Source organism: Salvelinus fontinalis, chromosome 37 (assembly GCF_029448725.1).
Source record: "Salvelinus fontinalis isolate EN_2023a chromosome 37, ASM2944872v1, whole genome shotgun sequence".
Taxonomy (NCBI): Eukaryota; Metazoa; Chordata; class Actinopteri; order Salmoniformes; family Salmonidae; genus Salvelinus; species Salvelinus fontinalis.
In genome coordinates, this window is record NC_074701.1 from 31500663 (window position 1) to 31572751 (window position 72089).

General features: G+C 42.9%; 4 protein-coding genes across 7 annotated transcripts in view; 2 read left to right on the forward strand and 2 right to left on the reverse strand.

The window, feature by feature from the left end:
• The window catches only part of LOC129835993 (leucine zipper putative tumor suppressor 2 homolog), a 7881-nt gene extending 6682 nt beyond the window's left edge, over window positions 1-1199 (forward strand). Inside the window, exon 6 of the mRNA XM_055901705.1 lies at window positions 1-1199. This exon is cut by the window's left edge and continues 1635 nt beyond it. The gene's annotated coding sequence lies outside the window, so the exon portion shown is untranslated.
• Window positions 1200-6356: 5157 nt separating this feature from the next.
• On the reverse strand, window positions 6357-24737 carry LOC129836519 (uncharacterized). 2 transcript variants are annotated; one of them, XM_055902811.1, is made up of 5 exons: window positions 13638-24737; window positions 13179-13272; window positions 11832-12382; window positions 11437-11513; window positions 6357-7113 (listed from the first exon to the last, which is right to left on the reverse strand). In XM_055902811.1, the coding sequence occupies exon 1, from the start codon at window positions 23905-23907 to the stop codon at window positions 18295-18297; it is 5613 nt and encodes a 1870-aa protein (XP_055758786.1). In that variant the 5' UTR covers window positions 23908-24737; the 3' UTR covers window positions 6357-7113; window positions 11437-11513; window positions 11832-12382; window positions 13179-13272; window positions 13638-18294. The 2 variants fall into 2 exon arrangements, with proteins under 2 accessions (XP_055758786.1, XP_055758787.1); XM_055902812.1 differs by lacking the exon at window positions 11437-11513.
• Window positions 24738-30195: 5458 nt separating this feature from the next.
• On the forward strand, window positions 30196-39299 carry LOC129835994 (leucine zipper putative tumor suppressor 2 homolog). The gene is made up of 6 exons (XM_055901707.1): window positions 30196-30294; window positions 31092-31826; window positions 32740-32862; window positions 33726-33872; window positions 33984-34514; window positions 34850-39299. Exons 1-6 carry the CDS (start codon window positions 30196-30198, stop codon window positions 35135-35137), a joined length of 1923 nt encoding a protein of 640 aa, XP_055757682.1. The 3' UTR covers window positions 35138-39299.
• Window positions 39300-43050: 3751 nt separating this feature from the next.
• Window positions 43051-59131, reverse strand: LOC129836520 (uncharacterized). 3 transcript variants are annotated; one of them, XM_055902813.1, is made up of 5 exons: window positions 51356-59131; window positions 50897-50990; window positions 49552-50102; window positions 49157-49233; window positions 43051-43807 (listed from the first exon to the last, which is right to left on the reverse strand). In XM_055902813.1, exon 1 carries the CDS (start codon window positions 58337-58339, stop codon window positions 54425-54427), a length of 3915 nt encoding a protein of 1304 aa, XP_055758788.1. In that variant the 5' UTR covers window positions 58340-59131; the 3' UTR covers window positions 43051-43807; window positions 49157-49233; window positions 49552-50102; window positions 50897-50990; window positions 51356-54424. The 3 variants fall into 3 exon arrangements, with proteins under 3 accessions (XP_055758788.1, XP_055758789.1, XP_055758790.1); XM_055902814.1 differs by having other exon boundaries at window positions 49487-50102; XM_055902815.1 differs by lacking the exon at window positions 49157-49233.
• Between the last annotated feature and the right edge of the window lie 12958 nt (window positions 59132-72089).

A 72089-nucleotide genomic window follows, 5' to 3' on the forward strand; every position in this document is an offset into this window, starting at 1 on the left:
AATACCTGGGATCATTTTGCACAAAAATTCATAATGCTCTTTTCAGTTCTGGACGTGACTGTTCTGTCTTTCTCATGTAGTTGACCTCTTTGTATGGACACAGAAGAGATAGAAGCATGTAGCAATAAGAGAGAGTGCAGCTTGGGAGATCTCGCTCTCATATCAAAGGAAGAAACAAATCTCTCTCTCTTTCCTGTTAACTAGCACAGATTTTCATATCAAAGGAAAAAACAAACATTTATTGGTTAAAACTAAAGCTGCCCGTCAAAGATATTGATGCTGCATCGGCTGCTGGGACTGTTATGGAGCCTTCTTGGATCCGTGAGGTCAGGGGTCGTGGATCAGGAAGCCTTTGGTGGCACTTTCCCTGATGGTATCACAGTGAAAGCAACAAAATATCAATGCCAAACTGTACTGTAGACCTCCCTCCCTTGTCCTCTCTCACTGTCACACACTCTGGACTGTGAATACTCTTCCGAGTATTACTAGACCCCCCCCCTCTCCCTCCCTCACTCAAAAAAAACAAATAACACTTCCTAGTCTTCCTATCCCTGACTGTGAGACTCCCTCACTGACATGTAGATAATGTGGGTGGCATGATTGCATGTCTTTCCCTGTCTGTCAGAGTCGGTCCAGATAATGTAGGGGTTTGTGCTGGACATTGCATGATAGAGTAGCCTAAGGCATGACACCCCGGTCATTATGGAACTGTTACACTGGTTATGTTATTGCCTTGGGAGCTCCAAGGGGGATGGGACTGAAATCTCTGGTCAACATATTGGCAGCCACTGGGAACCATAGAAATAAACTTACTATAATGTAATTCTATGTCTATGCTGGGAACCATGAATTAATAAGGTGGTCTTCAGTTGTGCTTTCTCATAAGAATGGATTCAACTAGAGGTGTGATCTTTTGTATTACAGAGTAAAACAAAGTATATAAAAAAAGATTCTTAACAGATAAATAAAAATCAATATGATATATGATGATGATGTGTATATTTTTTATATAGCGCCTGAAGATATTTTGTGGTAACACCGGTACCATTGTGGGTTTAATATACAAAGTATAATAAAGATTTTTATATATCTTTGCAGGACCACACATATCCCAATGAGATGATCAATAAGAATTGGAAAATGTCTAGAAAGAGTGGAATGATCTATTGCATGCATTAAAAATCATTTTTTACATCATATTTTACAAACTCAATAATTTTTTGTTGACCAAGCTGCATTTTGATTCAACTTACTGTAATATAAACGCAACATGCAACAATTTCAAAGATTTTACTGAGTTACCGTTCATAAGGAAATCAGTCAATTGAAATAAATTCATTAGGCCATAATCTATGGATTTCACATGACTGGGCACAGGTGCAGCCATGGGTGGGCCTTGGAGGGCATAGGCCCACCCACTGAGGAGCCAGACCCAGACAATTTTTTCCAAAAGAGCTTTATTAATGACATAAATACCCCCCAGACAATCTCACAGGTGAAGAAGCCAGATGTGGAGGTCCTGGGCTGGCGTGGTTACACATGGTCTGCGGTTCTGAGACCGGTTGGACGTACTGCAAAATTCTCTAAAACAACGTGGGAGGTGGATTATGGTAGACAAATGAACATTTAATTATCTGGCAACAGCTCTGGTGGACATTCCTGCAGTCAGCTGCCAATTGCACGCTCCCTCAAAACCTGACACATCTGTGGCATTGTGTTGTGTGACAAAACTGCACATTTTAAAGTGGCCTTTTATTGTCCCCAGCACAAGGTGCACCTGTGTAATAATCCTGTTTAATCAGCTTCTTTTTATGCCATACCTGTAAAGTGGTTGGATTATTTTAGCAAAGGAGAAATGCTCACTAACAGGGATGTAAACAAATTTGAGAGAAATAAGCTTTTTGTGCATATGGAAAATGTGTGATTTTTTGGGGGGACCAACACTTTACATGTTCCATCTTTATTTTTGTTCAGTGTACCGGTATATACAAAAATTTGGGAAATATCCAGCTTTTAGCCAAGGTTTACATTGGTCAGCACGTTAATGGTCATCATTGTTCAATGAGATTGACAGCCAAATGAAAGATCATCATCATTCATGTCACATATCTTCATAATTTGTTGTGTTTGGCATCTTCAGACTACATGTGTTAACACAAAGCATTTAATCCAAATAATATTTCATGTGTGTTCATCACATAGAAACAGATACCTCCATCATATCCTCTGTAGCATGATTTTAACACAAGTGGAATAAGTAGCACAGGTGTAGTGAACCCTTTTCACATCTCTCACTGTTTTTCAGTATCCCATAATAACCATTTGCTGTGTAAATGTCTAACAACGAACGACATTCTAGTCCTTTACGCAAAAAAATATATATATTTCAAATGTAGCCACTGCGTCTAGACCAAAGCAACGCGTTTGTTTATGAGTCTTGTTTGTTTTCTTCCTTAGAGTGCATAAATATACAATTATATATTTGTGTATTTAGTGTTTTGTTTATTAATCTGTGGTGTTTGTAGTCATTCATGTATATTTTCATGCTGTAAATTTCTTCGACAAAATGACTTTTTATGAAAAGATACACAATGTCCCCATGGTTGTTGGAATTCCCTGTGGTGCATTGGTACACATACATATACATATATATATGTGTGTGTGTGTGTGTGTGTGTGTGTGTGTGTGTGTGTGTGTGTGTGTGTGTGTGTATATACAGTGGGGCAAAGTCAGCCACCAATTGTGCAAGTTCTCCCACTTAAAAAGATGAGAGAGGCCTGTAATTTTCATCATAGGTACACTTCAACTATGACAGACATAATGAGAAAAAAAATCCAGAAAATCACATTGTAGGATTTTTTATGAATTTAATTTATATGGTGGAAAATAAGTATTTGGTCAATAAGAAAAGTTTATCTCAATACTTTGTTATATACCCTTTTTTGGCAATGACAGAGGTCAAACGTTTTCTGTAAGTCTTCACAAGGTTTTCACACACTGTTGCTGGTATTTTGGCCCATAATTCAATGCAGATCTCCTCTAGAGCAGTGATGTTTTGGGGCTGTTGCTGGGCAACATGGACTTTCAACTCCCTCCAAAGATTTTCTATGGGGTTGAGATCTGGAGACTGGCTAGGCCACTCCAGGACCTTGAAATGCTTCTTACGAAGCCACTCCTTCGTTGCCCGGGTGGTGTGTTTGGGATCATTGTCATGCTGAAAGACCCAGCCACGTTTCATCTTCAATGCACTTGCTGATGGAAGGAGGTTTTCACTCAAAATCTCACGATACATGGCCCCATTCATTCTTTCCTTTACAAGGATCAGTCGTCCTGGTCCCTTTGCAGAAAAACAGCCCCAAAGCATGATGTTTCCACCCCCATGCTTCACAGTAGGTATGGTGTTCTTTGGATGCAACTCAGCATTCTTTGTCCTCCAAACACGACGAGTTGAGTTTTTACCAAAAAGTTATATTTTGGTTTCATCTGACCATATGACATTCTCCCAATCTTCTTCTGGATCATCCAAATGCTCTCTAGCAAACTTCAGACGGGCCTGGACATGTACTGGCTTAAGCAGGGGGACACGTCTGGCACTGCAGGATTTGAGTCCCTGGCGGCGTAGTGTGTTACTGATGGTAGGCTTTGTTACTTTGGTCCCAGCTCTCTGCAGGTCATTCACCAGGCCCCCCCGTGTGGTTCTGGGATTTCTGCTCACCGTTCTTGTGATCATTTTGACCCCACGGGGTGAGATCTTGCGTGGAGCCCCAGATCGAGGGAGATTATCAGTGGTCTTGTATGTCTTCCATTTCCTAATAATTGCTCCCACAGTTGATTTCTTCAAACAAAGCTGCTTACCTATTGCAGATTCCGTCTTCCCAGCCTGGTGCAGGTCTACAATTTTGTTTCTGGTGTCCTTTGACAGCTCTTTGGTCTTGGCCATAGTGGAGTTTGGAGTGTGACTGTTTGAGGTTGTGGACAGGTGTCTTTTATACTGATAACAAGTTCAAACAGGTGCCATTGTAACGGATGTGAAATGGCTAGCTAGTTAGCGGGTACGCGCTACTAGCATTTCAATCAGTTACGTCACTTGCTCTGAGACTTAAGTAGGGTTTCCCCTTGCTCTGCAAGGGCTGCGGCTTTTGTGGAGCGATGGGTAACGATGCTTCGTGGGTGTCAGTTGTTGATGTGTGCAGAAGGTCCCTGGTTCGCGCCTGTGTCGGGGCGAGGGGACGGTTTAAAGTTATACTGTTACACCATTAATACAGGTAACGAGTGGAGGACAGAGGAGCCTCTTAAAGAAGAAGTTACAGGTCTGTGAGAGCCAGAAATCTTGCTTGTTTGTAGATGACCAAATACTTATTTTCCACCATAATTTGCAAATAAATTAATTAAAAATCCTACAATGTGATTTTCTGGATTTTTTTTCTAATTTTGTCTGTCATAGTTGAAGTGTACCTATGATGAAAATTACAGGCCTCTCTCATCTTTTTAAGTGGGAGAACTTGCACAATTGGTGGCTGACTAAATACTTTTTGCCCCACTGTATATATATATATATATATATATATATATATATATATATATATATATGTTGCAACTGGCTGAAGTGAAGAAGGCTTTTCGGGGCGAATCCTAACACATTTTCACTCTCTGCCATTGATATTAATGCAGGACTAGAGCTGGGATTTATATAAAAGGCGAGATGGAGCACTGTGCAATGCACAATGCGCCTTTGGACGAATCCCGGCCTTAGTAAAAATGTGACTTAAGTGGAAGTTAGGATTCACATTTATCAGTTGATAACTGAACTACTTCCATTAACGAAAGAACACAATCCAGAGACACAGGAAGACTGTGTAAAGTGTAAATAAAATGAACATTTACTGTGATCAATTTGTATGATGATCAAAAGGCATTATAGATGCACCTGCTTACATGCTAGTTACGTGCATATTATGCATCAACTAAATGTATATAACAGAAGCTTATTTGACCATACTGCCTTTGAACATTATACAGCAGCATTTGTCACCAGCCAAACACTCCAGCAAGTCATATGTAAGCATCTCTCAGGCCCTTTGTCTCATAAATGTAAAAGGCACTATGCGTAATGGTGATTCTTTGGAGTTGGGAACCTAAACTTAGCCTTTGACCTGGAATCAGCCCTTCCCAGACCCATGCAGTCCCTCTTTTCCATGGATCTATCCCAGCCTTAGCCCCACTCCCTGCACCAGACCCACAGTCCCTCTCCCACCCCAGTCCTAGCCCCTCTCTCCTACCTTCTCTCTCACCCCAGCCCCTCTCTCCTACCTTCTCTCTACCCCCAACTTCTCTCTCCCCAGTCCTAGCCCCTCTCTCCTACCTTCTCTCTACCCCCAACTTCTCACCCCAGCCCCTCTCTCCTACCTTCTCTCTCACCCCAACTTCTCTCTCCCCAGTCCTAGCCCCTCTCTCCTACCTTCTCTCTACCCCCAACTTCTCACCCCAGCCCCTCTCTTCTACCTTCTCTCACCCCAGCCCCTCTCTCCTACCTTCACTCTACCCAGCCCCTCTCTCACCCATTTACATTACATTTTAGTCATTTAGCAGACGCTCTTATCCAGAGCGACTTACAGTAGAGTGCATACATTTTATATATTACATACTGAGACAAGGATATCCCTAACGGCCAAACCCTCCCTAACCCGGACGACGCTAGGCCAATTGTGCGTCGCCCCACGGACCTCCCGGTTGCAGCCGGCTGCGACAGAGCCTGGGCGCGAACCCAGAGACTCTGGTGGCGCAGCTAGCACTGCGATGCAGTGCCCTAGACCACTGCGCCACCCGGGAGACTTGTAGTCCTAGTTTAAGCCATGCCACTGGTCCTCATATCCTGCGTTTAACATTTAGGTTCTCCAACACGTCTTCACAGGCTCAGTCCACAAGCATGTCATCAAGCCTGATCCAGAAACATGGCTCTGTTGGCCAGAAACAGTTTTCAACAGGCCAGAAACACTACTTTAAACAGAGCTGAATTTTGTACCAATGTACTAGACATCTATTAAACTACAACGATGACTTTTGACATAATGCAGAGGCTTAATCTGGACTATAAATCTCATAACGCTGGATACAGTCATCGCTCTCTGGCAGGACCCCTATGGACTGAGATGCTCCCTGGAACGGTGCATGTGGTTACGTGTGCATGTTTTTTGTTCTCTGCTTTCACAAAATAAAGTTCCCGTCCATTGATGATCCATATACTAATATGGATAGCTAGCTGCTGACTTCTGACAATGCTAGATAACCTTTTATTCTATGGGGTGTTTTCTCCAAAAATGTAAGTTCATATAAGAAAAAGGATACATATAATCAAGTCCATCTTTGATAAATAGTATTTATCACATTATTGTTATACACAAAGCAAGCACAGTAGTCCCACATGTCGACTGCAGTTACAACAAAATGTAAAAACATTTTAATTTTGGCAGTATTTCCTGTTTGCTATGGAAACAACCATTATCCTTTTTGCCCTAGAGGAGAAGCAAGCTTATTGGTCAGTGTCGAGGTACCCATGCTGCTCTCCTCTGAGAATAGACCATTCCCTTCCATTACAGCCTAGCTGGAGCGAGCCATCTCCTCCTCTTTAAGTCGACATGTGTTCTGGTTTGAACACCATTTCAGATAATTTCCAGTGGATGGGTGAACTGCACCTCAGAGCATCCTTGTAGACAGGCCAGTAGTACTGGGCTCCCGAGTGGGGCAGCGGTCTAAGGCACTACATCTCAGTGCAAGAGCCGTCACTACAGTCTCTGGTTCGAATCCAGAATGCATCACATATGTTTGTGATTGGGAGTCCCATAGGGCGGCGCACAATTGGCCTAGCGTCTTCCGGGTTTGGCCGCTGTAGGCCGTCATTGTAACTGACTTGCCTAGTTAAATAAAGGTTCAATAAAAATACTGTGTGTAGTACTTGTGTAAGCCTGACAGTGGATTCCTCTGATGCAAGTCAGCTGTTCCCTTGAAAATCTTGACGAACACCACTGGGTCATTGGCCTTGTTGCTGAACACTGCATGCGGATGGGTCACACGCTGCAGAGACTCACCGTCCACTGAAACCAGCTCATACCTCGCCTGGAGACACACACAAAGACAGGTTAGAGGTACAGACGCCAACACATGCTTACTGTGCAGTGACCTGGGCTCCCACTCAGCATCTACTGCTCTCCTTCATCCCAGTACATTCATTACCATATTCTCTCGCTCGCTCACACACACACGCTCAAGGTTTACCCTCAGCGGAAGGTTATGTTGAAAACACACACACACACACACACAATGCATTGTTTAATGCAGGAAGAGTTCTAGAACCCTGAGGAGAGGAACTTCCTGTGATGTCATCAGGGCTCGCTGAGGATGCACCTGGTTGACAACCCCAATGAAGGGTCACACACAATCACAAGGCAAGAGGTATGTGACATTACAAGGTCTCTTCTCGATTTCCCCCAAACCAGGGCCCTGTTGGAACTCTGAAAATACATCTCCCCTCATGAAACTAATGTTTGATAGCGTTGGTTAACCCAAAACATTGCTGCCTTCCCTTCCGTGACACCAGCACCAAAATACTTCAATCCATTTATCTATAAAGCAAAGTAATTTTGAATATTAGACAATCTCATTCATCCTCGTAGGTAAACATTTATTTATCTTTTTGGGCCTTTCTCTCTCGCCCTGTCCCTGTCTAGCCAATAGGCATCATCCACATGTAAGTGTGTTTAACATTAGTTAGATGGGCATTGCTCCTAGTAGGTAGTGGATCACTGTCCAGACTCCAGGTCATATGTCTGGAGACAGCAACACCAGAACTCTAGGACAGGGTAAATAGTATAATCCTGGTGCTGTTGACTACACAGTGACCTTACTCAGCTAACAGCACAGATGAAAAGGAGCAACACACACACACACAGAGAGACACAGAGAGAGAGACACAGAGAGAGAGACACAGAGAGAGAGACACAGAGAGAGAGACACAGAGAGAGAGACACAGAGAGAGAGACACAGAGAGAGAGACACACAGAGAGAGACACAGAGAGAGACACAGAGAGAGACACAGAGAGAGAGACACAGAGAGAGAGACACAGAGAGAGAGACACAGAGAGAGACACACAGAGAGAGACACACAGAGAGAGACACACAGAGAGAGACACACAGAGAGAGAGACACACACCTGGTGGCTAGCTAAAAGGTAGGGTGTTTTCAGACAGGAACAGGGGGACAGGAAAGCCTGCTGTAGTTGTCTACTTGGTCTCTGTGTGGGAGACAGCCAGCAGACACACAAGATAAGGACCGGCTATCAGACTACGCCAGCGAGGTGTGAGGCTGAGTTTAGAAACTGGAGATGGGGGGGGGGGGGGTCAGAGTAGAGCAAACCAACCATGTCTCTGTTTCCCTCTCTCTCCCAACCATTTCTCTCCCTCCTTGTCCTTCCCATCCTTCTCAAAGGTCTCTGTCGCATGCGTATGTATGTGTGTGTGAAAGGGGGATTCTAAGGGGAAGTTCTTAGAAACTGAAAGGCTTAGCCGACACCAGATCCCCAGAGTGTATGACACTAATCGGACCTGGGAAGTGCTGTCACCAGGTTCACGGCGGCAGCAACACACACACACACACACACACACACACACACACACACGATATTGCTGCACTGTTGGAGCTAGAAACATAAGCATTTTGCTGCACCTGCGATAACATCTGCAAAACTCTACTGTACGTGACCTAGTATCTCTCAGGTTAGAGAGCTGTGACCTAGTATCTCTCAGGTTAGAGAGCTGTGACCTAGTATCTCTCAGGTTAGAGAGCTGTGACCTAGTATCTCTCAGGTTAGAGAGCTGTGACCTAGTATCTCTCAGGTTAGAGAGCTGTGACCTAGTATCTCTCAGGTTAGAGAGCTGTGACCTAGTATCTCTCAGGTTAGAGAGCTGTGACCTAGTATCTCTCAGGTTAGAGAGCTGTGACCTAGTATCTCTCAGGTTAGAGAGCTGTGACCTAGTATCTCTCAGGTTAGAGAGCTGTGACCTAGTATCTCTCAGGTTAGAGAGCTGTGACCTAGTATCTCTCAGGTTAGAGAGCTGTGACCTAGTATCTCTCAGGTTAGAGAGCTGTGACCTAGTATCTCTCAGGTTAGAGAGCTGTGACCTAGTATCTCTCAGGTTACAGAGCTGTGACCTAGTATCTCTCAGGTTAGAGAGCTGTGACCTAGTATCTCTCAGGTTAGAGAGCTGTGACCTAGTATCTCTCAGGTTAGAGCTGTGACCTAGTATCTCTCAGGTTACAGAGCTGTGACCTAGTATCTCTCAGGTTACAGAGCTGTGACCTAGTATCTCTCAGGTTACAGAGCTGTGACCTAGTATCTCTCAGGTTAGAGAGCTGTGACCTAGTATCTCTCAGGTTAGAGAGCTGTGACCTAGTATCTCTCAGGTTAGAGAGCTGTGACCTAGTATCTCTCAGGTTAGAGAGCTGTGACCTAGTATCTCTCAGGTTACAGAGCTGTGGCCTAGTATATCTTAGGTTACAGAGCTGTGACCTAGTATATCTTAGGTTACAGAGCTGTGACCTAGTATCTCTTAGGTTACAGAGCTACAGTATGTCTCTCAGACATCACCCCCATTTCACCTCACTGTAACCTCTGACCTGATCCCCCTGCTTCATTCAGGATCTTTCTTTCTGGTAATACACTCTGGCTAAGATATTATAGGGTGTCCAATCAAAAACATTTTGACCAATGTGTAAAATAATATGTTAATTGTGTAGATACTCCTCTAAGAAACCCCATGGTCTCCATCATAATCCGTTGAAAAGTTATTGGTGTTTTTACCCTTGTAGGATGGTCAAAATTAGAGTGACTAAATCAATGGAGGCCAGAGAACAGTGGTCATAAATCAGGAGAATAGCATTGTGTCAGCCAGGCTGGATGCTGTGAGAGAATTAAGGCTAACTCATTTTTCTTCTCAAATCCGGAGGACATAAAACAATATAGAGGTAAGATCGATATCAATGTTGAGACATGACATTTTGTATTTTCATATTTAATTCTATGCTTTTAATTTTAATATGAACAAAAACAGGCGTATCTCTGTGAAATGTCAACGGAGCACTGAGCGTACCTACCACAAGCTTTTTATTTTCAAAGCCTTTTACATTTATTTCAGCTCGTGTCATGCTAATTTAGCTATTTGCGACCCACGGAAACAACTTGGAAGACGTGAAATCCGATGAGGCTGCACCACTATGTCAACAGAGCTCAGTGCTTTTTATCAGATGTATTAGGTTGTGAAATATGACCTCTAGGATATAATATTAATGATGTCAGAACGACCCCACTGAGCGATTCATAACATGAAGAATCATATTTGTCTTGGTCAAATGTATTTTATAACATAAGAAAGTGAAACGTCATCACCAAAGCGTGTTTTCACCCACTCTGGTTAGAGTGGGTGAGTGGAGTGGACACCCTACATATCATTCAGGAGACGCACACTCACACACTCAGCAATTGTACACTATTCTCCTCACAGAGCTGTGAGCAAGGTGACTTCCGCATGTGACTTCCCTGTGCAGGCCAGAACTTGACTGGCCTGCACAGGGCCCTGACCTCAACCCCATGAACACCTTTGGGATGAATTGGAACGCCGACTGCGAGCATTAGTGCCCAAACTCACGAATGCTCGTGGCTGAATGGAAGCAAGTTATTGAACAATCCCGAGCGGCACAGCGGTCTAAGGCACTACATATAAGTGCCTGAGGCGTCACAACAGACCCTGGTTCGATTCCAGGCTGTATCACAACCGGCCGTGATTGGGAGCCCCATAGGGCGGCGCACAATTGGCCCAGCGTCGTCTGGGTTAGGGTTTGGCCAGGGTAGGCCGTCATTGTAAATATGACTTGCCTAGTTAAATAAAAGGTAAAAAATATTTAAATAAAGTACCCGCAGCAGTGTTCCAACACCAAGTGGAAATTCTTCCCAGAAGAGTAGAGGCTGCTATAGCAGCAATAGGGGGAACCAACGCCATATGCCCATGATTTTGGAATGAGATGTTTGACGAGCTGGTGTCCACATACTTTTGGTCATGTAGAGTATACGCAAACTGTTCTGGATGGGAAGCATGCGGGTGTCTTAAAATAGTTTCCTCTCTCCACCACTTCGCTCTCATTCTACCACTCATAAGACTGTCAGTCAGACAAAAGCCTGACACACCAACACAGGCACACACACTAGCAAAGCCTTTTCATTCAGGTATTGTAGACTCAGAGTTCTGAGCCCAGGCCAAACTTGAGTGTTGTTTACAAACGTCACAGACCAATACATTTCGCTAAACACATCACCTTGTATTATATGGCTCAGCTTGGATTAAAGCATGAGCTGCCGGAATATTACAGTGATCTCCTAAAGAAGCTTACCATCAGAGCGTCACTGGTAGAGGCAGCTCCTCCTGGAAACATCATCTCATTCTCCATCCCTCCTGAGATACTGATACCTGTTGAGACACGGAATATCTCCACAGAGTGCCAGTGTAGGTGTAGGCTTTTGCCAATCAACTAAAAATCATAGTCTTTAGTACAAGACTAAGTTGAATCAGTTGTGTTACTGCTTTGGCAAGATTGAAATCCTGCATCTACAGGGGAAGATGACCAACTGTTGCTGTAGACTAAAGAGACACAGTAAATAGCCTTACTAAGGGTATTTTTCAGACTGGGCCATTAATAACAATAAGCAGGTGATGCACTGACCTCTACTGGTGGGGCCGGGTACTAGGCTACTGATTAGTGGGCGGCTGACTGATGGGCATACTCACCCAGAGACTGTTTCGTCTTAAAGATGGTCAACGTGGCGATCTCATGTCCTGAACTAGTACAGGTGGTATGTTTCCATGGTGGCCATTCTGCAACTGTCCTGGCGAATATCTGTTCACTTGTTTCCCCTTCCCTGTCTGTCCCAGTCCCCCCTCTCCCTCCCTGTCGAGAGGGTTCAGTCCTGCGGAGGGGGCTCAGGGGGAGGGGTTGAGTGTTCCTACCTCCCCTCTCAGCACTGCACTCCCATTGGTCCATTTTGCCCCTCCCGCTGTGTCCATTCCTCACAGGCGACCACCCCCGCTCTGGAGTGGTATCTTCCGACAGCAATGAGGTCTAATCATAGAGCCGGGGCGTACCATTCTCACTACGTGGGGAGTAGATCGGTTGGCGTTGGCGTAGGGTGGTGTGTGGGGACTTGGCGAGGAGCCATTTGAGCGGTGAGGGGATCATGAGCGGAAGGTGTGGTGTTTGTTGCAGGAGACCTAAGAGAGGCCAGACAGACGGTCTATCTTAAAGTCCTGGGCTGGCTGAAGCTGGAAACCACCATGGTAGTCTGGAGAGAAGATATACATGACATCATACATATTAGCAGACACACGCAAAGACAGACACAGACTCAGTCCTTTAACCCCAGTAGACCAACAGTATTGTACTATAGTTTTACACCCTCCCAGCCCTGGTCAACCCTCTGTGTTTGACAGTGACATTGCGTGGGAGTTCTCTTGTGTCAGTCAACACAAAATGGAGTCCATTCACCCCAGGAACCATCAGCAACTCTCTATCGGAAGCCATCACACCCACCTACTCAGTAACATGAGTAATAGTAGGCAATTAAGGTCACAGTTATAAAAACTTAGAACACTGAAGACACCATTCTACTGACTCTGAAAAACACCAAAAGAAGAACTACCTGTACACAGCCAATCTGTAAATAGCACACCCGACTACCTCATCTCCATGTTATTACTTACCCTCTTGCACCCCAGTATCTCTACTTGCACATCATCATCTGCACATCTATCACTCCAGTATTAACGCTAAATTGTAAATATTTTCGCCTGTAGGGCCTATTTATTGCCTACCTCCCTACTCTTCTACATTTGCACACACTGTACATAGATTTTTCAATTTTTTATTTTGTGTTATTGACTGTACTTTTGTCTATGTTTAACTCTCGCACTGCTTTGCTTTATCTTCGCCAGGTCGCAGTGGTAAATGAGAACTTGTTCTCAACTGGCCTACCTGGTTAAATTAAGATGAAATAAAAATTTAAAAAAGTATATATATATTTTTTTTTTAAAGCTGCCAGTTGATTCTCTGACTATAGAGCTTTGAGGTAGGCTACTCACTTCTGAAGAGTTCTGTCAAACTTAGCAGAAAGGACGGAAAGACCATTCTGCTTTTGGGGCGCATGCTCAGCCGGTTGACACAGAGACGCAGCACCTGGGAAGAAATGTGTATTCAGTTACCAGAACAGGGCAGGATCCAGCAAACACTACTAACCCTTACACTTAGATATGCAAAGAATAAGGCTAAAATGCTGAAAGTCCATCAGAAGGCATGCTGGAGCTATTACCATATGGCCTTAACATATCAAATACTTTCTAATCCTAGGGGTTGGGGGATAGTGGTCGCTTCAAGGGAGGGCCCAAGTGATTACAAAATACATTCAAGAGTGGAAATTAAGAAATATACATTTACAACACTACATGATAACACAAGATGATAACTGAAATAGCAAAAGTCTTGAATAAGCTAATTAACAGTTAACATTTCATTAACAAAAATGCAGCATAAAGGCTACATACCCTTTGTTCCAAAGACACTCCAAAGTATGCCAGAAAGAAACTCCTTTTAAGCAGTCCACAAATGGGAGAAGTATGAAGACTTTCAAAAAAGTGTGTTAATCCTCCCAAGAAAAAAAAGGAAAAAAATAAAATAAATCAGCCTCCAAAAATGGCTGAAACTAACATCTGCTCAGAAAAATGTATATCACAAAAACATCCACGAACCTGTAAGCACTTGGATAAGTGTCTAAATGACAAAAAAAAGTAGATATTTATTCATTAAAATATAAACAAAGACAATCCACTCATTTGTCTAAAAAAGGTGACAAAAAGTCCAACAAAGAAAATGCCAAGTAGACATTAAAAAAAAGTTGCTGTACATTCTTAGTGTTTCCATGGTGTTTCAAAACAATGCGGTAGCGATGTCTCAAGGATCCCGGATAGACCGGTTTGCAAGTTTTAAAGTTTGAATGGCAAGCAGTAGAAAAAGCTGCAATGTGCATCTCAGTCACACATTTACTTGCATACCTTGTAATGCCACAGGTGTCAGAGGAACACCTGAGAATGTCAATGAAAGTGTCCTTAAAAATAAAAATACTTTCACTTCATAGTTGACCTTAAAATAGAAAAGTATGGGTAACTGCAAAGCAAGTCTTGATGCAGTGTCTTTCTTAATCTCTCCTCAAATTTTTTTTTTTTTATGAAATAGAAATAGCCCACTGATAAGTCACTCCAAAAATGGCTGAAAAACAAACTTGCAAAAAGAAAGATTATCCATAGGATTTTTCACATCAAAAAAGATCAGGAGGTTCATCTACAGAGGCTTTGAAAGGTAGAAAAGTTAGGCTAGTCAATGAACATGTCGTTTAATGGGGAAGAAAAAATACGTCTAGAAATAAATCAGTCTTCACAGCAAGAACAAAAGTGAACCAACAGGAGGCCAAGGGAATCTGCAAAATCCACTATTTAAAGATTTAACCGTTAACACAAATCCCATACACAAAAGTATGTGGACACCTCTGACTATATTCTTATAGAATTTTCACAAATGCCTTACTATATTTCATTCTCAAACATTCAATGAATTTATAAAAACGACCATATCTAAAAGTGATCACGTGTCTGAAAACGGTAAATAAAAATATATATAATCTTCCTGGGATGTATATGAACAGATCTAAGATTACATATTGCTAAAACGCTGTCAGTTCCACTTTAAGATCAAAAATGTATTCTAGGCTATCAGAGATAAAAGACGCATATCCTTTAGCCTTTTTACATCCTATTAGTAAATATTTACACCATTACCAGTAACTGAAATTTAAGTTTTGTTTTTTGCAGGTTTGGATGCAATGTCGAGGTCCAGGCCTATTTCCTTGCAGCGTGGGTAGCACTTTGGAACGCAGATTGCTAAGGACATTGTTTAATTTAATAAATGTTACAATATGGCTGTAACGTAACAAAATGTGGAAAAAGTCAAGGGGTCTGAAAACTTTCCGAAGGCACTGTATGCCAATATGTTTTTGCCCATGTAAGGGAGTATTGTCCTGCTTTCATTGTCTTTGGATCAGGAAGTTCAAACACTTCTGTTAACCACCCAGGTTTTCTTCTCTTGTAATGCATCTTGCTTCTGGCCATTTTTAAAGTCATATCGTTACTCATTTTGCAAAAGAAGATCAAAGTTGTATTCTACAATATCTCAGCCATCATGTTGGCAAGCTCTACTAATCCACTTACCTAAATCCAAAACCTCAACCATTACAGCATTAGCCAGTAAAAATGCAAATCAAAATAATATTTTGCTCCAATTCCGACATTCAATTCTAAGCCTATTTCTTGGCACTTTCAAATATCTTTCAGCCCATTTTGGGGAAGGTTGAGTAACTGACGACACTGAAAAAATAAACTTAGGAAAAAAAATAAATGTCCCTTTTTCAGGATCCTGTCTTTCAAAGATAATTCGTAAAAATCCAACTAACTTCACAGATCTTCATTGTAAAGGGTTTAAACACTGTTTCCCATGCTTGTTCAATGAACCATAAACAATTAACAAACATGCAGCTGTGGAACAGTCGTTAAGATACTAACAGCTTAAAGACAGTAGGCAATTAAGGTCACAGTTATAAAAACTTAGGACACTGAAGACACCGTTCTACTGACTCTGAAAAACACCAAAAGAAAATGCCCAAGGTCCCTGCTCATCTGCGTGAACATGCCTTAGGCATGCAAGGAGGCATGAGGACTGCAGATGTGGCCAGGGCAACAAATTGTAACCCACCGTCGCTAGACCAGACAGGACTGGCAAAAAGTGCTCTTCACTGCCGAGTCGCGGTTTTCTCTCACAAGGGGTGATGGTCAGATTTGCATTTATCGTCGAAGGAATGAGCATTACACCAGTACCCTGGCGAGGGATCGATTTGGAGGTGGAGGGTCCGTCAGGTCTGGGGCGGTGTCACAGCATCATCGGACTGAGTTTGTTGTCATTGCAGGCAATCTCAAAGTTGTGCGTTACAGGGAAGGCATCCTCCTCCCTCATGTGGTACCCTTCCTGCAGGCTCATCCTGACATAACCCTCCAGCATGACAATGCCACCAGCCATACTGCTCATTCTGTGCGTGATTTCCTGCAAGACATTAATGTCAGTGTTCTGCCATGGCCAGCAAAGAGCCCGGCTCTCAATCCCATTGAGCACGTCTGGGAACTGTTGGATCGGAGGATAAGGGTTAGGGCCAATCCCCTCAGAAATGTCTGGAAACTTGCAGGTGCCTTGGTGGAAGAGTGGGGTATCGCACAGCAAGAACTGGTAAATCTGGTGCAGTCCATGAGGAGATTTACTGCAGTACTTAATGCAGCTGGTGGCCACACCAGATACTGACTGTTACTTTTGATTTTGACCCCCCTTGTTCAGGGACACATTATTCCATTACGGTTAGTCAGATGTCTGTGGAACTTGTTCAGTTTATGTCTCAGTTGTTGAATCATGTTCATACAAATATTTACACGTTAAGTTTGCTGAAAATAAATGCAGTTGACAGTGAGAGGACATTTCTTTTTCTGCTGAGTTTATATTCATCCTCTACAGTTTTGACATTCAAGACTTCAGAGGGAAAGTTCAAATGATTCACAATTGGCTGAAAGAGGAGGACTAGTAGGTAGTTCTACATTGCAGCCGATTTCTGTAGCAGATGAGGATAGAACAAAAGGTATGGCAGTACCATGTTTTGGGAGATTGTTGGCCTGATCTTGTCGTTCAGTTGGTGTTTGGCTAAATATCTGAAGTTGGGTTGACTTGACTTTCAAAAGAACCCTTTTCTGCAATGCGTAGTGACAATTCTGGGAGGCTGAATACATTTCCTGTCAGAATATCAATTGGCATTGAGCCATTCCATGAACAATCTTTGATTAAATGCTCTTCGTGGCGATAGTGTTTGCCATGATTAGGATATACCAGTCTTGCATCTTGTTCCATGGTTTTCCGTGAGATTTCTTTGATATTAGGTAGGTAGTTCTACATTGCAGCCGATTTCTGTAGCAGATGAGGATAGAACAAAAGGTATGGCAGTACCATGTTTCGGGAGATTGTTGGCCTGATCTTGTCGTTCAGTTGGTGTTTGGCTAAATATCTGAAGTTGGGTTGACTTGACTTTCAAAAGAACCCTTTTCTGCAATGCGTAGTGACAATTCTGGGAGGCTGAATACATTTCCTATCAGAATATCAATTGGCATTGAGCCATTCCATGAACAATCTTTGATTAAATGCTCTTCGTGGCGATAGTGTTTGCCATGATTAGGATATACCAGTCTTGCATCTTGTTCCATGGTTTTCCGTGAGATTTCTTTGATATTAGGTAGGTAGTTCTACATTGCAGCCGATTTCTGTAGCAGATGAGGATAGAACAAAAGGTATGGCAGTACCATGTTTCGGGAGATTGTTGGCCTGATCTTGTCGTTCAGTTGGTGTTTGGCTAAATATCTGAAGTTGGGTTGACTTGACTTTCAAAAGAACCCTTTTCTGCAATGCGTAGTGACAATTCTGGGAGGCTGAATACATTTCCTATCAGAATATCAATTGGCATTGAGCCATTCCATGAACAATCTTTGATTAAATGCTCTTCGTGGCGATAGTGTTTGCCATGATTAGGATATACCAGTCTTGCATCTTGTTCCATGGTTTTCCGTGAGATTGCTTTGATATTCCTTTAGGTAAATCATCTGAAAGCACTGTTTTTTTTTGTTGTTGCACGGCTTTAAATAAACATTAGGTATTATGAACACTTCTTTCGACATTTGACCCTTTCCCAAGAGCTCAGGTTTGTGTTTTCGAACCGTCACTTTACTCTAAATACATAATTGAGCTTGATAACGTCTCTGATTTTGCAAACTACGATCAAAATTGTATTCTAGAATATCAGAGAGCAAACAAAATATCCACCCATCTTTTCCAATCTTACCTCAACGATTCTTACGCAAGTATGTATGAACCTCGATAACGACACTGTTAGTCAGAAAATTCAATTCCAGTTTCGTTTTTGCAGGTTAGGATGCAACATCAATGTCCAGACCTATTTCATGAGAGATCGGGTAGCACTCTTAAACCCATTTGTGTGTTAAACTTCACATATCTAAGTTGGTAACATTTTGCTTCGATTCATCAGCACAAAGTGCAAGGTCAATCTTATCAGAGATGCTCTCTAGCTGGACCCAATGAGGTTCTACTTGTCTGACTTCCAGCAAATCGCCTCCCTTCGACACCCTGGCTATTAACATGTCCATTTCTTTTTTTTTTTTTCATCATTAAAGCCAACCTCCTCCTTTTTGTTACTTCTTTCAGTCTTTGGTATTTCGGCTCAAGTGTTACTGTAGTGGCCTTCTGGTGATTGGAAAACTCTGCAGAATTCTTTTGTTTGCGACGTTTTTTCATGAAAGTATCCTTGTAAAATTCACATCTCTTTCGACCTTGTAAATGTGTCTTTCTCATCCAAACTACTCCTAACCCATCCATAATCTCTTGAGCCAGCTCAGTTTTCCCACTTTGTAAATCCAGATCAAAATTTTGGTCTAGAACATCACAGACAATCTGCCTGTAATTTCCACACGCTTCTGAAGCAAAATCAGCCACTTCAAACATTACATCTCTGGTCAATAGATGCAAGTCAAGTTTCTCCTTTTTCACACATTTAGATTTCACATCCAGGTCAAGTCCTTTTTCCTTACAGAGAGGGTAGAGGTACTCCAATGCTTCTTCTAATGTGGGCATCATTAAGGATTCCTCCATTTTTATGTCTTTCTGAGTGAAGACGCTTTCTGTCTGGACATGTTGAGGATAGATCACAGCCAGATCAGCCTCATCCTTTGTGCATATTTCATGAGGTCCATTTTCAGGACCAAAGAGTGCGGTCTCATCCGCACACCGTGTTAAAACTGTCTCAGTAAAGAGGCTTTCAGTCTTCACATGCGGAGGAGATATCAGGTCCACAACAGGCTCCTCCTTTATGCAGATGTCAAAGGGTGTACGATTTTCTGAGACGCTGTCATGCAAATTGGACCTTGCCCATGTAAGAGAGTAGTTACTTGCTTTCATTGTCTTTGGATCAGGAAGTTCAAACACTTCTGCTAACCACCCAGGTTGTATCTTCTTGTAATTCTTTTTCATGTCTTTTAGTTTTGCCATAGTCCGGGAGGAAAAAGTATATTGTACTTCATTACAAACACCAAGATCAAAGTTGTATTCTAGAATATCATAGATAACATGCTGTTGAGCTCTTTTAATCTCTTTAGCATATTCAGCCACCTCAACCATTACACCATTTGTCAGTAAATGACAATCAAGTTTCTGTTTCACTCCAGATCCAACATTGAAATCTACACCAATTTCCTTGCACTTCTTGTATGGAGCTTTCCAATACTTTCCACAATCTCTTGGGTTATGTTTTGCGTAACTGACACGCCACTGCCGTATATATTTATCCTCTACCGCTTTTTGGCATTGCAGTCTTCGTCGTCTTCTATCGGCATTGTAGTCTTCGTCTTCATCAGAAGGAAAGTTGAATGGTTCACAATAATCTGAAAGAATAGGCCTCGGTCTAGTAGATACAGCTAAATTACATCCGCTTTCTGTAGCAGGTGAGGTTAGCACAGAAGGAACGGCAGTACTATATCTTGCTAGATGAACATTTTCAGCAGGCAATGGCAATTCAATATTGGTCTGGGTTTGGTTTACGCTAAACACCTGTGAAGTTGGGTTGATTTGAGCTTCAAAATAACCACAGTGAGTGAATGCAGGTTTGGATGCAACATCAAGGCCCAGACCTATTTCATGACAGAGTGGGTAGCAGTCTTTCACCAGTTCTTTGGTGTTAAACGTCACATTTGAATGGTCTAAGTTGATAACATTTTGCTTCGTTTCATCAGCACAAAGTGCAAGGTCAATCTTATCAGAGATGCTCTCTAGCTTGACCCAATGAGGTTCTACTTGTCTGACTTCCAGCAAATCGCCTCCCTTCGACACCCTGGCTAATAACATGTCCATTTCTTTTTTTTTTCTCATTAAATCCAACCTCCTCCTTTTTGTTACTTCTTTCCGTCTTCGGTATTTCAACTCAAGTGATGCTGTAGTGAAATTCTGGTTACTGCAAATCTCTGCAGGATTCTTTCGTCTGCGTCGTTTTTTCAGGAAAGTATCCTTGTCAAATGCACATCTCTTTTCACCTCGTAAAAATGGCTTTTTCTTCAAAATGCGTAACGCATCCATAATCTCTTCAGCCAGCTCAGTTTTCCCACTTTGTAAATCCAGATCAAAATTTTGGTCTAGAACATCACAGACAATCTGCCTGTAATTTCCACACACGTCTGAAGCAAAATCAGCCACTTCAAACATTACATCTCTGGTCAATAGATGCAAGTCAAGTTTCTCCTTTTTCACACATTTAGATTTCACATCCAGGTCAAGTCCTTTTTCCTTACAGAGAGGGTAGAGGTACTCCAATGCTTCTTCTATTGTGGGCATCATTAAGGATTCCTCCATTTTTATGTATTTCTGAGTGAAGACGCTTTCTGTCTGGACATGTTGAGGATAGATCACAGCCAGATCAGCCTCATCCTTTGTGCATATTTCATGAGGTCCATTTTCAGGACCAAAGAGTGCGGTCTCATCCGCACACCGTGTTAAAACTGTCTCAGTAAAGAGGCTATCAGTCTTCACATGCGGAGGAGATATCAGGTCCACAACAGGCTCCTCCTTTATGCAGATGTCAAAGGGTGTACGATTTTCTGAGACGCTGTCATGCAAATTGGACCTTGCCCATGTAAGAGAGTAGTTACTTGCTTTCATTGTCTTTGGATCAGGAAGTTCAAACACTTCTGCTAACCACCCAGGTTGTATCTTCTTGTAATTCTTTTTCATGTCTTTAAGTTTTGCCATAGTCCGGGCAGAAAAAGTATATTGTACTTCATTACAAACACCAAGATCAAAGTTGTATTCTAGAATATCATAGATAACACGCTGTTCAGCGCTTTTAATAGCTTTAGCATATTCAGACACCTCAACCATTACACCATTTGTCAGTAAATGACGATCAAGTTTCTGTTTCACTCCAGATTCAACATTGAAATCTACACCAATTTCCTTGCACTTCGTGTATGGAGCTTTCCAATACTTTCCACAATCTCTTGGGTTATGTTTTGAGTAACTGACACGCCACTGCCGTATATATTTATCCTCTACCGCTTTTTGGCATTGCAGTCTTCGTCTTCTATCGGCATTGGAGTCTTCGTCTTCATCAGAAGGAAAGTTGAATGGTTCACAATAATCTGAAAGAATAGGCCTCGGTCTAGTAGATACAGCTAAATTACATCCGCTTTCTGTAGCAGGTGAGGTTAGCACAGAAGGAACGGCAGTACTATATCTTGCTAGATGAACATTTTCAGCAGGCAATGGCAATTCAATATTGGTCTGGGTTTGGTTTACGCTAAACACCTGTGAAGTTGGGTTGATTTGAGCTTCAAAATAACCACAGTGAGTGAATGCAGGTTTGGATGCAACATCAAGGCCCAGACCTATTTCATGACAGAGTGGGTAGCAGTCTTTCACCAGTTCTTTGGTGTTAAACGTCACATTTGAATGGTCTAAATTGGTAACATTTTGCTTCGTTTCATCAGCACAAAGTGCAAGGTCAATCTTATCAGAGATGCTCTCTAGCTGGACCCAATGAGGTTCTACTTGTCTGACTTCCAGCAAATCGCCTCCCTTCGACACCCTGGCTAATAACATGTCCATTTCTTTTTTTTTTCTCATTAAATCCAACCTCCTCCTTTTTGTTACTTCTTTCCGTCTTCGGTATTTCAACTCAAGTGATGCTGTAGTGAAATTCTGGTTACTGCAAATCTCTGCAGGATTCTTTCGTTTGCGTCGTTTTTTCAGGAAAGTATCCTTGTCAAATGCACATCTCTTTTCACCTTGTAAAAATGGCTTTTTCTTCAAAATGCGTAACGCATCCATAATCTCTTCAGCCAGCTCAGTTTTCCCACTTTGTAAATCCAGATCAAAATTTTGGTCTAGAACATCACAGACAATCTGCCTGTAATTTCCACACACGTCTGAAGCAAAATCAGCCACTTCAAACATTACATCTCTGGTCAATAGATGCAAGTCAAGTTTCTCCTTTTTCACACATTTAGATTTCACATCCAGGTCAAGTCCTTTTTCCTTGCAGAGAGGGTAGAGGTACTCCAATGCTTCTTCTAATGTGGGCATCATTAAGGATTCCTCCATTGTTATGTCTGTCTGAGTGAAGACGCTTTCTGTCTGGACATGTTGAGGATAGATCACAGCCAGATCAGCCTCATCCTTTGTGCATATTTCATGAGGTCCATTTTCAGGACCAAAGAGTGCGGTCTCATCCGCACACCGTGTTAAAACTGTCTCAGTAAAGAGGCTTTCAGTCTTCACATGCGGAGGAGATATCAGGTCCACAACAGGCTCCTCCTTTATACAGATGTCAAAGGGTGTTCGATTTTTTGAGACGCTGTTATGCAAATTGGACCTTGCCCATTGACGAGAGTAGTTAGTTGCTTTCATTGTCTTTGGATCAGGAAATTCAAACACTTCTGCTAACCATCCAGGTTGTGTCCTCTTGTACTTCTTTTTCATCATTTCTTTTAGTTTTAACATAATCCGGCTGCCAAAATCAAATTGTAATTCACTACCAACACCAAGATCAAAGTTGTATTCTAGAATATCATAGATAACATGCCGGTGAGCTCTTTTAATCTCTTTAGCATATTCAGACACCTCAGCCATTACACCATTTGTCAGTAAATGACGATCAAGTTTCTGTTTCGCTCCAGATCCAACATTGAAAACTACACCCATTTCCTTGCACTTCTTGTATGGAGCTTTCCAATACTTTCCAAAATGTCTTGGGGTTTTTCTTGAGTAACTGACACGACACTGCCGTATATACTCATCCTCTACTGTTTTTTGGCATTGAAGTCTTCGTCTTCCATCGCCATTGTAGTCTTCGTCTTCATCAGAAGGAAAGTTGAATGGCTCACAGTAATCAGAAAGAATAGGCCTCGATCTAGTAGATACAGCTAAATTACATCCGCTTTCTGTAGCAGGCGAGGTTAGCACAGAAGTAATGTCAGTACTATATCTTGCTAGATTAACATTTTCAGCAGGCAATGGCAATTCAATATTGGTCTGGGTTTGGTTTATGCTAAACACCTGTGAAGATGGGTTGATTTGAGCTTCAAATGAACCACATAGGGTGAATGCATTTGCTATGGGAATATCACTGGACGGTGATCCATGCCATGACTCCTCTTTGAGAAAATGCCCTTCAGATGTACTAACGGGATCTTGGGCATTACAGAAATAAACCATTTTGACAGCGTTATTCTCCCCATCACTTGTGCATGTCTTTTCAGGGAAAAGACGTAAAATCTGCCCTTGACTTGTTGTTTGGGAACTGATGGAAGGTACATGTGAATGCTCTTTTGGTAAACCCACATAGGAACATGAAGACCATGGGACAGTTGGGGATATTCCCATGTCATTCTCCTCAAGCTTTACATCAATCTCAGAAGGAAAATAACTGCCTGATAAATTGTTGGTAGTTTGGATCACTGTATAGTCATGTTTATATGTTGAATTGGTTTTGGTTTCCAGATAACTTGTTTCTGTGTTTCCTGACACTGGAGAATGTGGGTAATCTATGCAGGCATTAATTGAATCAGACCAAATGGTTACTTGGGATCTCTCTGCTTCATCGTCCTCCATCTTAACATCCATTTTGCACCAATAAACTACAAAAACAAACTCGTCAAAAAGCCCTGATGACAATCTCTAAACTGAGAACAGTCGATTGTTAGATATGACAGAACAACTTATTAAAAAAAAGTAATGTCAACATCACTTTACGGTACAACCAGTCACCAGCAGCAATTGGTCATTTATTTAATATTGATAAATACTGTAAATTCTTTTTCAGACCCACCCGGGAATCAGACTCGCTGTCAGACTGCTAAAAATATATAATTCACCAATTTGCGACTACCCGTGTCTTTCCAATACATACATGGGCTATAAAAATTACCATACAACTGATCTGACCAAGCTAGCCAGTCAACTTCCTAGCTAGCTAGCTAGCTAGCTAGCCAGCCAACTTCCTAGTTAGCTAGCTAGCCAGCCAACTTCCTAGCTAGCTAACGAGCTAGCTAGCTAGCTAGCTAAATGGCAACAAACGCCTAAATCGTATTTGGCGATGTATCTAACGTTAGCTATTTAGATTTAACTTTTTATTGTATTTTGCTAACTAGGTTAATGCGGTTAGCAACTGCTAACCAATCGTTAGCAAGCTAGCTAGTTGTCCGTAACATAACTAGTTAGCGTTAAGTTTGCTACTAGGCTACCTACCTAAGATAACGTACCGTTACCTTTACTGGTGGTGGACTACAGCAAATCCCTTGGCCTGCATTGTGTTTAAAGAAAATCGAGACACAAAAAGTTAACTTCACATTTCTTAAAACCGCCTGCTAGCTAGCAGCAGCATGCGTCGGAGTGGAATTTTTAAGTAGCACTTCAAGTCCCTCGTCAGGTGGTTGTGGCTAGTTGGTGTACAGCTACAGACGAACGTGACGTTTTCTCCCACCGTGCAATTCGGTTTTGACTAATTTATACGTAGTCACAGATGATCCGTTATATTGACCAGAGACTATAGTGACTAGTAACCGAAAGGTTGCAAGATAGAATCCCCAAGCTGACAAGTTAAAAATCTGTCGTTCTTTTCCCGAACAAGGCAGTTAACCCACTGTTCCTAGGCTGTCATTGTAAGTAAATAAATAAACATTCTTAACTGACTTGCCTAGTTAAATATATATATTTTTTAAATAAATAAGGCTGCAGTATGGTGATCACCACTGACCCAGATATGCCAAGACCCTCAAAATGGGGTCAGTGGTCCAGTAGTCCCTCACAGAGCCCTTCTTCACTAGCCCCATCAGCAGCACCGTGACCTGGAAGGTATACATTTCACTGATGGTATTGTTCACCCATTTTGAGAACCTCCCTTCATGCCAGCGACAGTCTTTTCTTTCAGTTCATGAGAATACCTGCAAACAAATTATGCACATTTAGTAGGCTAAAGGCATTATGAATTTTGATACATTTGAAAAGAGCCTTGGGGTTTTCTGTAATATGATAATGATAATACCTGTTGGTTTCCTGCACCACACTCTCCACCAATTCCTCAAGGAACAGTTTAAAACACTCTGCCTCTGAGGAGGTAGGCAGGGTGCTTTGTACACCAGACAGGGTGTCATTGAAGTCTATCTCTGATTGTTTGATGTGACAGGATCTCCAGCAGCGGGGAGCGACCTCCTCAACTTCAACCTCTTCTCCCTTACAGCCTACAAGATTGGCAGTAGCACCAGCATCTTGGGAAGGTGAGGGATGCTTATTGCCTGCAAGGTTGGACTGGGCACCCTTGTCACTCTCATACACAGGTTCTTCAGAATTACAAAATATTTATTGTACCTCCTCATCAGTGAGGCGTTTCCTTTTGAAACCGGACATTATCTCTATACTCTAAGGCTATCAGTGTCTGTCAAGAGTTACGATTTTTTGTCATGACTGACTTAGATTCTAGGTATGGTTACTCTGGGTTGCCAGTTTAGACCCCTCCTTCCCAGGAGTTTTATTTTTATTCAGATTATAAACATCTGTGTTTATTGATGAATCACCCATCACAGTAATATTTCCTCCATCATATCCCCTCATGATACCTTCCCCCATTTCTACCCCGATGAATTGAAAACCCCCCACAAATGAAATGACCCCCCCATATACCCCCCTAAAATGGTTTTAAATAAATCTGTCAATCCTGTTTAGCTTTCGCGCTACGTCTAGGCAGTAGACTTGTATTTGGGGTGATGATCTGTGAGGTGATAGCATTTGATTTGCTTTGTGATTCGTCAAAAACTGTAAACGACTTGTCAAGTCATGTGCTCCGGTTCTTGAATACACTGTAGCAAGCACATCGAAGATTTGTAATATGCTGAAAAGTGGTCATACTAAGTTGATATTTTTCGGACAATGGGCGCTGACAACTTTGACTTTGTTTATTTGCGTCTTATAGTGAATGGCATTCTGGGATAAGGGAGTTTTTAGCTTGTTAAACATAAACAAACATGGCTGACATCATAAAGAATTTAGCTGCTGTTAGCTTAGCTGAAATGTATCTCTTTTCTAAACAATATTACATTTCTCTCATGTGCTTACTAGAGATGTGGTACATTGTAAACAAGTCTAGCTGTTAGGTCGCTAACTTTATTATTTGCCTGTTATTTAGACTGGTTTATAGAGTTTGGCTGTGGATGTGTTCCGTGATGCTTGGATGAGGAAGTCACATTTATCTTTTACAATAAAAGGTGAAATTGAAGAAAAATAGCACAAAATATTGTTTAGATGCTTTTAAGACAATAATGCTGTTTAAACGTATGTGTTGCATCATACATTCTGTTGCTCCTGTTCCAAACACATATTTGCGATAGTACGCTGCAGGGACCACTCAACAATGATCACAAATATGTAATGGTATGCGTCTGTCATGGAATTCTAGGAGTGGTGGGTGTAGAGTCAGGCGCAGAGAGTAATACTTCCAATAGATGTGTTTATTTCGCTTGGTCTAGCCAACAAACAGGCAATGACCATATAACAGGTATGTCTCCAAAAACAAGGAAAATAACATACAACAAATTACGCAGGAGGAACACAACTTCACCACTGACAGTAAGAATAAGCCCGCAAAAAAGCAGGCGGGCACTGGAAGTTTAAATAGACCCTTAATGAACCGAAATAAGCAACAGGTGAAAACAATCAAGACAAAACCAACAGAAAAGAAAAAGGGATCGGTGGCAGCTAGTAGGCCGGTGACGACGACCACCGAGCGCCGCCCGAACAGGGAGAGGAGCCACCTTCGGTGGAAGTCTTGACAGCGTCAAAGGGTTAATCTCATATTGATGTCATGGCTTACAAATTCACATCTGGTTACAAGATAGATGATTACTGTTCTACCCCCTAATATTGCCACAGGGATGGATGTTTGGTTTGGGAAGCATGCTGAGAGCAATGCTATGTTCAATGGGTTTCACACAGTGGTGTGAAGTACTTACAGTGGCAAGAAAAATGATGTGAACCCTTTGGAATAAAATGTCATCTGATCTTCATCTAAGTCACAACAATAGACAAACAGTGTGCTAAAACTAATAACACACAAATTATTGTATTTTTCTTGTATATATTGAATAATACATAATTTAAACATTCACAGTGTAGGTTGGGAAAATTGTGTGAACCACTAGGCTAATGACTTCTCCAAAAGATAATTGGAGTCAGCAGTCAACTAATTTCGAGTCGAATCAATGAGAGAAGATTTTAGATTTTGGTTTGAGCTGCCCTGCCCCATAAAAAACACAAGCAAAATTTGGGTTTGCTATTCACAAGAAGCATTGCCTGATGTAAACCATGCCTCGAACAAAATAGATGATAGACCTAAGATTAAGAATTGTTGACTTTCATAAAGCTGGAAAGGGTTACAAAAGTAAGTCAGCCTATAAATTGTCTATAAATGGAGAAATTTCAGCACTGTTGCTACTCTCCCTAGGAGTGGCCGTCCTGCAAAGATGACTGCAAGAGCACCGAGCAGAATGCACAATGAGGTTAAGAAGAATCCTAGAGTGTCAGCTAAAGACTTACAGAAATCTCTGTAAGATGCTAACATCTCTGTTGACAAGTCTACAATTCATAAAATACTAAACAAGAATGGGGTTCATGGGAGGAGAGCATGGAAGAAGCCACTGCTGTCCAACAAAAACATTGCTGCACGTCTGAAGTTCGCAAAAGAGCACCTGGATGTTCCACAGCGCAACTGGCAAAATATCCTATATTGGTTGAGGTTATTGCTGCTGTAACAGTATAACTTTACGTCCGTCCCCTCGCCCATACCCGGGCGCGAACCAGGGACCCTCTGCACACATCAACAACAGTCACCCACGAAGCATCGTTACCCATCGCTCCACAAAAGCCACGGCCCTTGCAGAGCAAGGGGAACCACTACTTCAAGGTCTCAAAGCGAATGACGTCACCGATTAAAACGCTATTAGCGCGCACCACCGCTAACTAACTAGCCATTTCACATCGGTTACACTGCCAAAGGAGGGTCAACCTGTTATTAAATCCAAGGGTTCACATACTTTTTCCAACCTGCACTGTGAATGTTTACACAGTGTGCTCAATAAAGACATGAACAATTATCATTGTTTGTGTGTTATTAGTTTAAGCAGACTGTTTGTCTATTGTTGTGACTTAGATGAAGATCAGATACAATTTTCTGACCAATTTATGCAGAAATCGTGGTAATTCTAAAGGGTTCACATACTTTGTCTTCCCACTGTAAGTAAACATACTTTAAAGCTCTACTTAAGTTGTTTTGGTGGGGTATCTGTACTTTACTATTTATCTTTTTGACAACTTTTACTTCACTACATTCCTAATTGTACTTGTACTTTTTACTCCATACATTTTCCCTGACAACCCAAAGTACTCGTTACATTTACAGGAAAATTGTGAAATTCACACACTTATCCACAGAACACGTGGTTATCCCTACTGCCTATGGTCTGGTGGACTCACTAAACACAAATGCATTGTTTGTAAATAATGTCTGAGTGTTGGAGTGTGCCCCTGGCTAGCCGTCATTTTTTTAAACAAGAAAATGACTACAGAACGTAGCCAACCTCAGCGTGAGCTTTGGTTGCGAATGGTATGAACTTTGAACTCTTATTCACTACAGAAGTGATACCTCCTAGCCGTTGACTTAGCAACAGCAGCCGCAAACGTCGGCTAGGAAAGAACAGACAGAGTATCCCGTCTACCACACAACGATGTTACTACAACGCATCCAATTTATCAGCAGAGACATTCTTCAAAGGACAAAGGCCTTCCATCTACCACCAACCTACCGAAGCGCAGCTCAGAGTAAATATTTATTGCATTTTCCTTTTCCAAATGGGCGGTAATTTAGAATGCATAAGATTCTGTATTTACGATAGACATCGCTTCTCCCTTTGTTCTTCAGTCTTCCCGCTCTTTCACTCAAACCCAGCCCCCTTTTCTTTGTGTAACCAGCTGTCATATCTGTTCCGTCCGCTAGGGACGTTTTCCTTTATGATATAATTTGTAATCAACGTATGATTCATTCTGTGTATATGTAATTCTGTGTGATTAGTTAGGTATTTAGTTAATAAATAATTAAACCCAATTTTCTATTGCTGATTCAACTTGTTAGCCAGGGTTTGTGAAGATAACCAAGAATTTACAACTTTCAGATGAGACTGAAATAAGGTGACGATTAATATTGACTGCTATTGATGTAAAATATTACTAGGTCTTTAAGAGTTTATTCAGAAGTTAACTGCTCTATAAATATTATTTTGTGGTGCCCCAACTTTCTAGTTAATTACATTTACATGATTAGCTCAATCAGGTAATATTTAATTACAGAGAAAGGATTTTATAGAATAGCATGTCATATCACTTAATCCGGCATAGCCAAAGACACGACACACTTCATGAATGGAACTCCAAAGATGTGCAGGTGAGGGTCAACAGGTAACAGAGGGAGCAGAGAGCCTCAATGAGACAAGGCAGCTTTTCACAGCTGAAGAGTCATTCCACTGCTCTGCATGACAGCAATCTCTACTGCAGTCCACACTGCCTTCTCCCACCTGGACAAGAGGACCACCTATGTCAGAATGCTGTTAATTGAAAACAGCTCAGAGTTCAACACCATAGTGCCCTCCAAGCTCATCTCTAAGCTAAGGACCCTGGGACTGAACACCTCCCTCTGCAACTGGATCCTGGACCAGTGGGTAAGGGTAGGCAACAACACATCCGCCACACTGACCATCAACACGGGGGCCCATCGGGTGCGTGCTTAGTCCCCTCTTGTACTCCCTGTTCACCCACGACTGTGTGGTAGTGCACAACTCCAATATCATCATTACGTTTGCTGATGACACAATGGTGGTATGCCTGATCACCGATGCCGATGAGACGGCCAACAGGGAGGAGGTCAGAGACCTGGCAGTGCGGTGCAAAGGCAACAACCTCTTCCTCAACGTCAACAAGACAAAGGAGCTGGTTGTGGACTACAAGAAACGGAGGACCGAGCTCGCCCCCTTCCACATCGACAGGGCTCTTGTAGAGCAGGTCGAGAGCTTCAAGTTCCTCGGTGTCCACATCACTAAGGAACTGTCATGGTCCACACACATCTACAGTTGTGAAAAGGACACAACACCTCTTCCCCCTCAGGAGGCTGAAAAGATTTGGCACGGGTCCTCAGAGCCTCAAAAAGTTATACTCAAAATCATTACAAAAGCTGCGTACTGGAAACCTGTGACTATTAATGAAGCCAATCAGAGCTTTCAGAATGACCTTCCGTCCTATCAGTGTGCCTGTCTTCAATGGGAGGAGACCAGGCATTTCTAATTAACACTGCTGGTATAAATCACCAACGTCAGTTTCTTTTATATTTCTTTCCCTTTATTTAACAAGGTAATGCCAGTAAAGTGTTGGTCGGAGCTATGATACTACAGGATTGAGAGGGTCTTGTCTAGATTCAATTGATTTTGATATCAGGCAATAAGGAAAATCATGAACATGATAATAATTCATTATTTATCGTTAAAAACAACAATGTTAAGATGTATTAAAGTGAGTTTTCTGGAAATGCACTTGATACGAACAACAGGAACCATTAACAAATACTATCTTCCATTAACAAATACTGTCTTCATTAACAAATACTATCTTCATTAACAAATAGTGTTTTCATTAACAAATACTGTCTCCCATTAACAAATAATGTCTTCATTAACAAATACTGTCTTCATTAACAAATACGTCTTCCATTGCAGAACATGGAGAAGGTTCTGATCCGTCCCACCGCGTTCAAACCGGTGGTCCCGAAGAACCGCCACTCAGTGCAGTACCTCTCCCCGAGACCAGGGGGCAACCTCTCTGAGAGCCAAGGCACCCTCAACCTCCTCATGCCCCTGTCTATCAACGGGAATAACGGAAATACAGTGGTCAATAACGTGAATACCGTGTTCAATAACGTGGTCAATGGCACGGGGAGCTACGGGAACGTTGTACCTCTGGTCGGCTCGTCCTCTTCCTCAGATAGCAAGAGGAACTCATACAGCGGAGGACGCAACGCTCGCAGCAGCCATTCCTGCTCCATGTCAGACTCTGGCCGTAACTCCCTGTCCAGCCTGCCCACCCACAGCAGCCTGGCCAATAGCGAGGCCTCCGGGTCGGGTTCAGGGTCTGTGGGGTCCGGGGTGGGCCCGGAGCCTGGGAGAACCACCACCACAAACGGGGGGTCGGGGATCAACGGAGGTCACGCCCACTCTACCTCCCACGGTCACTCAAACTCGGACAGCGGGCGGTCGTCGTCCAGTAAGAGCACAGGGTCGCTGAGTGGGCGAGGCCAGCCCCTGTCGGACAGCGGGTCGTGTGGGCGCTCGCCCCCGACCCTGGAGGGTTACGAGGGGGTGGTTAGGGAGCTGGAGGAGAAGTTGAGGGAGAGAGACCTGGAGCTGCAGCAACTCAGAGAGAACCTGGACGAGAACGAGGCCGCCATCTGTCAGGTGAGAGGGGATTTAAGCAGGCCTAAAGTGTTTCCTCGAGGAGCAATATGATTAAAATGTTTGTTTCTGTCATTTCTGCTGGTTCTATTACTAAGCTCAATTATTCCATATATACTGAATGAAAATATAAATGAAACATGCTACAATTTCAATGAAACAGTTGATATTTAAATAAATAAATTACGCCCTAATCTATGGATTTCACATGACTGGGCAGGGGCGCAGCCAGGTATTGGCCTGGGAAGGCCTAGGCCCACCCACTTGGGAGCCAGGCCCAGCCAATCAGAATTAGTTTCTCCCACAAAAGGGCTTTATTACAGACAGAAATACTCCTCAGTTGCATTAGCTGTCTGGGTGGCTGGTTTCAGACGATCCCGCAGGTGAAGAAGCCGTATGTGGAGGTACTGGGCTGGCGTGGTTAAACATGGTCTGCGGTTGTGAGGCCTGTTGGCCGTACTGCCAAATTCACTAAAACGATGTGGGAGGTGGCTTATGAACATTAGATTGTCTGGCAACAGCTCTGGTGGACATTCCTGCAGTCAGCATGCCAATTGCACGCTCCCTCAAAACTTGAGACATCTGTGGCATTGTGTTGTGTGACAAAACTGCATATTTTAGAGTGTTTTTTTATTGTTAACTTGGCAAAGGAGAAATGCTCACTAACAGGGATGTAAACACATTTGTGCACATAATTTGCGAAAAAATAAGCTTTTTGTGCGTATGGAAAATGTCTGGGATCTTTTATTTCAGCTCATGAAACATGGCAACAACACATTACATGTTACATTTATATTTTTGTTCAGTGTATACTTTTGAGCCATACTAGTACTGGTTCACAGTTTGACCTCTGGATGTGGTAACTGTATGTAACCTCTAAACTGTGACGTCTAACCCCTGACCTCCTGTCCTGTAGGTATACGAGAAGAAGCAGCTTCGCTGTGAGAGAGAGCTGGAAGAGCTGAGACAGAGCTGTTCCTCTAAGATGAAACAGGCTTCACAGAAGGCCCAGAGAGTACAACAGGCCTTACAGCTACAGGTAACAGACAGAGATACTTCAGTCAACTTAGTTTGAGAAGCAGGGCCCTTCTTTGTGTGACAGGTATTGTTGCAAGTTACATAAAAAGCTATTATTATTATTGTTTATTACTGTATGATATGTTACTTCTGTTTCGGTAGCGTCTCTTCATTTTCGGACTGTCAAAATGTCACCCTAACACCGTACCCAAACAGGCCGCACACGTGCACCATTGTGCGCAAATTGATTTTGTTCCCCACACCAAACGCGATCCTGAAACGCAGGTTGAAATATCAAAACAAACTCTGAACCAATTATATTAATTTGGGGACAGGTTGAAAAGCATTAAACATTTATGGCAATTTAGCTAGCTAGCTTGCTGTTGCTAGCTAATTTGTCCTGGGATATAAACGTTGAGTTGCTATCTTACCTGAAATGCACAAGGTCCTCTACTCCGAAAATTAATCCACACATAAAACGGTCAACCGAATCGTTTCTAGTCATCCCTCCTCCTTCCAGGCTTTTTCTTCTTTGGACTTTATATGGCGATTGGCATCTAACTTCCATAGTTACCACGATGACCGACCGAACTCAGTTCATCTTTCAATCACCCACGTGGGCATAACCAATGAGGAGATGGCACGTGGGTATCTGCTTCTATAAACCAATGAGGAGATGGGAGAGGCAGGACTTGCACTCCATTCAGCGTCACAAATAGAACTGACTTCTATATTAGCGCTTGGCAACGCAGACGCTCAATGGGGCACGCGAGCAGTGTGGGTGCAATAATTGAATAACATGTATGTTACAATTTATTTTGCAATGCTCGCAAATGCGACGTGAGCGGTGTGGTCAGCATGTAACTGTCTGTGTCTTTATTTCAGGTGTTCCAACTGCAGCAAGAGAAGAAGAAGCTTCAGGAGGACTTCTCCTCTCTGCTGCAGAACAGGGAAGAGCTGGAGAGGAGGTGTGCCTCTATACAGAGAGAGCAGACCCAGCTGGGACCACGCCTAGAAGAGACCAAGTGGGAGGTGGGTGGGTCAGACATTAGGGTTGATTCATGTACACCATTTCAAAGTAAGTGATCTCAATATTCACAAAATATTTATTCTCCCTCATTTCCTCCTTCCTTCCCTCCCCAGGTGTGTCAGAAATCAGGTGAGATCTCCCTTTTGAAACAGCAACTGAAGGAGTGCCATTTAGAGCTGAGCCAGAAGGGCGGGGAGCTGGTGGTCCTGAAGTCCCAGTTGAGAGAGGTCAGGTCCGATCTCCAGAACAGCCAGGCTACGACCCAGGAGGCTGGGTCGGCCCTACGAACACGCTCCCTGGAGCTGGAGGTCTGCGAGAATGAGCTCCAGCGCAGGAAGAGCGAAGCCGAGCTGCTCCGCGAGAATGTCGGACGCTTGGAGGAAGCGTTGGCCCGCCTCCGAGATGCCCTGGCCAATCAGGAAGGAGGTTATCTTCCTGGAGGCCAGGCACCAGCCACTAAGGGCCAATGTATGAGCCTGCCCCTCTCCCAGGGGCGTGGGGGTGTGGGGGGTGGAAGGGAGGGCCTCAGCCCCTCTGTGGGGCACCGAGAGGCGGAGGAGGGGAGGCTGGGTTGGGGAGGGGAGAGTGATGAGACCAAGGCTCAGAGGCAGAGTGCTGAAGCTGTGCTGGGACTCAGGCAACAGGTGAGCTCCAACAACAACGATGTTTATACTTTCTTTCAGTCTCATATGAACCCCCAACCCTCACACCATTGCACTAGTTTCTGTGGTTTCTCTAATGGTGTTCAGACAGTAAAACCTGTACTGTAATACATGTTAAAACCACACACTTGAAAAAACAATGTTTCAATAATTTTTTTACCATTTTCATTGCAGAATAGTGCTTGAATAATACTTATACTGCTCTGTTGTGTATTGTTTTAACATTGTGATAGAACAACTTCATATGGATTTTGAAATGATCAAATAACTTCCATTAATCAGTTAATCAACCAATCAATCCATGTGTTGTGTGTCAGGTGGAGAGGCTGAGGGCAGAGCTGATGTACGAGAGGAGGAGCAGTGAGGAGGGGTGGGGTGGATTTGAGGAGGAGAGGAGGGTCTGGCAGCAGGAAAAGGAAAAGGTGATCCGCTACCAGAAGCAGCTGCAGCAGAACTACATCCAGATGTACAGGAGGAACAGAGATCTGGAGAGAGTGATGAGAGAGCTCAGTCTAGAGCTGGAGAACAGAGATGTAGAGGACTACGACATCCACAGCGGCAGCAACGACATCCACTTCGAGGAGATCGCCGCTACTGAGATCTAGAGGGACCATACAAGGGTGTCCTCATGCCCCAGTGAGATTTAGAGACCAGACAGGGGCGTAGTCTAACCCCAGTGAGATTTAGAGAACAGACAGGGCGTAGTCTAACCCCAGTGATATTTAGAGACCAGACAGGGCGTAGTCTAACCCCAGTGAGATTTAGAGACCAGACAGGGCGTTGTCTAACCCCAGTGATATTTAGAGACCAGACAGGGCGTAGTCTAACCCCAGTGATATTTAGAGACCAGACAGGGCGTAGTCTAACCCCAGTGAGATTTAGAGACCAGACAGGGCGTAGTCTAACCCCAGTGAGATTTAGAGACCAGACAGGGCGTAGTCTAACCCCAGTGAGATTTAGAGACCAGATAGGGGCGTTGTCTAACCCCAGTGTCCTCTCGCTCCCATGACAATTAGTACCAGCACCCTGATTTGATCTGATTTCCCCATCACTGCTACTGAGAGGTCTGCGTCCAAAATGGAACCCTATTCGCTATGTAGTGCACTTATTTTGGATAGAGAACAGGTTACCGTTTTAAATTTGCATCCAGACTACAGAGGGTGTACCTGGACTTACTCCCCTAACCACAGTACCAGCACTCTTTACTTCTCTACACTCTTGGGAAAGAATGTGCTATCTAGAACCTAAACGGGTTCTTTGTCTGTTCCCATAGGATAACCCTTTGAATAACTAGTTTTGGTTCCAGATAGAACCCTTTTGGTTCCAGGCAGAACCTCAAACCAAAAAGGGTTCCCCCATGGGGACAGCCGAAGTATACTTTTGGAACCCTTTTTTGTGTGTGTATAATGTCATGGACATTGTGTATAATGTCATGGACATTAAGGGAGCATCTCTGTCTCAGGGTTGATTTACTCTACTAGACACTGGGATGCACCCTCCTCTAGGCCCTCACAGGAACAGCTGACTACCTGCAGTCAGAAAGGACTCCATCATTTCGTCATTCGGACTTGAAAGAAGTTTAGGGTGTATCTCAACAGTTTAAAGTGGCTTCCTTTCCAGATTGAGATTCACCCTCAGACCAACACATCCTCATTGCCTTCTCACATGGGTTTGATTTCCCAGCTATAGTACCAGCACTCTATGGGACGTATACTATGACTTTTGACTTGAGAAACAAGCAGGCATCACTCAAACCTTGCTCAAATCAGGGTATTGAAAGCAATGGGAGTCGCAGAAAAAGGGCACAGATCTCAGATCAAGTGAAATCATATCTGTATATAGCACACAGGGGTGACTATCTGACGACCAGCACATAATGATGACATCACAATAAAGATGACATCACCCCTCGACTGTGTTTACGTTTGTCCACAGGACTCAGAGCAAAAGTCCCACTTTTACAATGTGTTCTCATGTTACATATACACTATTCAATGGATCATCAACTGATCTAGACGTAGCAATTTTAAGCTACAGCCTGGTCTTTTCTGAGTTACAGAAACACTGGAGTATTTTAATGGAATGTATAAGGACTCTTTGCACATAGTAGGTGTCAACCATTCAGTTATCAACACCGGCTAAGACACAAACTAGGCTACACCAAGAGAATACCTGGGATCATTTTGCACAAAAATTCATAATGCTCTTTTCAGTTCTGGACGTGACTGTTCTGTCTTTCTCATGTAGTTGACCTCTTTGTATGGACACAGAAGAGATAGAAGCATGTAGCAATAAGAGAGAGTGCAGCTTGGGAGATCTCGCTCTCATATCAAAGGAAGAAACAAATCTCTCTCTCTTTCCTGTTAACTAGCACAGATTTTCATATCAAAGGAAAAAACAAACATTTATTGGTTAAAACTAAAGCTGCCCGTCAAAGATATTGATGCTGCATCGGCTGCTGGGACTGTTATGGAGCCTTCTTGGATCCGTGAGGTCAGGGGTCGTGGATCAGGAAGCCTTTGGTGGCACTTTCCCTGATGGTATCACAGTGAAAGCAACAAAACATCAATGCCAAACTGTACTGTAGACCTCCCTCCCTTGTCCTCTCTCACTGTCACACACTCTGGACTGTGAATACTCTTCCGAGTATTACTAGACCCCCCCCCTCTCCCTCCCTCACTCAAAAAAAACAAATAACACTTCCTAGTCTTCCTATCCCTGACTGTGAGACTCCCTCACTGACATGTAGATAATGTGGGTGGCATGATTGCATGTCTTTCCCTGTCTGTCAGAGTCGGTCCAGATAATGTAGGGGTTTGTGCTGGACATTGCATGATAGAGTAGCCTAAGGCATGACACCCCGGTCATTATGGAACTGTTACACTGGTTATGTTATTGCCTTGGGAGCTCCAAGGGGGATGGGACTGAAATCTCTGGTCAACATATTGGCAACCACTGGGAACCATAGAAATAAACTTACTATAATGTAATTCTATGTCTATGCTGGGAACCATGAATTAATAAGGTGGTCTTCAGTTGTGCTTTCTCATAAGAATGGATTCAACTAGAGGTGTGATCTTTTGTATTACAGAGTAAAACAAAGTATATAAAAAAAGATTCTTAACAGATAAATAAAAATCAATATGATATATGATGATGATGTGTATATTTTTTATATAGCGCCTGAAGATATTTTGTGGTAACACCGGTACCATTGTGGGTTTAATATACAAAGTATAATAAAGATTTTTATATATCTTTGCAGGACCACACATATCCCAATGAGATGATCAATAAGAATTGGAAAATGTCTAGAAAGAGTGGAATGATCTATTGCATGCATTAAAAATCATTTTTTACATCATATTTTACAAACTCAATAATTTTTTGTTGACCAAGCTGCATTTTGATTCAACTTACTGTAATATAAACGCAACATGCAACAATTTCAAAGATTTTACTGAGTTACCGTTCATAAGGAAATCAGTCAATTGAAATAAATTCATTAGGCCATAATCTATGGATTTCACATGACTGGGCACAGGTGCAGCCATGGGTGGGCCTTGGAGGGCATAGGCCCACCCACTGAGGAGCCAGACCCAGACAATTTTTTCCCCACAAAAGAGCTTTATTAATGACATAAATACCCCCCAGACAATCTCACAGGTGAAGAAGCCAGATGTGGAGGTCCTGGGCTGGCGTGGTTACACATGGTCTGCGGTTCTGAGACCGGTTGGACGTACTGCAAAATTCTCTAAAACAACGTGGGAGGTGGATTATGGTAGACAAATGAACATTTAATTATCTGGCAACAGCTCTGGTGGACATTCCTGCAGTCAGCTGCCAATTGCACGCTCCCTCAAAACCTGACACATCTGTGGCATTGTGTTGTGTGACAAAACTGCACATTTTAAAGTGGCCTTTTATTGTCCCCAGCACAAGGTGCACCTGTGTAATAATCCTGTTTAATCAGCTTCTTTTTATGCCATACCTGTAAAGTGGTTGGATTATTTTAGCAAAGGAGAAATGCTCACTAACAGGGATGTAAACAAATTTGAGAGAAATAAGCTTTTTGTGCATATGGAAAATGTGTGATTTTTTGGGGGGACCAACACTTTACATGTTCCATCTTTATTTTTGTTCAGTGTACCGGTATATACAAAAATTTGGGAAATATCCAGCTTTTAGCCAAGGTTTACATTGGTCAGCACGTTAATGGTCATCATTGTTCAATGAGATTGACAGCCAAATGAAAGATCATCATCATTCATGTCACATATCTTCATAATTTGTTGTGTTTGGCATCTTCAGACTACATGTGTTAACACAAAGCATTTAATCCAAATAATATTTCATGTGTGTTCATCACATAGAAACAGATACCTCCATCATATCCTCTGTAGCATGATTTTAACACAAGTGGAATAAGTAGCACAGGTGTAGTGAACCCTTTTCACATCTCTCACTGTTTTTCAGTATCCCATAATAACCATTTGCTGTGTAAATGTCTAACAACGAACGACATTCTAGTCCTTTACGCAAAAAAATATATATATTTCAAATGTAGCCACTGCGTCTAGACCAAAGCAACGCGTTTGTTTATGAGTCTTGTTTGTTTTCTTCCTTAGAGTGCATAAATATACAATTATATATTTGTGTATTTAGTGTTTTGTTTATTAATCTGTGGTGTTTGTAGTCATTCATGTATATTTTCATGCTGTAAATTTCTTCGACAAAATGACTTTTTATGAAAAGATACACAATGTCCCCATGGTTGTTGGAATTCCCTGTGGTGCATTGGTACACATACATATACATATATATATGTGTGTGTGTGTGTGTGTGTGTGTGTGTGTGTGTGTGTGTGTGTGTGTGTGTGTGTGTGTGTGTGTGTGTGTGTGTGTGTGTGTGTGTGTGTGTGTGTGTGTGTGTGTATATACAGTGGGGCAAAGTCAGCCACCAATTGTGCAAGTTCTCCCACTTAAAAAGATGAGAGAGGCCTGTAATTTTCATCATAGGTACACTTCAACTATGACAGACATAATGAGAAAAAAAATCCAGAAAATCACATTGTAGGATTTTTTATGAATTTAATTTATATGGTGGAAAATAAGTATTTGGTCAATAAGAAAAGTTTATCTCAATACTTTGTTATATACCCTTTTTTGGCAATGACAGAGGTCAAACGTTTTCTGTAAGTCTTCACAAGGTTTTCACACACTGTTGCTGGTATTTTGGCCCATAATTCAATGCAGATCTCCTCTAGAGCAGTGATGTTTTGGGGCTGTTGCTGGGCAACATGGACTTTCAACTCCCTCCAAAGATTTTCTATGGGGTTGAGATCTGGAGACTGGCTAGGCCACTCCAGGACCTTGAAATGCTTCTTACGAAGCCACTCCTTCGTTGCCCGGGTGGTGTGTTTGGGATCATTGTCATGCTGAAAGACCCAGCCACGTTTCATCTTCAATGCACTTGCTGATGGAAGGAGGTTTTCACTCAAAATCTCACGATACATGGCCCCATTCATTCTTTCCTTTACAAGGATCAGTCGTCCTGGTCCCTTTGCAGAAAAACAGCCCCAAAGCATGATGTTTCCACCCCCATGCTTCACAGTAGGTATGGTGTTCTTTGGATGCAACTCAGCATTCTTTGTCCTCCAAACACGACGAGTTGAGTTTTTACCAAAAAGTTATATTTTGGTTTCATCTGACCATATGACATTCTCCCAATCTTCTTCTGGATCATCCAAATGCTCTCTAGCAAACTTCAGACGGGCCTGGACATGTACTGGCTTAAGCAGGGGGACACGTCTGGCACTGCAGGATTTGAGTCCCTGGCGGCGTAGTGTGTTACTGATGGTAGGCTTTGTTACTTTGGTCCCAGCTCTCTGCAGGTCATTCACCAGGCCCCCCCGTGTGGTTCTGGGATTTCTGCTCACCGTTCTTGTGATCATTTTGACCCCACGGGGTGAGATCTTGCGTGGAGCCCCAGATCGAGGGAGATTATCAGTGGTCTTGTATGTCTTCCATTTCCTAATAATTGCTCCCACAGTTGATTTCTTCAAACAAAGCTGCTTACCTATTGCAGATTCCGTCTTCCCAGCCTGGTGCAGGTCTACAATTTTGTTTCTGGTGTCCTTTGACAGCTCTTTGGTCTTGGCCATAGTGGAGTTTGGAGTGTGACTGTTTGAGGTTGTGGACAGGTGTCTTTTATACTGATAACAAGTTCAAACAGGTGCCATTGTAACGGATGTGAAATGGCTAGCTAGTTAGCGGGTACGCGCTACTAGCATTTCAATCAGTTACGTCACTTGCTCTGAGACTTAAGTAGGGTTTCCCCTTGCTCTGCAAGGGCTGCGGCTTTTGTGGAGCGATGGGTAACGATGCTTCGTGGGTGTCAGTTGTTGATGTGTGCAGAAGGTCCCTGGTTCGCGCCTGTGTCGGGGCGAGGGGACGGTTTAAAGTTATACTGTTACACCATTAATACAGGTAACGAGTGGAGGACAGAGGAGCCTCTTAAAGAAGAAGTTACAGGTCTGTGAGAGCCAGAAATCTTGCTTGTTTGTAGATGACCAAATACTTATTTTCCACCATAATTTGCAAATAAATTAATTAAAAATCCTACAATGTGATTTTCTGGATTTTTTTTCTAATTTTGTCTGTCATAGTTGAAGTGTACCTATGATGAAAATTACAGGCCTCTCTCATCTTTTTAAGTGGGAGAACTTGCACAATTGGTGGCTGACTAAATACTTTTTGCCCCACTGTGTGTGTATATATATATATATATATATATATATATATATATATATATATATATATATATATATATATATATATATATATGTTGCAACTGGCTGAAGTGAAGAAGGCTTTTCGGGGCGAATCCTAACACATTTTCACTCTCTGCCATTGATATTAATGCAGGACTAGAGCTGGGATTTATATAAAAGGCGAGATGGAGCACTGTGCAATGCACAATGCGCCTTTGGACGAATCCCGGCCTTAGTAAAAATGTGACTTAAGTGGAAGTTAGGATTCACATTTATCAGTTGATAACTGAACTACTTCCATTAACGAAAGAACACAATCCAGAGACACAGGAAGACTGTGTAAAGTGTAAATAAAATGAACATTTACTGTGATCAATTTGTATGATGATCAAAAGGCATTATAGATGCACCTGCTTACATGCTAGTTACGTGCATATTATGCATCAACTAAATGTATATAACAGAAGCTTATTTGACCATACTGCCTTTGAACATTATACAGCAGCATTTGTCACCAGCCAAACACTCCAGCAAGTCATATGTAAGCATCTCTCAGGCCCTTTGTCTCATAAATGTAAAAGGCACTATGCGTAATGGTGATTCTTTGGAGTTGGGAACCTAAACTTAGCCTTTGACCTGGAATCAGCCCTTCCCAGACCCATGCAGTCCCTCTTTTCCATGGATCTATCCCAGCCTTAGCCCCACTCCCTGCACCAGACCCACAGTCCCTCTCCCACCCCAGTCCTAGCCCCTCTCTCCTACCTTCTCTCTACCCCCAACTTCTCTCTCCCCAGTCCTAGCCCCTCTCTCCTACCTTCTCTCTACCCCCAACTTCTCACCCCAGCCCCTCTCTTCTACCTTCTCTCACCCCAGCCCCTCTCTCTACCCCCAACTTCTCTCACCCCAGCCCCTCTCTCCTACCTTCACTCTACCCAGACCCTCTCTCACCCATTTACATTACATTTTAGTCATTTAGCAGACGCTCTTATCCAGAGCGACTTACAGTAGAGTGCATACATTTTATATATTACATACTGAGACAAGGATATCCCTAACGGCCAAACCCTCCCTAACCCGGACGACGCTAGGCCAATTGTGCATCGCCCCACGGACCTCCCGGTTGCAGCCGGCTGCGACAGAGCCTGGGCGCGAACCCAGAGACTCTGGTGGCGCAGCTAGCACTGCGATGCAGTGCCCTAGACCACTGCGCCACCCGGGAGACTTGTAGTCCTAGTTTAAGCCATGCCACTGGTCCTCATATCCTGCGTTTAACATTTAGGTTCTCCAACACGTCTTCACAGGCTCAGTCCACAAGCATGTCATCAAGCCTGATCCAGAAACATGGCTCTGTTGGCCAGAAACAGTTTTCAACAGGCCAGAAACACTACTTTAAACAGAGCTGAATTTTGTACCAATGTACTAGACATCTATTAAACTACAACGATGACTTTTGACATAATGCAGAGGCTTAATCTGGACTATAAATCTCATAACGCTGGATACAGTCATCGCTCTCTGGCAGGACCCCTATGGACTGAGATGCTCCCTGGAACGGTGCATGTGGTTACGTGTGCATGTTTTTTGTTCTCTGCTTTCACAAAATAAAGTTCCCGTCCATTGATGATCCATATACTAATATGGATAGCTAGCTGCTGACTTCTGACAATGCTAGATAACCTTTTATTCTATGGGGTGTTTTCTCCAAAAATGTAAGTTCATATAAGAAAAAGGATACATATAATCAAGTCCATCTTTGATAAATAGTATTTATCACATTATTGTTATACACAAAGCAAGCACAGTAGTCCCACATGTCGACTGCAGTTACAACAAAATGTAAAAACATTTTAATTTTGGCAGTATTTCCTGTTTGCTATGGAAACAACCATTATCCTTTTTGCCCTAGAGGAGAAGCAAGCTTATTGGTCAGTGTCGAGGTACCCATGCTGCTCTCCTCTGAGAATAGACCATTCCCTTCCATTACAGCCTAGCTGGAGCGAGCCATCTCCTCCTCTTTAAGTCGACATGTGTTCTGGTTTGAACACCATTTCAGATCATTTCCAGTGGATGGGTGAACTGCACCTCAGAGCATCCTTGTAGACAGGCCAGTAGTACTGGGCTCCCGAGTGGGGCAGCGGTCTAAGGCACTACATCTCAGTGCAAGAGCCGTCACTACAGTCTCTGGTTCGAATCCAGAATGCATCACATATGTTTGTGATTGGGAGTCCCATAGGGCGGCGCACAATTGGCCTAGCGTCTTCCGGGTTTGGCCGTTGTAGGCCGTCATTGTAACTGACTTGCCTAGTTAAATAAAGGTTCAATAAAAATACTGTGTGTAGTACTTGTGTAAGCCTGACAGTGGATTCCTCTGATGCAAGTCAGCTGTTCCCTTGAAAATCTTGACGAACACCACTGGGTCATTGGCCTTGTTGCTGAACACTGCATGCGGATGGGTCACACGCTGCAGAGACTCACCGTCCACTGAAACCAGCTCATACCTCGCCTGGAGACACACACAAAGACAGGTTAGAGGTACAGACGCCAACACATGCTTACTGTGCAGTGACCTGGGCTCCCACTCAGCATCTACTGCTCTCCTTCATCCCAGTACATTCATTACCATATTCTCTCGCTCGCTCACACACACACGCTCAAGGTTTACCCTCAGCGGAAGGTTATGTTGAAAACACACACACACACAATGCATTGATAATGCAGGAAGAGTTCTAGAACCCTGAGGAGAGGAACTTCCTGTGATGTCATCAGGGCTCGCTGAGGATGCACCTGGTTGACAACCCCAATGAAGGGTCACACACAATCACAAGGCAAGAGGTATGTGACATTACAAGGTCTCTTCTCGATTTCCCCCAAACCAGGGCCCTGTTGGAACTCTGAAAATACATCTCCCCTCATGAAACTAATGTTTGATAGCGTTGGTTAACCCAAAACATTGCTGCCTTCCCTTCCGTGACACCAGCACCAAAATACTTCAATCCATTTATCTATAAAGCAAAGTAATTTTGAATATTAGACAATCTCATTCATCCTCGTAGGTAAACATTTATTTATCTTTTTGGGCCTTTCTCTCTCGCCCTGTCCCTGTCTAGCCAATAGGCATCATCCACATGTAAGTGTGTTTAACATTAGTTAGATGGGCATTGCTCCTAGTAGGTAGTGGATCACTGTCCAGACTCCAGGTCATATGTCTGGAGACAGCAACACCAGAACTCTAGGACAGGGTAAATAGTATAATCCTGGTGCTGTTGACTACACAGTGACCTTACTCAGCTAACAGCACAGATGAAAAGGAGCAACACACACACACACACAGAGAGACACAGAGAGAGAGACACAGAGAGAGAGACACAGAGAGAGAGACACAGAGAGAGAGACACAGAGAGAGAGACACAGAGAGACACAGAGAGAGACACACACAGAGAGACACACAGAGAGAGACACACAGAGAGAGACACAGAGAGACAGACACAGAGAGAGACACAGAGAGAAAGACACAGAGAGAGACACAGAGAGAGACACAGAGAGAGACACAGAGAGAGACACAGAGAGAGACACACAGAGAGAGACACACAGAGAGAGACACACAGAGAGAGACACACAGAGAGAGACACACAGAGAGAGACACACAGAGAGAGACACACAGAGAGAGACACACAGAGAGAGACACACAGAGAGAGACACACACACACCTGGTGGCTAGCTAAAAGGTAGGGTGTTTTCAGACAGGAACAGGGGGACAGGAAAGCCTGCTGTAGTTGTCTACTTGGTCTCTGTGTGGGAGACAGCCAGCAGACACACAAGATAAGGACCGGCTATCAGACTACGCCAGCGAGGTGTGAGGCTGAGTTAAGAAACTGGAGATGGGGGGGGGGGTCAGAGTAGAGCAAACCAACCAAGTCTCTGTTTCCCTCTCTCTCCCAACCATTTCTCTCCCTCCTTGTCCTTCCCCTCCTTGTCAAAGGTCTCTGTCGCATGCGTATGTGAAAGGGGGATTCTAAGGGGAAGTTCTTAGAAACTGAAAGGCTTAGCCGACACCAGATCCCCAGAGTGTATGACACTAATCGGACCTGGGAAGTGCTGTCACCAGGTTCACGGCGGCAGCAACACACACACACACACACACACACACACACACACACACACACACACACACACACACACACACACACACACACACACACACACACACACACACACGATATTGCTGCACTGTTGGAGCTAGAAACATAAGCATTTTGCTGCACCTGCGATAACATCTGCAAAACTCTACTGTACGTGACCTAGTATCTCTCAGGTTAGAGAGCTGTGACCTAGTATCTCTCAGGTTAGAGAGCTGTGACCTAGTATCTCTCAGGTTAGAGAGCTGTGACCTAGTATCTCTCAGGTTACAGAGCTGTGACCTAGTATCTCTCAGGTTACAGAGCTGTGACCTAGTATCTCTCAGGTTACAGAGCTGTGACCTAGTATCTCTCAGGTTACAGAGCTGTGACCTAGTATCTCTCAGGTTACAGAGCTGTGACCTAGTATCTCTCAGGTTACAGAGCTGTGACCTAGTATCTCTCAGGTTACAGAGCTGTGACCTAGTATCTCTCAGGTTACAGAGCTGTGACCTAGTATCTCTCAGGTTACAGAGCTGTGACCTAGTATCTCTCAGGTTACAGAGCTGTGACCTAGTATCTCTCAGGTTACAGAGCTGTGACCTAGTATCTCTCAGGTTACAGAGCTGTGACCTAGTATCTCTCAGGTTACAGAGCTGTGACCTAGTATCTCTCAGGTTACAGAGCTGTGACCTAGTATCTCTCAGGTTACAGAGCTGTGACCTAGTATCTCTCAGGTTACAGAGCTGTGACCTAGTATCTCTTAGGTTACAGAGCTGTGACCTAGTATCTCTTAGGTTACAGAGCTGTGACCAAGTATCTCTTAGGTTACAGAGCTACAGTATGTCTCTCAGACATCACCCCCCTTTCACCTCACTGTAACCTCTGACCTGATCCCCCTGCTTCATTCAGGATCTTTCTTTCCGGTAATACACTCTGGCTAAGATATTATAGGGTGTCCAATCAAAAACATTTTGACCAATGTGTAAAATAATATGTTAATTGTGTAGATACTCCTCTAAGAAACCCCATGGTCTCCATCATAATCCGTTGAAAAGTTATTGGTGTTTTTACCCTTGTAGGATGGTCAAAATTAGAGTGACTAAATCAATGGAGGCCAGAGAACAGTGGTCATAAATCAGGAGAATAGCATTGTGTCAGCCAGGCTGGATGTGTGAGAGAATTAAGGCTAACTCATTTTTCTTCTCAAATCCGGAGGACATAAAACAATAGAGGTAAGATCGATATCAATGTTGAGACATGACATTTTGTATTTTCATATTTAATTCTATGCTTTTAATTTTAATATGAACAAAAACAGGCGTATCTCTGTGAAATGTCAACGGAGCACTGAGCGTACCTACCACAAGCTTTTTATTTTCAAAGCCTTTTACATTTATTTCAGCTCGTGTCATGCTAATTTAGCTATTTGCGACCCACGGAATCAACTTGGAAGACGTGAAATCCGATGAGGCTGCACCACTATGTCAACAGAGCTCAGTGCTTTTTATCAGATGTATTAGGTTATGAAATATGACCTCTAGGATATAATATTAATGATGTCAGAGAACGACCCCACTGAGCGATTCAGAACATGAAGAATCATATTTGTCTTGGTCAAATGTATTTTATAACGAAAGAAAGTGAAAAGTCCTCACCAAAGCGTGTTTTCACCCACTCTGGTTAGAGTGGGTGAGTGGAGTGGACACCCTACATATCATTCAGGAGACGCACACTCACACACTCAGCTATTGTACACTATTCTCCTCACAGAGCTGTGAGCAAGGTGACTTCCTCATGTTTTGGTCAGCTGGCGCCCATCCGAACTCGGCGAGGTGAACCGAACGATTATACTCAAATACTCCCTTGAAAGACAGTACTATGTTCAGACACCGTTGTCAATATACACTTCCTCAAAATAGTCACAATGTATGTAATTAAGGAATTCATTTTGGCGTTTTTGCCGAGGATATCTTCGTCACTCAACTTTACATCTAACTAAGATGTTTGGTGCAGTATTTCTCCAGTGAAAAAAATTGCATGAAAGCGAGTCGGCTATCATTGAATGACAAACACTTCATTGAACAATCCCTATTGTTGACCAATAACCAACGAAGGGGCGAAGACTTCAGCACTAAACTTTGTCTTGCCTCGAGCAGGGAAAAAAAGTGTGCACGAACAGCTGAAAAAACCCTTTGATGAACAAAACGAACAAAAACATCACAAAACATTATAATGCATTATAAATACAAAAGTATGTGGACACCCCTTAAAATTAGAGGATTCAGATTTTTCTGCCACAACTGTTGCTTCGAGCACAAAGCATTGCAATCTCCATAGACAAACATTTGTAGTAGAATCGTCTGTCCTCGGTTGCAACACTCACTAGTTCCAAACGGCCTCTGGAAGCAGCGTCACCATAAGAGCTGTTTGTCGGGAGCATCATGAAATGGCCGAGCAGCCGCTCACAAGCCTAAGATCACCATGCGCAATCCCAAGCATCGGCTGGAGTGGTGTAAAGCTCGCCGCCATTGGACTCTGGAGCAGCGGAAACGCATTCTCTGGAGTGATGAATCAAACGTCACTATCTGGAAGTCCGACTGACGAATCTGGGTTTGGCGGATGCCAAGAGAACGCTACCAGCCCCAATACATAGCATCAACTGTAAAGTTTGGTGGAGAAGGAATAATGGTCTGGGGCTGTTTTTCATGGTTTGGGCCCCGTATTTCAAGTGAAGGAAAACGTTAAAGCTACAGCATACAATGACATTCTAGATGATTCTGTGCTTCCAACTTTGTGGCAACAGTTTGGTGAAGGCCCTTTCCTGTTACAGCATGACAATGCCCCTGTGCACAAAGCGAGGTCCATACAGAAATGGTTTGTTGAGATCGGTGTGGAAGAACTTGACTGGCCTGCACAGGGCCCTGACCTCAACCCCATGAACACCTTTGGGATGAATTGGAACGCCGACTGCGAGCATTAGTGCCCAACCTCACGAATGCTCGTGGCTGAATGGAAGCAAGTTATTGAACAACCCCGAGCGGCACAGCGGTCTAAGGCACTACATATAAGTGCCTGAGGCGTCACAACAGACCCTGGTTCGATTCCAGGCTGTATCACAACCGGCCGTGATTGGGAGTCCCATAGGGCGGCGCACAATTGGCCCAGCGTCGTCTGGGTTAGGGTTTGGCCAGGGTAGGTCGTCATTGTAAATATGACTTGCCTAGTTAAATAAAAGGTAAAAAATATTTAAATAAAGTACCCGCAGCAGTGTTCCAACACCAAGTGGAAATTCTTCCCAGAAGAGTAGAGGCTGCTATAGCAGCAAAGGGGGGGACCAACTCCATATTAATGCCCATGATTTTGGAATGAGATGTTTGACGAGCTGGTGTCCACGTAATTTTGGTGATGTAGTGTACACGCAAACTGTTCTGGATGGGAAGGATGCGGGTGTCTTAAAATAGTTTCCTCTCTCCACCACTTCGCTCTCATTCTACCACTCATGAGACTGTCAGTCAGACAAAAGCCTGACACCAACACAGGCACACACACTAGCAAAGCCTTTTCATTCAGGTATTGTAGACTCAGAGTTCTGAGCCCAGGCCAAACTTGAGTGTTGTTTACAAACGTCACAGACCAATACATATCGCTAAACACATCACCTTGTATTATATGGCTCAGCTTGGATTAAAGCATGAGCTGCCGGAATATTACAGTGATCTCCTAAAGAAGCTTACCATCAGAGCGTCACTGGTAGAGGCAGCTCCTCCTGGAAACATCATCTCATTCTCCATCCCACCTGAGATACTGATACCTGTAGAGACACGGAATATCTCCATAGAGTGCCAGTGTAGGTGTAGGCTTTTGCCAATCAACTAAAAATCATAGTCTTTAGTACAAGACTAAGTTGAATCAGTTGTGTTACTGCTTTGGCAAGATTGAAATCCTGCATCTACAGGGGAAGATGACCAACTGTTGCTGTAGACTAAAGAGACACAGTAAATAGCCTTACTAAGGGTATTTTTCAGACTGGGCCATTAATAACAATAAGCAGGTGATGCACTGACCTCTACTGGTGGGGCCGGGTACTAGGCTACTGATTAGTGGGCGGCTGACTGATGGGCATACTCACCCAGAGACTGTTTCGTCTTAAAGATGGTCAACGTGGCGATCTCATGTCCTGAACTGGTACAGGTGGTATGTTTCCATGGTGACCATTCTGCGACTGTCCTGGCGAATATCTGTTCACTTGTTTCCCCTTCCCTGTCTGTCCCAGTCCCCCCTCTCCCTCCCTGTCGAGAGGGTTCAGTCCTGCGGAGGGGGCTCAGGGGGAGGGGTTGAGTGTTCCTACCTCCCCTCTCAGCACTGCACTCCCATTGGTCCATTTTGCCCCTCCCGCTGTGTCCATTCCTCACAGGCGACCACCCCCGCTCTGGAGTGGTATCTTCCGACAGCAATGAGGTCTAATCATAGAGCCGGGGCGTACCATTCTCACTACGTGGGGAGTAGATCGGTTGGCGTTGGCGTAGGGTGGTGTGTGGGGACTTGGCGAGGAGCCATTTGAGCGGTGAGGGGATCATGAGCGCAAGGTGTGGTGTTTGTTGCAGGAGACCTAAGAGAGGCCAGACAGACGGTCTATCTTAAAGTCCTGGGCTGGCTGAAGCTGGAAACCACCATGGTAGTCTGGAGAGAAGATATACATGACATCATACATATTAGCAGACACACGCGAAGACAGACACAGACTCAGTCCTTTAACCCCAGTAGACCAACAGTATTGTACTATAGTTTTACACCCTCCCAGCCCTGGTCAACCCTCTGTGTTTGACAGTGACATTGCGTGGGAGTTCTCTTGTGTCAGTCAACACAAAATGGAGTCCATTCACCCCAGGAACCATCAGCAACTCTCTATCGGAAGCCATCACACCCACCTACTCAGTAACATGAGTAATAGTAGGCAATTAAGGTCACAGTTATAAAAACTTAGAACACTGAAGACACCATTCTACTGACTCTGAAAAACACCAAAAGAAGAACTACCTGTACACAGCCAATCTGTAAATAGCACACCCGACTACCTCCTCTCCATGTTATTACTTACCCTCTTGCACCCCAGTATCTCTACTTGCACATCATCATCTGCACATCTATCACTCCAGTATTAACGCTAAATTGTAAATATTTTCGCCTGTAGGGCCTATTTATTGCCTACCTCCCTACTCTTCTACATTTGCACACACTGTACATAGATTTTTCAATTTCTTTTATTTTGTGTTATTGACTGTACTTTTGTCTATGTTTAACTCTCGCACTGCTTTGCTTTATCTATGCCAGGTCGCAGTGGTAAATGAGAACGTGTTCTCAACTGGCCTACCTGGTTAAATTAAAGGTTAAATAAAATATATATATTTTTTTTAAGCTGCCAGTTGATTCTCTGACTATAACACTTCTTCAGGGCTTTGAGGTAGGCTACTCACTTCTGAAGAGTTCTGTCAAACATGGCAGAAAGGACGGAAAGACCATTCTGCTTTTGGGGCGCATGCTCAGCCGGTTGACACAGAGACGCAGCACCTGGGAAGAAATGTGTATTCAGTTACCAGAACAGGGCAGGATCCAGCAAACACTACTAACCCTTACACTTAGATATGCAAAGAATAAGGCTAAAATGCTGAAAGTCCATCAGAAGGCATGCTGGAGCTATTACCATATGGCCTTAACATATCAAATACTTTCTAATCCTAGGGGTTGGGGGATAGTGGTCGCTTCAAGGGAGGGCCCAAGTGATTACAAAATACATTCAAGAGTGGAAATTAAGAAATATACATTTACAACACTACATGATAACACAAGATGATAACTGAAATAGCAAAAGTCTTGAATAAGCTAATTAACAGTTAACATTTCATTAACAAAAATGCAGCATAAAGGCTACATACCCTTTGTTCCAAAGACACTCCAAAGTATGCCAGAAAGAAACTCCTTTTAAGCAGTCCACAAATGGGAGAAGTATGAAGACTTTCAAAAACGTGTGTTAATCCTCCCAAGAAAAAAAAGGAAAAAAATAAAATAAATCAGCCTCCAAAAATGGCTGAAACTAACATCTGCTCAGAAAAATGTATATCACAAAAACATCCACGAACCTGTAAGCACTTGGATAAGTGTCTAAATGACAAAAAAAGTAGATATTTATTCATTAAAATATAAACAAAGACAATCCACTCATTTGTCTAAAAAAGGTGACAAAAAGTCCAACAAAGAAAATGCCAAGTAGACATAAAAAAAAAGTTGCTGTACATTCTTAGTGTTTCCATGGTGTTTCAAAACAATGCGGTAGCGATGTCTCAAGGATCCCGGATAGACCGGTTTGCAAGTTTTAAAGTTTGAATGGCAAGCAGTAGAAAAAGCTGCAATGTGCATCTCAGTCACACATTTACTTGCATACCTTGTAATGCCACAGGTGTCAGAGGAACACCTGAGAATGTCAATGAAAGTGTCCTTAAAAATAAAAATACTTTCACTTCATAGTTGACCTTAGAATAGAAAAGTATGGGTAACTGCAAAGCAAGTCTTGATGCAGTGTCTTTCTTAATCTCGCCTCAATTTTTTTTTTTTTATGAAATAGAAATAGCCCACTGATAAGTCACTCCAAAAATGGCTGAAAAACAAACTTGCAAAAAGAAAAAGATTATCCATAGGATTTTTTTACCAATGCCTAGGGCTACTCTTATTTAGAAAAAATATCCTTGTTGACCTTATTTACATCAAAAAAGATCAGGAGGTTCATCTACAGAGGCTTTGAAAGGTAGAAAAGTTAGGCTAGTCAATGAACATGTCGTTTAATGGGGAAGAAAAAATAAGTCTAGAAATAAATCAGTCTTCACAGCAAGAACAAAAGTGAACCAACAGGAGGCCAAGGGAATCTGCAAAATCCACTATTTAAAGATTTAACCGTTAACACAAATCCCATACACAAAAGTATGTGGACACCTCTGAATATATTCTTATAGAATTTTCACAAATGCCTTACTATATTTCATTCTCAAACATTCAATGAATTTATAAAAACGACCATATCTAAAAGTGATCACGTGTCTGAAAACGGTAAAAATATATATATATAATCTTCCTGGGATGTATATGAACAGATCTAAGATTACATATTGCTAAAACGCTGTCAGTTCCACTTTAAGATCAAAAATGTATTCTAGGCTATCATAGAGAGAAGACGCATATCCTTTAGCCTTTTTACATCCTATTAGTAAATATTTACACCATTACCAGTAACTGAAATGTAAGTTTTGTTTTTTGCAGGTTTGGATGCAATGTCGAGGTCCAGGCCTATTTCCTTGCAGTGTGGGTAGCACTTTTGAACGCAGATTGCTAAGGACATTGTTTAATTTAATAAATGGTACAATATGGCTGTAACGTAACAAAATGTGGAAAAAGTCAAGGGGTCTGAAAACTTTCCGAAGGCACTGTATGCAAATAGGTTTTTGCCCACGTAAGGGAGTATTGTCCTGCTTTCATTGTCTTTGGATCAGGAAGTTCAAACACTTCTGTTAACCACCCAGGTTTTCTTCTCTTGTAATGCATCTTGCTTCTGGCCATTTTTAAAGTCATATCATTACTCATTTTGCAAAAGAAGATCAAAGTTGTATTAACCCTCCAGCATGACAATGCCACCAGCCATACTGCTCATTCTGTGCGTGATTTCCTGCAAGACATGAATGTCAGTGTTCTGCCATGGCCAGCAAAGAGCCCGGATCTCAATCCCATTGAGCACGTCTGGGAACTGTTGAATCGGAGGATAAGGGTTAGGGCCAATCCCCTCAGAAATGTCTGGAAACTTGCTGGTGCCTTGGTGGAAGAGTGGGGTATCGCACAGCAAGAACTGGTAAATCTGGTGCAGTCCATGAGGAGATTTACTGCAGTACTTAATGCAGCTGGTGGCCACACCAGATACTGACTGTTACTTTTGATTTTGACCCCCCTTGTTCAGGGACACATTATTCCATTACGGTTAGTCAGATGTCTGCGAAACTTGTTCAATTTATGTCTCAGTTGTTGAATCATGTTCATACAAATATTTACACGTTAAGTTTGCTGAAAATAAATGCAGTTGACAGTGAGAGGACATTTCTTTTTCTGCTGAGTTTATATTCATCCTCTACAGTTTTGACATTCAAGACTTCAGAGGGAAAGTTCAAATGATTCACAATTGGCTGAAAGAGGAGGACTAGTAGGTAGTTCTACATTGCAGCCGATTTCTGTAGCAGATGAGGATAGAACAAAAGGTATGGCAGTACCATGTTTTGGGAGATTGTTGGCCTGATCTTGTCGTTCAGTTGGTGTTTGGCTAAATATCTGAAGTTGGGTTGACTTGACTTTCAAAAGAACCCTTTTCTGCAATGCGTAGTGACAATTCTGGGAGGCTGAATACATTTCCTGTCAGAATATCAATTGGCGTTGAGCCATGCCATGAACAATCTTTGATTAAATGCTCTTCGTGGCGATAGTGTTTGCCATGATTAGGATATACCAGTCTTGCATCTTGTTCCATGGTTTTCCGTGAGATTTCTTTGATATTCCTTTAGGTAAATCATCTGAAAGCACTGTTTTTTTTTGTTGTTGCACGGCTTTGAAATCACATTAGGTATTATGAACACTTCTTTCGACATTTGACCCTTTCCCAAGAGCTCAGGTTTGTGTTTTCGAACCGTCACTTTACTCTAAATACTTAATTGAGCTTGATGACGTCTCTGATTTTGCAAACTGCGATCAAAATTGTATTCTAGAATATCAGAGAGCAAACAAAATATCCACCCATCTTTTCCAATCTTACCTCAACGATTCTTACGCAAGTATGTATGAACCTCGATAACGACACTGTTAGTCAGTAAATTCAATTCCAGTTTCGTTTTTGCAGGTTAGGATGCAACATCAATGTCCAGACCTATTTCATGAGAGATCGGGTAGCACTCTTAAACCCATTTGTGTGTTAAACTTCACATATCTAAGTTGGTAACATTTCGCTTCGATTCATCAGCACAAAGTGCAAGGTCAATCTTATCAGAGATGCTCTCTAGCTTGACCCAATGAGGTTCTACTTGTCTGACTTCCAGCAAATCGCCTCCCTTCGACACCCTGGCTAATAACATGTCCATTTCTTTTCTTTTTCTCATGAAAGCCAACCTCCTCCTTTTTGTTACTTCTTTCAGTCTTTGGTATTTCGGCTCAAGTGTTACTGTAGTGGCCTTCTGGTGATTTGAAAACTCTGAAGAATTCCTTTGTTTGCGACGTTTTTTCATGAAAGTATCCTTGTAAAATTCACATCTATATCGACCATGTAAACGTGTCTTTCTCTGCCAAACTGCTCTTAACGCAACAATAATCTCTTGAGCCAGCTCAGTTTTCCCACTTTGTAAATCCAGATCAAAATTTTGGTCTAGAACATCACAGACAATCTGCCTGTAATTTCCACACACTTCTGAAGCAAAATCAGCCACTTCAAACATTACATCTCTGGTCAATAGATGCAAGTCAAGTTTCTCCTTTTTCACACATTTAGATTTCACATCCAGGTCAAGTCCTTTTTCCTTACAGAGAGGGTAGAGGTACTCCAATGCTTCTTCTAATGTGGGCATCATTAAGGATTCCTCCATTTTTATGTCTTTCTGAGTGAAGACGCTTTCTGTCTGGACATGTTGAGGATAGATCACAGCCAGATCAGCCTCATCCTTTGTGCATATTTCATGAGGTCCATTTTCAGGACCAAAGAGTGCGGTCTCATCCGCACACCGTGTTAAAACTGTCTCAGTAAAGAGGTTTTCAGTCTTCACATGCGGAGGAGATATCAGGTCCACAACAGGCTCCTCCTTTATGCAGATGTCAAAGGGTGTACGATTTTCTGAGACGCTGTCATGCAAAAAGGACCTTGCCCATGTAAGAGAGCGGTTACTTGCTTTCATTGTCTTTGGATCAGGAAGTTCAAACACTTCTGCTAACCACCCAGGTTGTTTCTTCTTGTAATTCTTTTTCATGTCTTTTAGTTTTGCCATAGTACAGACGGAAAATGTATATTGTACTTCATTACCAACACCAAGATCAAAGTTGTATTCTAGAATATCATAGATAACACGCGGTTGAGCTGTTTTAATCTCTCTAGCATATTCAGACACCTCAACCATTACACCATTTGTCAGTAAATGACGATCAAGTTTCTGTTTCACTCCAGATCCAACATTGAAATCTACACCCATTTCCTTGCACTTCTTGTATGGAGCTTTCCAATTCCTTCCATAATGTCTTGGGGTTTTTCTTGAGTAACTGACACGACACTGCCGTATATACTCATCCTCTACTGTTTTTTGGCATTGCAGTCTTAGTCTTCTATCGGCATTGTAGTCTTCGTCTTCATCAGAAAGAAAGTTGAATGGCTCACAGTAGTCAGAAAGAATAGGCCTCGGTCTAGTAGATACAGCTAAATTACATCCGCTTTCTGTAGCAGGTGAGGTTAGCACAGAAGGAACGGCAGTACTATATCTTGCTAGATGAACATTTTCAGCAGGCAATGGCAATTCAATATTGGTCTGGGTTTGGTTTACGCTAAACACCTGTGAAGTTGGGTTGATTTGAGCTTCAAAATAACCACAGTGAGTGAATGCAGGTTTGGATGCAACATCAAGGCCCAGACCTATTTCATGACAGAGTGGGTAGCAGTCTTTCACCAGTTCTTTGGTGTTAAACGTCACATTTGAATGGTCTAAGTTGGTAACATTTTGCTTCGTTTCATCAGCACAAAGTGCAAGGTCAATCTTATCAGAGATGCTCTCTAGCTGGACCCAATGAGGTTCTACTTGTCTGACTTCCAGCAAATCTCCTCCCTTCGACACCCTGGCTAATAACATGTCCATTTCTTTTTTTTTTCTCATTAAATCCAACCTCCTCCTTTTTGTTACTTCTTTCCGTCTTCGGTATTTCAGCTCAAGTGATGATGTAGTGAAATTCTGGTTACTGCAAATCTCTAAAGGATTCTTTCGTTTGCGCCATTTTTTCATGAAAGTATCCTTGTAAAATTCACATCTCTTTCGACCATGTAAATGTGTCTTTCTCTGCCTAACTGCTGCTAACACAACCATAATCTCTTGAGCCAGCTCAGTTTTCCCACTTTGTAAATCCAGATCAAAATTTTGGTCTAGAACATCACAGACAATCTGCCTGTAATTTCCACACACGTCTGAAGCAAAATCAGCCACTTCAAACATTACATCTCTGGTCAATAGATGCAAGTCAAGTTTCTCCTTTTTCACACATTTAGATTTCACATCCAGGTCAAGTCCTTTTTCCTTACAGAGAGGGTAGAGGTACTCCAATGCTTCTTCTAATGTGGGCATCATTGAGGATTGCTCCATTGTTATGTCTTTCTGAGTGAAGACGCTTTCTGTCTGGACATGTCGAAGATAGATCACATCCAGATCAGCCTCATCCTTTGTGCATATTTCATTAGGCCCATTTTCAGGGCCAATGAGTGCAGTCTCATCCGCACACCGTGTTAAAACTGTCTCAGTAAAGAGGCTTTCAGTCTTCACATGCGGAGGAGATATCAGGTCCACAACCTTTATACAGGTGTCAAAGGGTGTTAGATTTTTTGAGACGCCGTTATGCAAATTGGACCCTGCCCATTGAAGAGAGACGTTACTTGCTTTCATTGTCTTTGGATCAGGAAGTTCAAACACTTCTGCTAACCATCCAGGTTGTGTCCTCTTGTAATTCTTTTTCATGTCTTTTAGTTTTAACATAATCCGGCTGCCAAAATCAAATTGTAATTCACTACCAACACCAAGATCAAAGTTGTATTCTAGAATATCATAGATAACATGCCGGTGAGCTCTTTTAATCTCTTTAGCATATTCAGACACCTCAACCATTACACCATTTGTCAGTAAATGACGATCAAGTTTCTGTTTCGCTCCAGATCCAACATTGAAAACTACACCCATTTCCTTGCACTTCTTGTATGGAGCTTCCCAATATGTTCCAAAATGTCTTGGGGTTTTTCTTGAGTAACTGACACGACACTGCCGTATATACTCATCCTCTACTGTTTTTTGGCATTGAAGTCTTCGTCTTCCATCGCCATTGTAGTCTTCGTCTTCATCAGAAGGAAAGTTGAATGGCTCACAGTAGTCAGAAAGAATAGGCCTCGATCTAGTAGATACAGCTAAATTACATCCGCTTTCTGTAGCAGGTGAGGTTAGCACAGAAGGAATGTCAGTACCATATCTTGCTAGATGAACATTTTCAGCAGGCAATGGCAATTCATTATTGGTCTGGGTTTGGTTTACGCTAAACACCTGTGAAGATGGGTTGATTTGAGCTTCAAATGAACCACATAGGGTGAATGCATTTGCTATGGGAATATCACTGGACGGTGATCCATGCCATGACTCCTCTTTGAGAAAATGCCCTTCAGATGTACTAACGGGATCTTGGGCATTACAGAAATAAACCACTTTGACAGCGTTATTCTCCCCATCACTTGTGCCTGTCTTTTCAGGGAAAATACGTAAAATCTGCCCTTGACTTGTTGTTTGGGAACTGATGGAAGGTACATGTGAATGCTCTTTTGGTAAACCCACATAGGAACATGAAGACCATGGGACAGTTGGGGTTATTCCCATGTCATTCTCCTCAAGCTTTACATCAATCTCAGAAGGAAAATAACTGTCTGATAAATTGTTGGTAGTTTGGATCACTGTATAGTCATGTTTATATGTTGAATTGGTTTTGGTTTCCAGATAACTTGTTTCTGTGTTTCCTGACACTGGAGAATGTGGGTAATCTATGCAGGCATTAATTGAATCAGACCAAATGGTTACTTGGGAACTCTCTGCTTCATCGTCCTCCATCTTAACATCCATTTTGCACCAATAAACTACAAAAACAAACTCGTCAAAAATGACAATCTCTAAACTGAGAACAGTCGATTGTTAGATATCTGACATTACAACTTATTAAAAAAAAAGGAATGTCAACGTCACTTTACGGTACAACCAGTCACCAGCAGCAATTGGTCATTTATATAATATTGATAAACACTGTAAATTCTATTTCAGACCCCCCCGGGAATCATACTCCCTGTCAGACTCCTAAAAATATATAATTCACCAATTTGCGACTACCCGTGTCTTTCCAATACATGCATGGGCTATAAAAATTACCATACAACTGATCTGACCAAGCTAGCAAGTCAACTTCCTAGCTAGCTAGCTGCTAGCCAGCCAACTTCCTAGCTAGCTAACGAGTTAGCTAGCTAGCTAAATGGCAACAAACGCCTAAATCGTATTTGGCGATGTATCTAACGTTAGCTATTTAGATTTAACTTTTTATTGTATTTTGCTAACTAGGTTAATGCGGTTAGCAACTGCTAACCAATCGTTAGCAAGCTAGCTAGTTGTCCGTAACATAACTAGTTAGCGTTAAGTTTGCTACTAGGCTACCTACCTAAGATAACGTACCGTTACCTTTACTGGTGGTGGACTACAGCAAATCCCTTGGCCTGCATTGTGTTTAAAGAAAATCGAGACACAAAAAGTTGAGTTCACAGATCTGTTCAGCATTATTTCTTAAAACCGCCTGCTAGCTAGCAGCAGCATGCGCCGGAGTGGAATTTTTAAGTAGCACTTTACGTCCCTCGTCAGGTGGTTGTGGCTAGTTGGGGTACAGCTACAGACGAACGTGACGTTATTCTCCCGCCGTGCAATTCGGTTTTGACTAATTTTACATGTAGTCACAGATGATCCGTTATATTGACCAGAGACTATAGTGACTAGTAACCGAAAGGTTGCAAGATAGAATCCCCAAGCTGACAAGTTAAAAATCTGTCGTTCTTTTCCCGAACAAGGCAGTTAACCCACTGTTCCTAGGCTGTCATTGTAAATAAAATAAAAATCTTAACTGACTTGCCTAGTTAAATATATATATTTTTTAAATAAATAAGGCTGCAGTATGGTGATCACCACTGACCCAGATATGCCAAGACCCTCAAAATGCCTTATATCTGTGGTGGCATCGGTGTAGATGATCAGGTCCTGTACATATCCTGTCAGAGAGCCACGTAAACAGAGAACTTGACTCCAAATCTGTGATGCTTTGATGGGATGTATTGGCAGAATGTAAGCCTCCCTTTCCAAGCCATGAGAGGCTCATCAAAGCACAAGTCCTTGTAAAGCACAAAAATTCTTCAAAATGCCCTGGTCAAGCTGCCCAGGACATTCCTGATTTTGTGAAGGGGGTTGGCAAGGTTGGCAGTGGCGTTGTTCATAAAGTGGAGCGCACTCGGCAAGACAAGGAAGCGGTCCTGGGAGATAAGGGTTGGGAAAAATGGGTCTGCAGCATGGGGTCAGTGGTCCAGTAGTCCCTCACAGAGCCCTTCTTCACTAGCCCCTTCAGCAGCACCGCGACCTGGAAGGTATACATTTCACTGATGGTATTGTTCACCCATTTTGAGAACTTCCCTTTATGCCAGCGACAGTCTTTTCTTTCAGTTCATGAGAATACCTGCAAACAAATTATGCACATTTAGTAGGCTAAAGGCATTATGAATTTTGATACATTTGAAAAGAGCCTTGGGGTTTTCTGTAATATGATAATGATAATACCTGTTGGTTTCCTGCACCACACTCTCCACCAATTCCTCAAGGAACAGTTTAAAACACTCTGCCTCTGAGGAGGTAGGCAGGGTGCTTTGTACACCAGACAGGGTGTCATTGAAGTCTATCTCTGATTGTTTGATGTGACAGGATCTCCAGCAGCGGGGAGCGACCTCCTCAACTTCAACCTCTTCTCCCTTACAGCCTACAAGATTGGCAGTAGCACCAGCATCTTGGGAAGGTGAGGGATGCTTATTGCCTGCAAGGTTGGACTGGGCACCCTTGTCACTCTCATACACAGGTTCTTCAGAATTACAAAATATTTATTGTACCTCCTCATCAGTGAGGCGTTTCCTTTTGAAACCGGACATTATCTCTATACTCAAAGGCTATCAGTGTCTGTCAAGAGTTACGATTTTTTGTCATGACTGACTTAGATTCTAGGTATGGTTACTCTGGGTTGCCAGCTTAGACCTCTCCTTCCCAGGAGTTTTATTTTTATTCAGATTATAAACATCTGTGTTTATTGATGAATCACCCATCATAGTAATATTTCCTCCATCATATCCCCTCATGATACCTTCCCCCATTTCCACCCGATGAATTGAAAACCCCCCACAAATTAAATGACCCCCCGATATACCCCCCCTAAAATGGTTTTAAATAAATCTGTCAATCCTGTTTAGCTTTCGCGCTACGTCTAGGCAGTAGACTTGTATTTGGGGTGATGATCTGTGAGGTGATAGCATTTGATTTGCTTTGTGATTCGTCAAAAACTGTAAACGACTTGTCAAGTCATGTGCTCCGGTTCTTGAATACACTGTAGCAAGCACATCGAAGATTTGTAATATGCTGAAAAGTGTTCATACTAAGTTGATATTTTTCGGACAATGGGCGCTGACAACTTTGACTTTGTTTATTTGCGTCTTATAGTGAATGGCATTCTGGGATAAGGGAGTTTTTAGCTTGTTAAACATAAACAAACATGGCTGACATCATAAAGAATTTAGCTGCTGTTAGCTTAGCTGAAATGTATCTCTTTTCTAAACAATATTACATTTCTCTCATGTGCTTACTAGAGATGTGGTACATTGTAAACAAGTCTAGCTGTTAGGTCGCTAACTTTATTATTTGCCTGTTATTTAGACTGGTTTATAGAGTTTGGCTGTGGATGTGTTCCGTGATGCTTGGATAAGGAAGTTCACATTTATCTTTTACAATAAAAGGTGAAATTGAAGAAAAATAGCACAAAATATTGTTTAGATGCTTTTAAGACAATAATGCTGTTTAAACATATGTGTTGCATCATACATTCTGTTGCTCCTGTTCCAAACACATATTTGCGATAGTACGCTGCAGGGACCACTCAACAATGATCACAAATATGTAATGGTATGCGTCTGTCATGGAATTCTAGGAGTGGTGGGTGTAGAGTCAGGCGCAGAGAGCAATACTTCCAATAGATGTGTTTATTTCGCTTGGTCTAGCCAACAAACAGGCAATGACCATAAAACAGGTATGTCTCCAAAAACAAGGAAAATAACATACAACAAATTACGCAGGAGGAAACCAACTTCACCACTGACAGTAAGAATAAGCCCGCAAAAAAGCAGGCGGGCACTGGAAGTTTAAATAGACCCTTAATGAACCAAAATAAGCAACAGGTGAAAACAATCAAGACAAAACCAACACCACCGCTAACTAGCTAGCCATTTCACATCGGTTACACTGCCAAAGGAGGGTCAACCTGTTATTATATCCAAGGGTTCACATACTTTTTCCAACCTGCACTGTGAATGTTTACACATTGTGTTCAATAAAGACATGAACAATTATCATTGTTTGTGTGTTATTAGTTTAAGCAGACTGTTTGTCTATTGTTGTGACTTAGATGAAGATCAGATACAATTTTCTGACCAATTTATGCAGAAATCCTGGTAATTCTAAAGGGTTCACATACTTTGTCTTCCCACTGTAAGTAAACATACTTTAAAGTTCTACTTAAGTTGTTTTGGGGGGTATCTGTACTTTACTATTTATCTTTTTGACAACTTTTACTTCACTACATTCCTAAAGAAAATATTGTACTTTTTACTCCATACATTTTCCCTGACAACCCAAAGTACTCGTTACATTTACAGGAAAATTGTGAAATTCACACACTTATCCACAGAACACATGGTTATCCCTACTGCCTATGGTCTGGTGGACTCACTAAACACAAATGCATTGTTTGTAAATAATGTCTGAGTGTTGGAGTGTGCCCCTGGCTAGCCGTCATTTTTTTAAACAAGAAAATGACTACAGAACGTAGCCAACCTCAGCGTGAGCTTTGGTTGCGAATGGTATGAACTTTGAACTCTTATTCACTACAGAAGTGATACCTCCTAGCCGTTGACTTAGCAACAGCAGCCGCAAACGTCGGCTAGGAAAGAACAGACAGAGTATCCCGTCTACCACACAACGATGTTACTACAACGCATCCAATTTATCAGCAGAGACATTCTTCAAAGGACAAAGGCCTTCCATCTACCACCAACCTACCGAAGCGCAGCTCAGAGTAAATATTTATTGCATTTTCCTTTTCCAAATGGGCGGTAATTTAGAATGCATAAGATTCTGTATTTACGATAGACATCGCTTCTCCCTTTGTTCTTCAGTCTTCCCGCTCTTTCACTCAAACCCAGCCCCCTTTTCTTTGTGTAACCAGCTGTCATATCTGTTCCGTCCGCTAGGGACGTTTTCCTTTATGATATAATTTGTAATCAACGTATGATTCATTCTGTGTATATGTAATTCTGTGTGATTAGTTAGGTATTTAGTTAATAAATAATTAAACCCAATTTTCTATTGCTGATTCAACTTGTTAGCCAGGGTTTGTGAAGATAACCAAGAATTTACAACTTTCAGATGAGACTGAAATAAGGTGACGATTAATATTGACTGCTATTGATGTAAAATATTACTAGGTCTTTAAGAGTTTATTCAGAAGTTAACTGCTCTATAAATATTATTTTGTGGTGCCCCAACTTTCTAGTTAATTACATTTACATGATTAGCTCAATCAGGTAATATTTAATTACAGAGAAAGGATTTTATAGAATAGCATGTCATATCACTTAATCCGGCATAGCCAAAGACACGACACACTTCATGAATGGAACTCCAAAGATGTGCAGGTGAGGGTCAACAGGTATCAGAGGGAGCAGAGAGCCTCAATGAGACAAGGCAGCTTTTCACAGCTGAAGAGTCATTCCACTGCTCTGCATGACAGCAATCTCTACTGCAGTCCACACTGCCTTCTCCCACCTGGACAAGAGGACCACCTATGTCAGAATGCTGTTAATTGAAAACAGCTCAGAGTTCAACACCATAGTGCCCTCCAAGCTCATCTCTAAGCTAAGGACCCTGGGACTGAACACCTCCCTCTGCAACTGGATCCTGGACCAGTGGGTAAGGGTAGGCAACAACACATCCGCCACACTGACCATCAACACGGGGGCCCATCGGGTGCGTGCTTAGTCCCCTCTTGTATTCCCTGTTCACCCACGACTGTGTGGTAGTGCACAACTCCAATATCATCATTACGTTTGCTGATGACACAATGGTGGTATGCCTGATCACCGATGCCGATGAGACGGCCAACAGGGAGGAGGTCAGAGACCTGGCAGTGCGGTGCAAAGGCAACAACCTCTTCCTCAACGTCAACAAGACAAAGGAGCTGGTTGTGGACTACAAGAAACGGAGAGCCGAGCTCGCCCCCTTCCACATCGACAGGGCTCTTGTAGAGCAGGTCGAGAGCTTCAAGTTCCTCGGTGTCCACATCACTAAGGAACTGTCATGGTCCACACACATCTACAGTTGTGAAAAGGACACAACACCTCTTCCCCCTCAGGAGGCTGAAAAGATTTGGCACGGGTCCTCAGAGCCTCAAAAAGTTATACAGCTGCACAATTGAGAACATCTTTACTGGCTGTATAACTGCTTGGTATTGAAGGGCTTGGCATTTAACCGCAAGGCGCTACAGAGGATAGAGCTCCCTGCCATCCATGACCTCTGTACCAGGCAGTGTCAGAGGAAGGCCCTAAAAATTGTCTCCAGCCACCCAAGTCATAGACTGTTCTCTCTGCTACTGCACGGCAAGCGGCACCATGTCTGGAACCAACAAGAACCTGAACAACTTTTACCCCCAAACCATAATACTGCTAAATAGTTAACCAAATAGCTACCCAGATTATCTGCATTGATCCTTTTTGCACAAACATTTTTGATTAATCACATAAACTGCTGCTACTGTTTATCTATCCTTACGTGACGGATAACACGTAATTTGAATTTGATTTGTAACTTACGGGTCTTTGTTAGAAATGCCTTGCTAGTGTATGTAGCTTTGCCAGATTGAGGTTTACAAAGAAAAATGACAAAAATAATTGTATGTGTGTGTTATTTCAAAGCATATGTGGTAAACCGTGGGGTGTTGGGTTGAGCGTGCAGAGATTAACACAGAGACAGGGAGCGGTTAGTCCGCAAAAACAACTTTACTAGGACAGAAAATAAACATTACAAAGAAAATCACGTAGGTTTAGCTCAGTCCTTCTTCTCTGCTTTTGCTCTGTGTCGGTCTCTCCCCGTTCTCCATCGCGGTGTGTCACAGTGCTCATTTTATTTGGCCTCCACGGCTGGTTGGCACTTTCCACTAATTACCTTCACTTGGAGCTGTCCGTGTTGGGGTGCCCATCTCCCGTATTCCCAGCAGAGGGAGCCAACGTCTCATCACGTACCTCCCCTCTATTACCATCCCCCGGGGTAGGTCTCCTGGGATACCAAACATTAGTTCATTAGGTTCCATGCTCACGCTGGCCAATAAAAGTGGATGAAACACATTCTTCACTACAAGGTTAAAGACTGGTCATCCCTAATCCAGTCACATTCTCTGTTCTCTCCAGTAATCATTCATAGACAACACGCTAATATTGATGTGTTGTAGACAGATGGTTACATTCTCTGGTGTATTGAGAGATCTGCCGCAGTCCTCTGACTAACATAAATCAAGTGTGACTCATGGTGTGCATCTCAATAGTCTGAAGTGTCTTTCTTGGTCTCCTTTCCCTTATCTGTGAAAACTGCAATCGAGTGAAATCAAATACCTGTAACTTCAGGTATCCCCACCATATTGTTTTCCCCTATTCTTTATTTTCAGTTCAGTGCAGATGATGGAGAGGAAGCGGGTGAAAACTATTGAGCTGTACCCTCAAACAAAACAGTAAAGTGTAGTTGTTTTTGTTGATTTCTTAGTGAGAGGGAGGACTAGTGGGGTCGTGTGCAGATCAACAGACTACAGCTCAGAGGGGATCTCCCTAAAGCTCCGAGGGCATATCTCGTTATCCAGAGGCACCCACAGCCAGAGGCACTAAACTGAACTCTGTGTAAACTCTAGTGTGGTGAAGGGGATAGTCGCTCTGGGTTAGGATTAGATATAGAAATGAATTCATGTATCAAAAAACAGGACGGAGGGATGCATTTCCCATTTCTGATACTTTGAAATCTGTAGCTTTGTGGCCTCTGTTCTCTTATGCCTTTGGATTCCTTACAGATCATAGGCTGTGGATAGGCTTTTATCATAGGCTTTTCATACAGATCATAGGCTGTGGATAGGCTTTTATCATAGGCTTTTCATACAGATCATAGGCTGTGGACACGCTTTTATCATAGGCTTTTCATACAGATCATAGGCTGTGGATAGGCTTTTATCATAGGCTTTTATTTCCAGCTGGTTTCCGTTGTACCCAGCCTTCCGTGAGGTTTTGTTGTGTTGGGTGTCAAAACTCCACATTTTAGAGTGGGCTTTTATTGTCCCCAGCACAAGGTGCACCTTTGTTATGATCATGCTGATTAATCAGCTTCTTGATATGCCACACCTGTCAGGTGGATGGATTATCTTGGCAAAGGAGAAATGCTCACTAACAGGGACGTAAACAAATTTGTGCACAGAATTTGAGATAAATAAGCATTTTGTGTGTATGGAAAACTTATGGGATCTTTTATTCCAGCTCATGAAACATGGGACCAACATTTTACATGCTGTGTTTATATTTTCATTCAGTATACATAACACTCATCACATTTCTTACACTAGTCTTGGTAGTTGGTACAGACAGACATCTGGCTGAACTCAGTCTCAGCTAATCCCACTGGCTTTAACTACAGTACAGAGGAACAGAGGATCAATTCAACTACATGAATCATCAGGAACAATCATATAAATCGCATAAATGGCTCAGTATTTTCAGATCCCAGTAACCTAAATACACCCACAGTATATCCCAAATGGCACCCTATTCCCTATATAGTGCACTACTTTTGACCAGAGCCCTATGGACCCTGGTCAAAAGTGCATTGAGTAGGGAATATGATGCCATTTGGGACTCGGACCCATCCAGCCACCCATCTGCCGTAACAAGCCGTGCCCCAGACTGCTGCTCTGTACAGTGGGGCAAAAAAGTATTTAGTCAGCCACCAATTGTGCAAGTTCTCCCACTTAAAAAGATGAGAGAGGCCTGTAATTTTCTTCATAGGTACCTATGATGAGAGATCTGCCGCAGTGTATCTATGATGAAAATTACAGGCCTCATCTTTTTAAGCGGGAGAACTTGCACAATTGGTGACTGACTAAATACTTTTTTGCCCCACTGTATCTGAGCACACAGCACCACTCTGGGGCTATTTCCAGACCCACTCATATTAAGAAAAAAGCAGAGGATAAGATCTGGGGACTGTGATGAACACAGCAGAGGATTTAGTTGAAGTGATGTGGCCTGTGTGTTACTTTAGACGTGTGTTATGTTTGGGGCAAATCCAATACAACACATTACTGAGTACCACTCTCCATATTTTAAAGCATAGTGGTGGCTGCATCATGTTATGGGTCTGCTTGTAATCGTTAAGGACTGGAGAGTTTTTCAGGATAAAAAATAAAAGGAATGGAGCTAAGCACAGGCAAAATCCTAGAGGAAAACCTGGTTCAGTCTGCTTCCCACCAAACACTGGGAGATTAATTCACGTTTTAGCAGAACAATAACCTAAAAAAACAACACTGGAGTTGCTTCAAATAAAGTCAAATCAAATCCAATTTTATTGGTCACATACACATGGTTAGCAGATGTTAATGTGAGTGTAGTGAAATGCTTGTGCTTCTAGTTCCAACAGTGCAGTAATATCTAACAAGTAATCTAACAATTTCACAACAACTACCTTATACACACAAGTGTAAAGGAATTAATAAGAATATGTACATATAAATATATGGATGAGCGATGGCCGTACATGCAGTATGAGATGAGTAATATAGGGTTACTAAACATGATATAAAGTGGCATTGATTAAAGTGACTAGTCACATTTTTTATTATTAAAGTGGCTAGAGATTTGAGTCAGTATGTTGGCAGCAGCCACTCAATGTTAGTGATGGCTGTTTAACAGTCTGATGACCTTGAGATAGAAGCTGTTTTTCAGTCTCTCGGTCCCCGCTTTGATGCACCTGTACTGACCTCGCCTTCTGGATGATAGCGGGGTGAACAGGCAGTGGCTCGGGTGGTTGTTGTCCTTGATGATCTTTATGGCCTTCCTGTGACATCGGGTGGTGTAGGTGTCCTGGAGGGCAGGTAGTTTGCTCCCGGTGATGCGTTGTGCAGACCTCATTACCCTCTGGAGAGCCTTACGGTTGTGGGCGGAGCAGTTGCCGTACCAGGCGTGATACACCCCGACAGGATGCTCTCGATTGTGCATCTGTAAAAGTTTGAGTGTTTTCGGTGATAAGCCACATTTCTTCAGCCTCCTGAGGTTGAAGAAGCGCTTATGCGCCTTCTTCACCACGCTGTCTGTGTGGGTGGACCATTTCAGTTTGTCTGTGATGTGTACGTCGAGGAACTTAAAACTTTCCACCTTCTCCACTACTGTCCCGTCGATATGGATAGGGGGCTGCTCCCTCGGTATTCCTCTTGTCCAGATGGGTTAGGGCAGTGTGCAGTGTGATAGCGATTGCATGGTCTGTGAACCTATTGGGGCGGTATGCAAATTGGAGTGGGTCTAGGGTGTCAGGTAGGGTGCAGGTGATATGATCTTTGTCTAGTCTCTCAAAGCACTTCATGATGACAGAAGTGAGTGCTACGGGGCGATAGTCATTTAGTTCAGTTACCTTAGCTTTCTTGGGAAAGGGAACAATGGTGGCCCTCTTGAAGCATGTGGGAACAGCAGACTGGGATAGGGATTGATTGAATATGTCCGTAAACACACCAGCCAGCTGGTCTGCGGATGATCTGAGGACGCGGCTAGGGATGCCGTCTGGGCCGGCAGCCTTGCGAGGGTTAACACGTTTAAATGTTTTACTCACGTTGGCCGCGGTGAGAGCCTGCAGGTTTTGGTAGCGGGCCGTGTCAGTGGCACTGTATTGTTCTCAAAGCAAAGCAAATAAGTTGTTTAATTTGTCTGGGAGCAAGACATCGGTGTCCTCGACGGGGCTGGTTTTCTTTTTGTAATCCGTGATTGACTGTAGACTCTGCCACATACGTCTCGTGAGCCGTTGAATTGCGACTCTACTTTGTATCTATATTGACGCTTAGCTTTTTGATTCCCTTGCGGAGGGAATAGCTACACTGTTTGTATTCGGTCATGTTTTCGGTCGCCTTGCCATGATTAAAAGCAGTGGTTCGTACTTTCAGTTTTGCCGAATGTTGCCATCAATCCACAGTTTCTGGTTGGGGAAGGTTTTAATAGTCACCGTGGGTACAACATCACTGATGCATTTGGTAATAAACTTGCTCACCGAATCAGCGTATAGAATCAGCGCAACATCAATGTTGTTGTCTGAGGCTATCCAGAACATATCCCAGTCCACGTGATCGAAACAATCTTGAAGTGTGGAATCCGATTTGTCGGACCAGCGTTGAATAGACCTGAGCATGGGCGTTTCCTGTTTTTGATTCTGACCAAGAAGTCAGTGGCCGAGTTACAGTTTTGACTTAAATCTGTTTGAAAATCTATAGCAAGACCCGAAAATGGTTGTCTAGCAATGATCAACAGCCAATTTGACAGAGCTTGAAGAATTTTGAAAAGAATAATAGGAAAATGTTGCACAATCCAGGTGTGGAAAGCTCTTAAAGACTTACCCAGAAAGACGCACAGCTGTAATCGCTGCCAACGGTGAATCTAACATGTATTGACTCATGGGGTTTATCTAATGAAGATATACAGTGTTAGTGTTTAATTTATAAAATAGAGTGTGTAGATCATTGACAAAAAAAAGACAATTCAATACATTTTTATCCCACTTTGTAGCACAACAAAATCTGTAAAAAGTACATGGGTGTGAATACTGTCTGAAAGCACTGTATTGACTGTTTTTTTTCATAAGAGTGGATGGTCATGGGGCCAGCACATAATTACAAATAATTTGTAGACTGAAAATTGACCGCAAGAAGCCCAAACAGATATAATATTAGACTAAAACATAATCATTTCAAACCTTGCTTACATTTGCATAATATGATCATCTACTGTACATACAGTACATATCTCAAAATTATTCAGGGAATACTTTGGAACAGATTACCAAAATGAAAATCCCTTGGAGCTGATTTGCTGGTGTTTTAACAGTCTTTTATGTTCAACAATAAAAAAAAAATTTAAATGCTCAGAATTCTTGGGCCAGTATAAGGAGACGGGGAAGCATTGGTGGCATCATGGTCCAGCATCCCTGTGGAATGCTTTCGACACCTTGTAGAATCTGGGGAAGGGCCCTCCCCAAATTGAAATCATAAAGTTGGAAACACAGAATTGTCTAGAATGTCATTGTATGCTGTAGCATTAAGATTTCCCTTCACTGGAACTAAGGGATCTAGCCTGTACCATGAAAAACAGCCCCAGACCATTATTCCTCATCCACCAAACTTTACAGTTGGCACTATGCATTGGGGCAGGTAGCGTTCTCCTAGCATCGTCCAAACCCAGATTCGTCCGTCGGACTGCCAGATGGTGAAGTGTGATTCATCACTCCAGAGAATGCGTTTCCACTGCTCCAGAGTCCAATGGCGGCGAGCTTTACACCACTCCAGCCGACGCTTGGCATTGTGATCTTAGGCACGGTGATCTTAGGCTTGTGTGTGGCTGCTCGGCCATGGAAACCCATTTCATGAAGCTCCCGACGAAGTAGTGAGTCCTGCAACCGAGGACAGACAATTTTTACATGTTACGAGCTTCACCACCCGGCGGTCCCGTTCTGTGAGGTTGTGCAGCCTACCACTTCACGGCTGAACCGTTGTTGCTCCTAGACGTTTCCACTTCACAATAACAGCACTTACAGATGACCGGGGCAGCTCTAGCAGGGCATCCATTTTACAAACTGACTTGTTGGAAAGGTGGCATCCTATGACGGTGCCACGTTGAAATCACTGAGCTCTTCAGCAAGGCCATTCTACTGCCAATGTTTCTCTATGGAGATTGCATGACTCTATACAACGACGCTGTAAAAGGGGCAAACGAAGCGGTCTTCTGGTCAGGCTCCGGAGAAGGGCACACCGCGCTCCACTCCCTAGCATACTACTCGCCAATGTCCAGTCTCTTGACAACAAGGTTGATGAAATCCGAGCAAGGGTAGCATTCCAGAGAGACATCAGAGACTGTAACGTTCTTTGCTTCACGGAAACATGGCTCACTCGAGAGACGCTAACGGAGTCGGTGCAGCCAGCTGGTTTCTTCACGCATCGCGCCGACAGAAACAAACATCTTTCTGGTAAAAAGAGGGGCGGGGGGGTATGCCTTATGATTAACGAGACGTGGTGTGATCACAACAACATACAGGAACTCAAGTAATTCTGTTCACTTGTGTCACGTTCCTGACCTGTTTTCTCTTGTTTTGTATGTCTTTATTGGTCAGGGCATGAGTGTTGGGTGGGTAGTCTATGTTTTGTATTTCTAGGTTGGTTTTTGTGTTCGGCCTGGTATGATTCTCAATTAGAGACAGGTGTGTATCGTTTGTCTCTAATTGAGAGTCATACTAAGGCAGCCAGGGTTTCACTGGGGTTTTGTGGGTGTTTGTTCCTGTGTCCTCACAGGACGGTTGAAGGTTAGTCACATTTGTTGTTTTGTAGTTTTGTAGTGTCTTGTTTTGCTGTTGTCATTAAAAGATGGCTTATTTCCCTCAATCCGCATCTTGGTCCTATCCATGCTCCTCCTCGACTAAGGGGGAGAACAACAATGACTGCCTTTACAGAAACACCCACCATAACAGGACCAAGCGGATTGAGGAGAGAGAAAAGGAATTAAAGCACTGGACACAGGAGGAATGGTCTTGGGAGATCATGGACGGAAAGGGACCCTGGAGAAGGGTTGGAGAGAATCGCCGCTCTCGGGAGGAGAGGAAGGCAGCCACAGCCCAGGAGCGCTGGTATGAGGAGGCAGCACATAGGAGAGGCTGGAAGCCCGAGAGGCTCACCCAAAAATTTCTTGGGGGGGGGGCTAAAGGGGAGTGTGGCGAAGCCGGGTTGGATACCTGAGCCAACTCCCCGGGCTTGCCGTGGAGTAAGAGGGCGTCGTACTGGTCAGACACCGTGTTATGCGGTAAAGCGCACGGTGTCCCCAGTACGCGTGCTTAGCCCAGTGCGGGCTATTCCACCTTGCCGCACTGGGAGGGCTAGGTTGGGCATCGAGCCGAGTGCCATGAAGCCGGCCCAACGTATCTGGTCTCCAGTACGTCTCCTCGGGCCGGCGTACATGGTACCAGCCTTGCAGGTGGTGTCCCCGGTTCGCCTGCATAGCCCAGTGCGGGCTATTCCACCTCGCCGCACTGGCAGGGTTACGGGGACCATTCAACCTGGTAAGGTTGGGGAGGCTCGGTGCTCAAGAGCACGTGTCCTCCTTCACGGTCCGGTATATCCGGCGCCACCTTCCCACCCCAGCTCAGTACCACCAGTGCCTACACCACGCACCAGGCTTCCAGTGCATCTCCAGAGCCCTGTTCCTCTTCC

What these genes read in the sequence shown, in the direction of transcription:
- LOC129836519 (XM_055902812.1), bottom strand. Translation starts at nt 23,907, where the DNA reads ATGGATGTTAAGATGGAGGACGATGAAGCAGAGAGATCCCAAGTAACC.
- LOC129835994 (XM_055901707.1), top strand. Translation starts at nt 30,196, where the DNA reads ATGGTGGTATGCCTGATCACCGATGCCGATGAGACGGCCAACAGGGAG. An exon ending in AACAGGCCTTACAGCTACAG is followed by an intron (nt 32,863 to 33,725) that starts GTAACAGACAGA and finishes TCTTTATTTCAG; the next exon opens with GTGTTCCAACTGCAGCAAGA. An exon ending in TAGAAGAGACCAAGTGGGAG is followed by an intron (nt 33,873 to 33,983) that starts GTGGGTGGGTCA and finishes TTCCCTCCCCAG; the next exon opens with GTGTGTCAGAAATCAGGTGA.
- LOC129836520 (XM_055902815.1), bottom strand. Translation starts at nt 58,339, where the DNA reads ATGGATGTTAAGATGGAGGACGATGAAGCAGAGAGTTCCCAAGTAACC.